The 72,089-nt window shown below is 41.5% G+C and overlaps 2 protein-coding genes across 2 annotated transcripts; one reads left to right on the top strand and one right to left on the bottom strand.

The window, feature by feature from the left end:
• Positions 1 to 5,099: 5,099 nt before the first annotated feature.
• On the top strand, positions 5,100 to 6,517 carry LOC148026226 (uncharacterized). The gene has a single exon (XM_087693509.1). It carries the CDS (start codon positions 5,229 to 5,231, stop codon positions 6,423 to 6,425), a length of 1,197 nt encoding a protein of 398 aa, XP_087549635.1. The 5' UTR covers positions 5,100 to 5,228; the 3' UTR covers positions 6,426 to 6,517.
• A 19,727-nt stretch (positions 6,518 to 26,244) lies between these two features.
• Positions 26,245 to 51,604, bottom strand: LOC148026225 (succinate dehydrogenase [ubiquinone] flavoprotein subunit, mitochondrial). The gene is made up of 17 exons (XM_087693508.1): positions 51,354 to 51,604; positions 49,935 to 49,990; positions 32,328 to 32,507; positions 31,949 to 32,036; positions 31,229 to 31,375; positions 30,940 to 31,080; positions 30,584 to 30,669; positions 30,391 to 30,483; positions 29,983 to 30,046; positions 28,906 to 29,049; positions 28,631 to 28,818; positions 28,199 to 28,373; positions 27,933 to 28,103; positions 27,763 to 27,832; positions 27,313 to 27,433; positions 27,173 to 27,210; positions 26,245 to 27,091 (listed from the first exon to the last, which is right to left on the bottom strand). Exons 1-17 carry the CDS (start codon positions 51,451 to 51,453, stop codon positions 26,989 to 26,991), a joined length of 1,965 nt encoding a protein of 654 aa, XP_087549634.1. The 5' UTR covers positions 51,454 to 51,604; the 3' UTR covers positions 26,245 to 26,988.
• Positions 51,605 to 72,089: the final 20,485 nt, after the last annotated feature.

Genomic DNA, 72,089 nt, shown 5'->3' with positions numbered 1-72,089 from the left:
AAAGCTGCTCTATACCAAATAAGAAACCTTACCTTCACGAAGATTGCTTTCAGGGAGGTTGTTCCTTACCAGGATTAGGCAAGGCCTACTATTATTGATGTATTGTTGAACGGAAATTTTGATGTTATTGATGTCTTGCTAAATGGCAATTCTATTGATACATCATCTTGAATGATGATTTTATTTATGTGTCATCTTGGATTCTTCCGTTTGTTGGAGCATTTATTGCACAATGCTAGTGCTTCGTGTGATGATCCTCCAAATGTGCTGTACTCTTAAGAGTTATGGTCAGGGAAACCAAATCAATAAGTGGATGAATGCTTAGGTTTTGTAAAGGGGCTAAAGAAATATCCAGAAGAAGTGATGGTGAAGAAAGTCAACCGATCAACAGGAGATTGAGAGAAAAGTATTGTGCACTCCTCCTTGGATCTAGTGCTTCTAAAACTAAGGATTCCAAAGATGGTGACAAAGAGTTGGATATAACTTTCAACAGTGGGCTTGATGAATTAAGCAAGTGACTTGTTGAGAAGAAGAAGAAGAAGAGGGATAGAAAAATGAAGTTGTCAAAGCAGAGGGAAATGTCCATGGTGAGGGATCCTCACTTCTCCCGACTACACTTCCACCATCGCTTCCAGTGTGCCTTCAAATGCAAGCTCGAGATACTTGTGAAAGGGCTGCATTGTATGCACCACCATATGATGTGCTAGATGAACGTACTCCTTGAATTCTCCTATGTCACCTCTCCTTCTTCATCCTTTCTATTGCAATGAGCTAAATTGAGCCTCCTCCAAAGGAAAGAGTTGAGGTGGAAGTATCAAATGGAATTGCACCTGATGATTTCTCCCCCATAAGAGATAGAAAGATGAAAGTTCAAGAATGGTGAAGAATCTTCATGTAAGTTGAAGAAGGTTCATGTCTTGTGTAAAGTGATTGGGGCAAATCCACCATAAATGGTGCTTGTTGGCAAGCTTAGTTGATAAAGAAGCTTGTTATGGAGTGCCTTTGCAAGATAGAAGCCAAAGAATCAATGTAGGAGCTGATTTTTTCCCATGGAATCCATGAAAGAAAGCTTGAAGAGAGAGAGAGAAGAAACCCTGTCTTCCAAAAAGTAACTCAAGTTTGGTCTCCATTAAAGACTGCAACCTTCATTTTGTCCATCTTGCCCTAAATTTTGGTTAAGAATTTGGTCATGACATGCCAAAATAGTTGGAGCTCGCCATTATCCATTGGTTCATGCCAAGAACCTCCATCTTGGTCATAGTTTGTGATAGATCTCCATGTCTGCCCACAATTATGGAAAAACTAACTCCTGTGACTAAATTTAAACAGTGGTTTTCACTCCCTAGTCACTGCAACTAAATCTAATGCATGAAAATTACTTCTGACAAGATCTCAACTAATGCTTTGATACCAATGTAAATAAGTTAATTCCCATAGGTAACCATTAAACTGAAAATACAAAGAAATAGACTAAATGCCAAGAAACCATAGCCAAGGTGGCTAGACATGAAATGATATTACCATAAACAGCTGAGAATCAAATGATGAGAGGTTGTAGCATGGTATGCACCCCAAGCTATGGCGACCAAGAGTATTCACCCTCTTAGATGGTGGGAGGTTGAGACCTCAAACATGTAATGTTGTAAAATGGCAAAAAGATGCTAGGCTAGTAACAACTTAGCCTTTTATACTTAACCCTAGTAGGCTAAATATTGGCTAAGGCATTTAGGCACTTTTACTCTATTACAATATAACTCAAAGCAGAGTCCCACTAGTTCTCCTTACGAGGAACCTTCCTATATGGAAGACCAAAACATACCTAGCAGTGGTCACAACCACATTAAGAAATGTACAAAACTCTAAATTGAGGCAACCTTTAGGATAGCAACACATCTCATTCTCATCCAACATCACTCATGATTTCTAACACATTTAAAGGTAATCACAATCAATTTCCAATATCTAAATCAATCAATCTTTTCCAAAAAATTTAAAATAGAAAATTAAAATGAATTCACAACATAAGTTTATCTCACATGTGTTGCACGTATTTAGTTTTCTATACATGTGATTGCATTCTTTTTTTCAAAAAATAAAATCAATAATCATAACCTTCCTTTTTCACCCATGTGTGTGAATATACTTTATTCTCTGTTTTTCTATTTGTGAAAACAATCCAATGTGTGAACGATCTCTAATGAATGTACTTAAAATTCATGCATGTGAACATACCTTATTTAAATAGCAATATCTAAATCAGCTTTTCTTTGAAAAAGGAGTATCATTTTTGGCTATTAAGATCATACTAAATTTATGCAAGTAATTAAATAACAACAAATCTTAAATTTTTAATCTACAAAAAAAGCTAATAGTGTAAAGCATTTTTCAAGGTATATCCCATGAATTGCAGTTGTAGGAGTTCTATTCATAATATAGATAGTAGTCTGAACAACTTCAAACCAATTAAAGTATTTTGGCAATTTTTAAAAGCCATCAAAGCCCATGCAACTTATGTTGTATGTCTATTTTTCCTTTTTGCAACCCCATCTTGTTGTGGAGTATACTTGCAAGTAAATTATATCTTTATCACATGAGACCTCAAAAAGTCACTAAATTGATTAGAGAGATATCTCCCTCTTCATCTAACCTTAAGCACTTAACTTTAAGCATGTTTCTGTTTCAATAGCAACCTTGAAAGTTTTAAAATGCTCTAATATATCACTCTTTTCCTTCATAAAATATACCCATAGCTTTCTTGAGCAATTATCAATAAACGTGACAAAGTATTTGCTCGCAATAAGAGATATTGTGGGAGCTCTTGCTTAACTGCTAAGGCCCACAAACCGCTTATTGTTTCAAGCATTTCCAGCTAAGTGCAATGGCTATCTCTCACATAGTTGTGCATGCTCTCACACTATGAGTGTAGTGAGCTTACTTTCATGCTTCCCGATCGAGTTGCCTCCTCCCACAAGCTTTTTGGTAGCTCCATGATTCAAGGTGCAAGCTCAAGCAAGCTTGATCCTTAAGCTCCAAGATTCAAGCTCCATTGCCATGCATGAGACGAGAAAAGAGAAGAAAAGAAAACGAGAGGAGGATATGGAGAGCTTCTCTACCACAGTCCCTCACTCTCACACACTCACTCCCTCACACTCCCTCTCTCAAGCACAAGCACAAGCAGGAATAAGAAGAAGAAGAAGAAGAGGAGAGCTAGTTTTGGCAACACACAAGAATGAGCTTCTTCATTCATTTTTTGCTTTCTATACATGTTCTACTCTTCTTGGATGCCCATCCCCTTTTTATATCATGGGCCACTTTAGCCTAGGTCATCCTTCCCTTTTCCCTTGCTATTTACATTTTTCCTTCACCCATGCCCAATTATATTTACAAATTGCATAGGAGGGAGCCTAACACTCTTTTACAAGGATTTAGGGTGCGCTTTTATATTTAAAATGTGCATTTTCCCTTTTGTACTTCCTTGGACTTCTAAGTTTGCTTCTTGCGCATTTGGCTCTTTTCCTTCTGTTTTTCCATTGGGCTGCCTTTTTCCGTTTTTCCCTATACCTTCTTGATTTCCTTTGCTTTATTTTCGCTTTCCTTACACCGGGGTTAATATTACCCCCCTCCTAGCCGAGTGCCAGTCCCATGGCACTTGTTGGTAAGGACTCAAGTGGTGGAAGGTTTGCCATGTGGGTCGAGGGCTTTGGGGAGATTGGCGATGGAGAAGAAGCATAACAAAATGGATGAGAGGTTGCAGAAGCTGATGATAGATTGAGTGGGTGATGAGGCCTCCAATGTTGGTGGTTGATCGCGAGCTGTCGAACGGATCTATAAAGGAAAAGGAAGTGCACTACCTAGGGGTCTAGGGTTTAATTGCTAAGGATTAGGGAGAGGAGCTTGATTTACTATTGTGTGAAGGTTTAGGGTTTGGCAATGACAATGAGGCAACAACAATGGATTGGTAGGGCAATCCTTAGCAATGGTAGGGCAATCCTTAGCATGAGGCAACGATGATGGATTTAGGAAAGTGCACTACCTAGGGTTTGATTGCTAAGGATTGCCCTACCAAACATGCACATGGCTCAAATTAAGGTAAGACATTCAAATTTGAAATTCCGTCGAACTTTGGAAATTTGTAAGAGCTAAGAAACATGGATGTCAATTGGCTTGTGTGAGTTAGCTAACTTGATAAAATGCTTGTGTGGCCTACATACTTAATTTGATTTAACTTGCCCTCCATTAAAAAAGGAACTTATTCTAGTGAACAAAGGAGCTCCAAAAATGGTGCATACTCGATTCACTTGCCAAACTAACATTGTAATGGCATGCATCCCATTAGCTAAGAGTGATTTCCTCTCTCCTTTTCCACAATCTCTCTTCTCTACTCAACTTTTAAGCTTGCTCTCTCTCTTCAATGTGCATATTTTTAAGTTGATGATTGTGTGCAGCTTTTTCTTTTACTTGCTTGCATCGGGAAGGGTTACCTCAACCTCACAAGTTCAGCGCCCAAGTCAACATACTTGGTCGTGTCTCGGCTGATTGGCATAATCATAGTCATTGAATCCTAGTGACATAAAATACCCACATTGAATGCAAATATCTATAGGTGCACATATCAATCTCTTATGGGCTACTTGGAGAGGCACGCCATGCCTAGGTCAATTACTTGACCAAATGTGGTGTTAACTATTAAGATTCAAGGGCCACACCTAAGTCAAAAGCTATTGGGGCTACTGAAAGCAAACTATCCACAACCCATCACTATTTCACATCTCTCCCCCCCCCCCCCCCCCCCCCCCCCCCCCCCCCCCCCCCTCGCGCCTCGTTTAACAACCACCAACATGCCCAATTCCAATAGTCCCATTACAACCACATGTAGGTCTTATGCCTCTAGCAAACTGAAGTCGCTCCATATTTGGTGAGATTACACTCACCATGCCTAGTTCTGGAAAGCCTGCATTGGAGTAAAAGTAGTGCAACCACACCACGGGTTTGTCAACTCCATCGACCACGCCTAGGTGTAGGTCAATTGACCTAGGCTCTTGCTTGGCCTAGATTACTTTAATACGTGCAAACAGTTGGATTTCGTCTTGAGATGCATGTGAACCCCTTGAACGTCGATAGGGGACAGATCTGAAGCTCATGTGCTAAGGGTTAAGAGAGAGAGCAGAATATAGGTTTTTACACAGAGAGAGAGAGAGAGAGAGTGACTCCCAAGTTGTGGACGTGAGATGAGGCCCTACGGGGCCTCGCCTTCTTCAATCGATCACGGCTATGGCTTCACCCCATCCCCTTTCCTCTCGATCAGCCTGCCATTCCTTTTGCATTCCCCTGCTCCTCGCAGTTTTAATGGCCGCTGCTCGAAAACCTACACCAAGCATACAAGCACCCTTCTCAGGGGAACTCCTCCCTTCCAGGGTGGAGGTCCAAGGCGTGAGGATGTGGCCTCTGGTGGGGAGGCCTCAAACAAGGGACCGTTGGAGTCCCCTGTTCCCTGTGGGGAAGGAATGCAAACTCCCCTCGTTAGGCCAGAGGCCATCAACTATATTGCGAAGGGAATCAAGGCTGCGAGCGGATTCCTCAAGGGGTGTAAAGCCGCCACAGGTCTCCTTCTAAAGCTTCAGGACCCTCATGATGCTCTTCTCCCAGACTCTGGACCAAGTAGTGGCCTTGTTGTGAGCCTGAAAGCTGCCAAGTACCTTGCTAAAGGCCTGAAATTATCAAAGGGGATTGTCAGCTCACTTCATTCTAAGGACGCTAGTCACATTCCTGTCGGCCGAGCTGTCACTGCGAAGGAAATACAAGACAGGATCTCCAAAATGGTTAAGGGCCTCAATGCATTTTATGGTGCCTTCAGGATACTGCAGTTCATGAAAGCGGTCAGTAATCGGCCTGACACATTACAGTTATTGCACTGGAGCTCAGTTCAGAAGGGCTATCAATTGTCCAGGAGTGTGCTGAATATCTTAGATGTGGTGGTAGGATGGAAGTGTGGCATCCTTACGGCTCTAGGTAACAGCTATCCTCTCCTGAGAGGAACAGTCAGAGCCATGGGTGTTTTGGTGCAAGCTGCATTTTTGTCCAAGCAATTGTACATAATGGTGCTGAAAAAGGTTTTCATTTCCGGTGGAGCTTTTGCAGCCTATGGTGTTGTTTTCAGAGATATCTGCAGGCATGTCTCGAATGGATCACAGCACAAAATGTTGTGCATTCCTTCTCCTGGTTATCATTCAAACACCTTGTTAATAGTTGTACATCCTAACAGCTATATAACCCACCAAGCTATCTCATCTTTGTCAGTGCTTGTAAGTTCTCTCCCTGGTCCCTTGAAAGATACAAAGTCTGAGGATTGTGCAGAGTACGACGTTTCTGGAATCTTTTCTTTGGCCATTCCTATAGCAATCATCAAAAAGCTCTCAGTAGAATGAGGGTTTGCAACAATCATAACATATGGTACAGATACTTTACTTGGTTTTGTGCTGTTAAAGTACCAACATGTTGTGTACTTTTTTTTGCACTCTATGTCATTGTTAGTCATGATGTTTAATTTTATAATTGTTTTGTACAGATTTCACTCTTGCAACTGTAAATGCATGTCTTGTGCAAGCTTGTCTATGTTATTAAGGTGTGCTTTGAGGCAGAAGCGATTCCTGTCATACGCTGCATTGCTGAGAATATGCAGTCCATTATCAGATGCTTGATTTATTTGCTTACATAATGCATCAGTTGGGAGCCCTGTATGACTGAATGAGGGCTGTCATGTGGTGTATGCATAGACATTGACCAAGCTAAGTTTTCTAAAGCGCCGAAGGTTGAGCCAAAAAAAAAGAAGAGATTTGTGGATGCCTATTCCATAGTTGTGATGGCATTGTTGCTACTTTTGGCCTTGAGGTGCTGGATTGAGACTGCTGAGAATACTCTCACACTTTTGTCCCATGAGCACTGCTGGGCAAAATGCATGAAGGCTCCCATTGCCTTTCTGTGGCTGCACGTCACATGGGACAACATTGCTGCAGCCAAAAGGCTACTTGCCTTGTCTATTTGTGAACTGGATTGCTCTGCCACAAGTATTTTCCACAGTAGCTTGTCTTCTGTACAGATACTTCAGGAGCCAACACTAAGCAAGAGAAATTTGGCTATATGTAGCTACATGCACAGTGGACAAGCAAGACCATGAAGCTTAGAGAAGTTGGGACTAAGTTTTCTTATTCTGTTAGATGGTATGACACACACCAAGCCCCCACCTCCCCAAAACACATGCCACCAGGCATTCTCTTTTGCATTGCACACAGGCTTCCCTTCCGGAGAACCAATTGACACTATGAAACAAAGTTGCAAAGGTAGCATGTGACTAATGGATAAATCAAAAGAAGTAACACCCAGTTGATAACATAGCAGCCAATATAGCACCTAGATTGGATGTGCATGTGAAAGGGGCTATCTTCCTCCTGAAATCTCTTGGAATGAGAGTTAGCATGGCCATAGGTTAAGGGAGGTTAGACCCCACTTTCCCTCACTGCTGAACCTCCTCACAAGGCAGCACCAGTGTCTAGAGAGCATTTGCTTTTTTTATTGGTTACCCTGAGACCATCAGTTTTTAAAGGTTTTGATGGGTATTGACATTAGTTGTACATGTGTCTATGGGCATTTCTTTGGGCATCTTAGCAAGCTGCATCAAGCATGTTTCTGACTGTATGGGCTGACTGTTTTAGTCACTGGCCAACTTGTATTTGTGCCATTTCTGCTGCTGACCGAACTCCTCTAGTTATGTGCCTTTTCTTTCCCTTTATTTGTGCTCTATGTTCTCCTCCATGGTATCACCTGATTGCATGCTGTATCCTGTTGGGGAGAGGGAAACTGGGAGCACTCTGCTGCTTGCTACAGCCTATGTGGTTGTTAGCAGATTAGTCAGCTCATGCGTCTCTGCATTATTTTATGCCTATGTATTCAAGCTCTGTCCTCCTTATGTTAGTAGTCTAGTTAGCTTATGTGAGTCTGGGCTATGCCTGATATTACTGGGTAATTTAGGCATTTTATAGTGGTTATATGAGTGATTATTTAGGCATTTATTGCTGGCCAACTAGCTGCTGTAGTATTTATACAGGCCATTTTTACTGTTTTTGGCAGTTTTTGACTTTTTTTCTTTATTTTGCAGCAGTTGGCTTTCGTTTTTATCAATTTCTTGGTTACAATTATTGTGAACTTTCATTTTGTGAAGTCTTTGCTGTTGTTTTGGCTGTATTCCCTCTCCATATACTCTCTATCCTCCTATCTTCTCTTTTCCTCTCTAGATGGCTCCTTTCGTGCACTTCTATGGACAATAAGTTAAATGGGCTTGATTATCTTTCATGGAGTATCGTGATGCAAGCTTGGTTTGTGCAAGAGTGAATTTGGTACATTGTATGTGGAGCTATTCCTTGGCTTCAGTGTCCTTTTACTCTTCTCAATGATTTTGACGAGAACAACCATGAGAAACTTGTGCTTCCATGGGATTTAGACGATGCTTGTGCATATTTTGCACTGCTTTGGTGTATTTCTAAAAAAGTTGTACAATGGTTATCTCCTATAGGACATCACCAAAAATGTGGTTGAAGCTTCAGATGTTGTACGAGACACATTTTTCCATGTGTGTTGTGACCCTTTACGAATAGCTTCAAAGATGAAGTTTTTGAGTCCAAGGACACTATTCAGCCATTTTTGCTCTGTGTTACACTACATAACCAACTTTGATAGATACTGGTGGTTTTTTGTTGTATATGATTATCATTATCTCATTGTATTATATTAGATCACCCATGATCTGAGAGAGGGTGTTAGTGGTCTAGTCAGCTCACGTGTGAGTCTAGGCTATGCTCGATATTACTGGGTAATTTAGGCATTTTATAATGGTTATGAGTGATTATTCAGGTATTTATTGTTGGCGGATTAATTGCTATATTTGGCATATTTTGGGTCTATTTATTCAACGGCTCCTCCTCTCATTGTCATAATTTCTCTTTAGGTAGTCTTCCTATTGGAGAGAGGAGCCAGTGATGGTATCCACATAGCTAGTGGCACACTATTGTGTGTGTCATTCTCGTGTTTGGTATATGGATTTCATTTCTTGAGTACATCTCTAAGTTCTTTTCCTTTGCAGTATTCTTTTGCTCTTGTTTTTTTTGTATTGTGTTCAACAGTTTATTTCAACATGCGTCTATGATTCCATTGTTGCACCACTTCTAACACCTTACTGATCTTGCTTGCAATCCTTTAGAGGTTTTGCTAGAGAGAGAGAATCAATGCTAGTGTCCACATAGCTAGTAAGTCATTGTTGTATGCGACTGTCTTATGTTTGGTTTATGGATTCCATTTTTCGAGCACTCTTCTAAGTTCTTCCTTTGTTATGTCATTTTGTTTTCCCTTTTCTTTTGTGTTGTATAGTTTATTACAACAATCTTCTACGCTTCCATCGTTGCACCCACTTCTGACATGGTATTAAACGCTTGTGTTAGGTATTTACATGCTTTTTTATATTGTAAGTTTGCTTACTTCTATTGTTGTTGATCAATCTCTTTCCAGTTAATGTTGCTTAGGTGTCACATTTATTGTGAATTGTTTAGTTTACAACCTTGTTTTGTTTGCACTTCATCTACATTTGTTTGTATTTTTAATTTTTGCATCGTTTGATTGTCGTGCGGTTTGTATTTAATGTTGTCATTGATTGCATTTTAATGTTCACCATTTGCGTTTTCATATATGTTCATCCTTGCATGCTGGGTGATTGATTTTCCACACTTTGATGGTTGTTTTTTATCCAATTGTCTTTGTGCAAGACATCTTATTTTCCTCATCAAATTTGCATTATTTAATTGTTATATGGTCTGCATTTAATACTATTATTGACTGTGTTTTGTTGTTCAACGTTTGCATTTTTAGATCTATTCCTTCTTGTAGGTTGGGTGATTGATTTTTCAGGCTTTGTTGGTTGTTTTTTATTCAATTTTGTCTTTATGTAGAAGACAACTTATTTTCCTCGTTAGATTTTGTTTTATATTTGTGTGTGAACTTATGCAAGTGCAGTTTGTGATGTGTTTGGTTGTACTCTCTCTCCCCCTCTCTCATCTCATCTCATTTTATCATGTCCAAATGGAACCTCCTTGTTGCTCCATTAATGCTAAATTTATTGGCCTTGACTATCTCACATAGAAATGTTTTCACAAAAGCATGCTTTATGTAAAAGTGATTATGATATGTTGTTTCATGAGCTATTGAGTAGCCCCAACGTCCTACTCCTATTCTAGATGATTGGGACCTTGCCAAGCACGAGGAAGCCACGCTTACATGGGATACAATGATGCTCATGTGTATTCTGCTCTTTTTAATGTATCTCTAAAGAGATTCTATGGGCGTTTGCCTCTTGCAAAACAACTTTAGTGATATGGAAAAAGCTTCACTATGTTGCATGTGGCTCCATCGATCATGCGTGTAGTTACTCTCTATTGACAACTTTAGTAGATGAAGTTTGAGCCTAAAGATATTGTTCAGTCTTTCTTACTTTGTGTAACATAGGTACATGATCAACTTTGGCATACACAATTTGCCCTTCTAGAGGTTCGTCCTTTGGGGATGGTGCTCTATAAGCTTCCTTAAGAGTTTGATGGAGTAGCCAATGCTTTATGGGCCCAGACATCATTGATGTCTCTTAGCTTTACTCATATGTCCTCAATGTTGCTTGAGCATGGGGTGTCTTTGAGGTTATGAGAGAGGCTTTCATCTCAACATGGTGACCATGATGATGCATTTGCAGTCTTAGAGAGGGGTGACACGAATAAGAAGTTCAAGGTACAATGCTATTATTGTTGTAAGAAGGGAGAAGTGACAGTTATGCAAGGATTGTAAGGAGTTAGTGGCTTTGAGAAAGAAGTAGAAGAAGCAAGATATGGATTATTTTGACAAGTCATACTCATCCTCTAATGACTCTGACTGATCCTTTGGCCAAGGCAAAGGCAAGGTGCGGAAGGGTCATCTTCTTCGGAGAACTGAAATGTATTGGCTGCCCCTCTTGCTACTTTCTAGTGGAGGTGATACAATCATTCCTCAAGACTTTCCAATGCGAGAGAGTGTGAGACAGTGATGAGGTGGAGTAGGTGAGCCTTATCTATATAGGTGTATAGGTGCAAAGGATTCATAGAGGGACTTCCCTTTTTGACATTAGGTTCTTTCCAATGCACGTTGATGATGACTTAATCACCCTTTGTTTGGGTATCCATGGTCTTAATTTGATGGTCTTTGTTGTTTGGACTATGATGAGTCATTATTATTATATCATTGTATTATATCAGGTCCCACATGATATGAGAGAGGGTGTTAGCAAGTTGGTTAGCTCATGAGTGATTTATGCATGTGTATTTATGGGATGTGCATATGAGATTATTTTTGGCATTTTTTGGGTGCGTATTTTTATGGTTTTGGTGATTATTTTATGGCCAAGCAACATTTTATGATTATTTAATTATTGCTTGACTTGATGCATTTTGGACATTATTTTCTACATGTTCTTCTGAGCTCCCTCCTCAATGATCCATTCACTTGCAGTCTTTCAAAGCACATCCTAATAGAGAGAGGTGGCTTATGCGAGTGCTTACATAGCTAGTGACTTGTTGTATGTGATTGTCTCATGCTTGGTATTTGGATTCCATTTTTCGAGCATTCTTCTAAGTTCTTCCTTTCTAGTATTCTTTTGTTTTCTCTTTTCTTTTATGTTGTGCAATCTATTATAGCAATCTTCTACGCTTCCATCGATGCACTTAGTTTTGACAGTGGTTCAGACACACCCTCATGCTTTGGTATATTGAGTCTATTTCGTGGTTTCTCTATCTTTGTGTTTACTTGTTCTTATCTTTGTGTTCACTTACAACACTTTCTCTATTATGCTTTTTTTGCATGTTTTTGTGTGATACCAAATGGCCAAGTAAAGTTAGTCTTGGTGCTCTATGTATACATGATGTGATTGCTGTAACAAATTTGTTTTCCTTTCCCTGACTACTTTAGAGGCCAGCCAACTTTCCTCAAGTAGTTGTCAATCTAATTTTACATTTTCATAATTTGGATTTTGTAATGCTATTGGTATGTTGATGTGATTTACGTTAAGGGCAGGTTCATATGTGTTGGTAGTTGTGCGTACGATCACAACATCAATTCGCTTATTACTCCTCTCACTTGCTTTGTTTGAAATTGCTATTTTTTGCTTGTATAGTTGAACTTGTGCTTTTTGGGTTAATTAACCATAATTGCCTCAAATATTCTCTCTATAACCCTTACTTAACTTCTCTTCATTTCATCTATCAATGGCTTCTCCATGTTTTTAAAATGATGACGAGTTTAAAGGCCTTGAGTATCTAACTCAAGAGTACAATGATAAAAGCTTGATTTGTGTATAAGTGACTCTAGTATATTGTTTTGGCATCTCTTTCTTATCCAAAGTAATCCTCTCCTATTCCAATAGTTGGAATGAAGATAACTTTGAGGAAGTCCTACTGATAGTTACCTCATGTTGGACATCTCTTGAAGTCTTACTGATGGTTACCTCATGTCAGACATCTCTTGAAGCATGTTTGAAACTCCAGCTCAGGCTCCATTGACTATGTGGGTTGTTACTCTCACTAGTGAGTTACAAACTATCTTGTATGATTTAGTCATTTATGCTCCAATTGACATAGATGTAGGATAAGCTTCACAATATGTAGTGACCCAAAGCTCATTGGATGGAAACATTGCTCTACAAACTACCTCTCAAATTTGAAGATGTGATAAATGCCTTGTGAGCTCAAACATCTATCACTCTAGTTAGTTTTCAAGACATGATCTCTATATTATTGGAGCATGAATTTGCATTGAGATTACAGGGGAGGTTAACCCTCAAACAAATGAAGGTGGAAAATCCGGAAAAGCTAAAGCAGAAGACAAAGACAAAGGCCAAGGCAAAGAGAAACAGAAAACAAAGACGCACAAGGAGAAGAGTCCTAAATAAGGGAGAAAGGCGCACAAGAAAAAGCACAAGTCAAAACTTTTGTAAAAGAGTGCAAGCACATCATGGTTTAATTTAAGGAGCGTCGGGCTCTCACCCGTGCAATTTGTAAATGTAGACGGGCGGTGGGAAGGAAGCTAGGAAGATAGAAGGACAATGGGAAAAAGGACCGGCCATGTAAAAAAGGGGAAAAGGGGATGACCACCCAAAAGAGATTTAGGGTTTTGTATATAAAGTTGAAAAGTGAATGAGAAGCTCATTCTTGTGTGTGGCAAAAAGTGGCTCTCCTCTTCTTCTTCTTCTTCTTACTTGCTTGAGCTTGTGCTTGAGAGAGGGAGTGTGAGAGTGTGAGGGAGTGAGTGTGCGAGGGTGAGGGACCGAGGAGGAGAAGCTCTCCATCTTCTCCTCTCTTCTTCTCTTCTCTTCTCTTCTCTTCTCTTGCTCGCGGTGATGGAGCTTGGGGCGTGGGGATTGAGGATGGAGCTTGCTTAAAGCTTGCACTTGGATCGTGGAGCTATCGGAGTGCGCGGGAGAGGAGGTAACTCGAACGGCATGGAGATAAGCTCACTACACCCGTAGACATGGATGGCGCGTCGGCTATGTGAGAGGTAGCCATTAGCGCTCAGCTTGGAACACTTGAAATAATAAGCGGTCCGTGGGTCTTGGCGGTTGAGTAAAAGTTCCAACATTTTGGTTCCATTGCCGGGACCAACGGATTCAAGCCTTGAGCGCTTGCGCGTTTTGAACCGAGCATTGAAGTAGGGTTTTCCCCGAACCGGTGCTTAAGATAGGTAGGAAGTGAGGGGGTTGAAGATGGTATTCGATCTCCTTGGCAAGTAGGTTTTTTGTTTTTTTGAGATTTATGTTGTGAGATGGAGTAGTGTAGATATTTACTTTGTGAATTGGATGCATTAGAGTAGGAGAAAACAAATAAAAACAAAGAAAATAAGCATTAGGGTTTACTGTTGCAAAACAAGGTAAAACAGGGCAAAAATCGTGCAAAAAATGGTAAAAAGCCAAGAGGCCAAGGGAGAGCTCATTTGTGACCATTTCAGTGAGAGAGAGAGAGAGAGAGAGAGAGAGAGCCATCGCACGATTCGCTCCAATCTCGCCATTGACGAGCGTACTGCTCTATTCAGGTATATGAATCCCTTCTCCTATCCCCCTAGATAGGATCTGGAGATTTATGCTGGCTATGATTGGTTAAATCGCAAGAATCGAGAAAGATCAACATCTCGTTGTTGTTGTCACGCCGCATTTGGCCCATTCGAGTGGCCGCTTCTGGACCAAGCCCCAAAATTGGCCCTTGGCCTTTTTTCGCTCGGCCCACTCGGCCCGAAACCCCCTCAGCTGAGACCTACTCGGTCCATCCGAGTCGACCAATTCGGCCCTTAGCCACGTGTCATATTTAAGCCTCAACCCGTCTGAGTCACGAATTCGGCCCTCGACCCATGTATCTCGGCCCATCCGAGTGACCCACTCAAACCCTGCAATTGGGACCAATTGGGCCGAGTGTAAATTTTTATCAAATTCTCAGAAAATTAACCTGACCCAGCTAGAGCTCAGCAGCGCCAACTATCAAAAGCCCCTCTGACGCTCAGAACTTGATTCTAGCTCACGGAATAGACGAAATCGTAGGGAGCAGCCGCTTATTAGCAGCGTGAAGTAGGCAGCAACGAAACCCAGAGACCTAGACGCAAAGTGCTGAGCAGTTAAAATCTGAATGGCCAAAAACAAACGAGGCAACATATTAGAAAAACCATGAACCTCGAAATTAACCCTAAAGGCTACGTAGAGCTAAAGGCACATCACAGGCCCATCACTGGGCTGAAACTTAGAACAAGTAGTTCAAAATTTGGCTAAACGGTCCTCCAAATTGCATGCCCCCTCCGCACCTCCCCCAAGTAGGTTGGAGAGAAAACACGCGCCATGACAAGTCCCCCAAATTAGACCCTAGTGTAGTAGTGGCTCTACACGAACATGGATTCTCACTGACAAAAGAGCAACCAAAAGCTCATACCCGAACCAAGAGAAACAGAGACCCTAGAACCTCAATGGGCCAATCTAGCCAACAAGGGCAAGGAGGTCACACTGCAAAAACACATACGTGTTGCATTCAAACTACATCTAGTCAAAGTGAAAGGCAACAACATCAGGCTACAATAGCAAGTATGACTAGATATGACAGTCTTGACAATAGATGCCCCTTGAATAGCACTGCACTAATAAGCCAAGACATCAGTGGAGAATCCACATCTGGTCGTGCAGTTGGGAACTCAAGGGCATTTGTCAGAAGGCTTAAATTTACAAGCCAAGACCCGGAAGATGAAGACATAATACCACCTGCTTATCTTAGGGTCAAACTCACCGCGAAAAGAGAGTACACTATCGATGCTTTGATTGATGAAGAAGCAGATTTTAATATCTTGACCCATGAGGCATGGACCCTACTAGGCCAACCAGAGCTGACACCGACTAATGCAACTCTTGGCCCTTATGGAGGACCTCCACAAGCACTCATAGGGAAGTGCAATATCCTTGCAACAAATGAAACTGGAAGCTTGCCTATCCTATTTCATGTTCCTCCAAATAGTGCTGAATATGGTAAGGAAACCCTTCTGGGAAGACTCTTCAAAAGGGCGACCAAATGTGAGGCTAACTATATAGCACAGAGGATACACCTGACACTACCAGGTGTGAGAATAGTCACAACCTTTAGCAAGGGTGACCTCATCGAACCTCGAGGGAAAGATAAGGAAGGTGCTGACGTAACAGTTAAGCCTATTAACGAGAACAAGGACTTGTTGGAAGAGTTGATACAAGCACAGGTCGAACAACGAGAACTAGTAAGTAAGGCCATGCTTGAAACAAGAAGGTCAAGAGACAATGCCAAGGACGGGCTTTGGACTTACAAATATCATGGACGACCCCAAAAGAAGCCCAAGCCTTATAGACGAAGGCATCAATGGAGGGTCAGCACAACGCCACGGTGGATATCCAAAGCATTGCTACGTGCTCAAGGGTATTACGCAGGTAACCGATGGATTTGGGTACCAAAATCCCCTGCTAAGCCATCTCTATCAGCTAAAGGCAAGATTGCATCAAAAGCAACGAAGCACAAGAGGAAATCTGAGAGAAACTCTAGGTCTCGAGGCAAGAAACCAGACATGAGTGTTCGAAGGAAAGAGCCTCAGCCTAGTATGCATAATAAGCAGGTGTCGTATGTAGCTCTTGAGTGTGCACAAGAGCCATCAGTGCCCAAGGAGCCTTTGATTTTCCAAGAGGATAACAAGCATCATAGGCACAACATTGCTCATGGCAAGGCTGATCGCTCAACAAAGCAAATGGCACAATCGTCTAATAGCCTCGAGCAAATCATTCAGCCAGTGCCAAGTCCACCTAAGAGTCCTAGATCTCCAACATCCTCTTTTTCCAAACGGACACAGGAAGCACAACAGCGATCGTCAATGGCAACTGATCACTCCCAATCTCTATATCCATCAAAGCTTCCGAATATCCAAGAAGGGGGACATGACACTAGCCGTGGCTCTCGGCCCAAGGATATGCCGGTGCAACCCAATGTGACCAGATCAACTCATACTCGATCTACACAGATGAATGCTCAAAGGGCAATGAAAGACACGACTACTTCCGATTGCCCTAGGGACCTGACACAGTAATCCACCAAGAGTAGCCATCCCACTGGACTAGCCGCTACTACTTCCAATCAGGAATCACAACAGTCACAGCCCTTCGCTGTGACAACCCCTTGCGGAACTTATTCTAGCAGTTTACCTGTAAAGGAGGTGTCGCAACCAACTTCCTTGACAACTCCAGCACTTCCAAAGTGCCTAAAGCCTAGGCTAGAGGAGTTAAACACATGGGAATTGGCCGAAGAGCTAGAATCTCCCAAAAGGGAGACAATTGTACCCTCACAACCTGGCGAGGCTATTCAGCAGGCCACGGCTATGTCTCATGAGGACACACTAGAGAAAGGAAATGCTAAGGCCCAACCAAGCACATCACTAGTTGACCTAGTCCAAGGTCCTAAGTTGTTGAGAGATGCACGTTCACTGACCAAGAAAAAGAGGAGAAAACAGCGAAAACAACAACAGTTGCAGGTGGTTGCAGACCCCAGGAACATTGAGACGAAGAGCGCTGGAGAGCTAATGAATGAAGCATCGAGTCCATCCACCAATGAACCCATTGATGCCTCTCCTAATAGCAGTGAAACCTCAGACACATTCGTGTGCTCTGAAAAATCAAAGCAGTCGTTACCATCAACTGCTGGCAACACTCAATCCACCGACAATGAAACTTGCATTGACCAATCAATAGTGGATATAACACTGTCACAACAGGGTGACAAACCTATACCAGTCACATCCAAGGAGAACCATGACGCAATAACGAAGCCTCAGGAGAAACATGGAAACCCCAAAAGCATAAGAAATCCTAGCATGGGCCAAACTTGCGCATCTAGGCCTGAGCCCCCAGCTACGCTAAAGCCCATGCAAACCCCTAGAACCTTACATGATATAGCAACCGAGCAAGCCCTCATTGAACATAGAAGTGTCGCAGAGTGCTTAACTGAGTTGGATGCTAAGCTCAAGGTGTTCTCACGTCTCTATGTCCTGGCAGACATGCGTACATTCCCTAAAGAGCAGCTTGAGAAATACTTGCCATTGCCCTTATCTTGGGAAGAGCAAGAACATCTTTACGAGCACTATAACAGGCTCTTGTATGGACGCATTGGACTCATCTCTGGTGAGGAAGCCGACGAACTGCGCTTACCTGTCACATTCACTGATGCGCTCTACCAACCAAATCTCTTAGAGATAGAGCAACTAAAGTGACTATTAGAGGGCCGAAGTCAATTTGAACAGCGTTGGTATGAAAACCGTGTTGCAATAGCCGAACTAGGAGCCCAGATCATGACAGTCTCAGAGGAGCGATTGGCCAAATAGCGGTCTCAAAGAGACCCAACCTATGTGGCGCCAACTTTCCATCAAGTGCTGACTGCCTTTCGGGGTACGGACTTAGCTGAACCTAGCCAAGAGAACTCTGTGTTTGATAAGATTCTCACTGAGGAGGAGTTATATATTGCCAGTAGACTCGGACAAGGTTCCATGCTACTCGATGTTGCAAAATATCTATCGATATTGAGTAAGGTGCCTGCATGTGCTGGATGCGTGTGCCACGCTCCAGTACAATCCAGAGTTCTACAATTGGCTTTTATCCTCATGAAGCGACATGGATTCATGAATAGATATGTAAATAAACAATGACTTTTGTGACTCTGAATAGACACTATCAACACACACAAGCAATAATAGTCAAGCGTAGGAAGCAGAGTTGGGGTCAACAGGCTAAGCTCGTCAGGTCCCCCTCTCACCACATATTTAGAAGTTGTGTGACCATTTCCACCTCCAGAAGGAGGGCATGCACCCCTCATTACCACCATAGGAAGCCCTGACCAACATCTCTGATGGTGTGGACAGGGTGCAGTTCCTTTCTATACACCTTTTGCCCTTTCCGGTCTATCCTTCCGAGAATGAGCCCTACCCCAATCCATCACCACCAATCCGCGTAACTTAGCATGAGCCAATATCTACTAATGGTTGAAGGCTAAGTGAACATCATCACGAGGGCCATCCCTCTACAACAAGCACTACACGTCTCACCTCTCCCCTTCTCGTCATATGCGCTTGATAACCCACACTATAATCCCTTACATGCGAATGGTTTTATCATGTACCAAGACATAAACCTTGGTTCGCATCTTGCAAGTCCCTCTACGAGGAAGACATGGAGCATCTAGGGCAGCTGGCTTGCAAAAACGCTCTCCGTTGTCAACGAGACCATACATCACACGCCCCTCCGCTGATGCGCTATGTGCCTACCCTCAAAAGGTATGCAAAGAAACGAGGACCCAAGCAACACCGCCCCGGACGTAGGCCGAAAAATCCCCAGGTCATGGAAGTAGAAGCTCAAAGAAGCGCACAAGGTGTGGCAACACCGGTCATGCCAGCCCCCAACAGGCACTCGGGTACCAGGTGCTCAAAGGCTGAAAGGGCTACTCGAGACAAGGAAGAATTCGATGCCTTGTTCAAAAGCATCTTGGGAACGGTCGCGGCTGAAGACTACACCATTCACGTCCCAGTCGACATCTTCCCTGCCCAACCCCACAGGAGCCCCCCACCAGCAGAGCCTCAGTCACCTAACCACCTGGACTCACCCCACCTTGTGTAAATCGAGTAGCCCCTATGATATACAAGCAGCTTAATAAGCCATCCTTCCATAACTTTTTATCTTTTGATGATTAAAGGGACAGGCTCCCCACTTGTACACACTTTCTTTACCTATCGTTAATGTATGCCACGTCTTTAACAAACACTGGAATAGGCATTGCAATCAGTATCATAGCATTTTGAAAAGTTATATCTTGACATGATTGCATTTGTTCATTGTACTTGACACGTGTGACTTGCATATACTCTCATGAAGTGACAAGCGGATGCAAAATGACATAGGTCTTCATGCAAACGTGTTCAATGCCCAAGTCACCGCAAGACCACCAACCACACCAAGAACTGCAAAACAAAGCCACGATGCTGAACGCGAAAAATTACCCTCATGAGTGCCCACATCGCACGAACCAAAGCATAGTCATGGGCTAGGCTCTCTTCTTGGGTTACACTCTACAGTGCGCTCGCGACGGTTGTTACCTCAATCGTATCAACATCGCAACAACAATTTCTCTAACAACGAGGCTAGGGCACAATCATCACTGTCATATCCATTTCCTGAGCCTTCGAAGCTTGATATTTCCCAACCCATTGAAAGGTTGATAACCTCAACATATTGCAATGGTTGTACTCAGGCAAGGCGAAAAAAAGAAAAGAAAAAGAAAACAAAATAAAACAAAAGAACGAAAAGATAAGAAGCATCCACGATCACAGCACCGCACCTAGGGGTCCTCAAACTAGGTGCGTCCAGTGACCTTGGTCGGCTGGCTCCGTCCCTAGTCCCCTAGCCCCCTAGCATCACCCACAATAGTTCAGGGCACATCAAGGGCAGGACGAACCTAGGGAGCTTGTCTCGCCTATGGTTAGACCTATCACCCTGACCCACTTGCACAATTCCCTCTTACACTCTGCCTTGATACCATTGCAATCAATTGTGCTAAGCCCCGCACGATTGGCCATGAAAAGTACACCATCCTCATCAAGCAAGTCCAATAGCTTCCAGCTACCGAAAGTGCAGTGTCCGTGTATTCAATTATGCTACATCGTGCAGTCACAATACAAAGGATGTCTCATATACCTTCACGTGTACTTCTTCTCAACATGGACAACTTTGCTTCATCCACACATTGTTACGAGAAACTAGCCTGCGGTCTTCTAACTACATACTATCTAAGTATGTACGAGCACTCACATAATATCTGCACCAAAGTATATACATAGTTTGGGTTCTCAAGTGCAGGACAATACTCTCAGCTTGCTTAGAGTTTGACCTGTCTCCCAAACTAATTGCACTATGTCTTGTGCACAATAGAGAAGACCAGCACTACCCCTAGGGAGAAACCGCCTATGAGAGGTTTTCAATTGCAGGTATTGAAGACTCCAACAAAAGTGTCTTACGCTCTTCATCAACACTCAACTCTGAATTCCTATCCTTATCACCCTGTAAGCCTACCAAGAATCATCATGTACAGAATCCCCAACAAACCGCTACTTGTACTCCATCAGTGCAACCCCCCCAAAGAACAGCCCTACCACCAACTCCCATTGCCCTACCACCTACCACTCAACCCACCAACGTGCCCCCCACGACCTTCCTCTCCACCACTACTAACACTCCGCCATGGCAACCACAAACGTCCTTCCCACCCATGTCTTCGATGCATGCTAACGCCTACTACCTATATGACGGTGAGTGCCATGGGACTGGCGCTCATCTAGGAGGGGGGTAATGTTAACCCTCAAACAAACGAAGGTGGAAAATCCGAAAAAGCTAAAGCAGAAGACAAAGACAAAGGCCAAAGCAAAGAGAAACGGAAAACAAAGACGCACAAGAAAAAGAGTCCTAAATAAGGAAGAAAGGCACACAAGAAAAAGCGCAAGTCAAAACTTTTGTAAAAGAGCGCAAGCGCATCATGATTTGATTCAAGGAGCACCGGGCTCCCACCCGTGCAATTTGTAAATGTAGACGGGCGGTGGGAAGGAAGCTAGAAAGATAGAATGATAATGGAAAAAAGGGCCTAGGCTATGATCGGCCATATAAAAAAGGGGAAAAGGGGATGACCTCCCAAAAGGGATTTAGGGTTTTGTATATAAAGTTGAAAAGTGAATGAGAAGCTCATTCTTGTGTGTGGCAAAAAGTGGCTCTCCTCTTCTTCTTCTTCTTCTTCTTCTTCTTCTTGCTTTCTTGAGCTTGTGCTTGAGAGAGGGAGTGTGAGAGTGTGAGGGAGTGAGTGTACGAGGGTGAGGGACGGAGGAGGAGAAGCTCTTCATCTTCTCCTCTCTTCTTCTCTTCTATTCTCTTCTCTTCTCTTGCTCGCGGTGATGGAGCTTGGGACGTGGGGATTGAGGATGGAGCTTGCTTAAAGCTTGCACTTGGATCGTGGAGCTATCGGAGTGCGCGGGAGAGGAGGTAACTCGAATGGCATGGAGGTAAGCTCACTACACCCGTAGACATGGATGGCGCATCGGCTATATGAGAGGTAGCCATTAGCGCTCGGCTTGGAATGCTTGAAACAATAAGCGGTCCGTGGCTCTTGGCGGTTGAGTGAAAGTTCCAACTGAGGTTATCATCTTATAGCAGCCATCATGAGTGAGACTTGGGCCCCTTTAAAGAGGGGTGGCACAAAGAAGTAGAACAATTAGAAAAAAGGTTAGTGCTACTTCCATGGAAAGAAAGGAAACTTTCACAAGGACTACAAGAAGCTAGGGACATTATAGAAGTAGAAGGAGAGGAGCAAGAATTCCTTCTACTCATCATCATCCTTAGATGGAGCAATGGTCGCAATGGCCACTGAATTAGTATTCTAGTTCTATATAGTGTTGTCATCCCTTGTGACTTTGTAGTACTAAGAAGTACGAGTTGTGTGTCTTGTATGGTCCTCTCTTATCTGTGAGCCTCAATTTGAGTTAGACGAGGAAATTAGTAGCTTTGACATTGCCTTTGTCTATCATTTTGTGTGCTTTAGGAACTTTAGATGGATGTCACATTGTTGCATTTCTTTTTGGGTATCGTAGGATGTATTATTGAAGACTTGTAGATTCACATTCTTAGTAGGTCACTTTTCTTTATATTGTATCTTATATATACTTTGTGTACATTGTATTGTGTGAGAGAAGAAGAAGAAACAAGCAAGAAAACATTTCGGCCTCTATCTCTCTTCTTGTGATCTTGAGTGAGCTTCCTCTTGTGTGTATGGTGTATGTTTGATACAACAACTCAAGCGAGTCCCTTCACCATGCATATTAGAGCAGTGCCACTGAGAGAGATTGGTTTTAAAGGCCGAAGTGAAGGAAAAGAAACAAGGACTCTAGCAAGCAAGCAATGGATAAGAAGCTATCACATTCTTTCACTTATTCTCTTAGATAGTATTTGTGGAGGCACCAGAAGCACGGCAGAGCAAAAGTCTCAGATTGATGTGAGCTTTAGTATGTGAGCAAAGCATTGTATATTTTGCAAATAAGTCATTTAGGGATTTTTTCGCTTCTTTTTTTGTTGTTTAAGGCTATTTCTGACCTCATTTTGGATACGCAAGGTTGCAGACAACAATTTTAGGGCATATTGCAATTTTGGATGTGTACCGAAAGTGGCTGCACAAGTTATAAATTTTAAATCTGCAAGTTCTTAGATATTCTACAAAAGATTGTATATTACATCTATTATTAAGTAGTCAATGAAAAAGATTACTTGATATATTACTGTATACTTGTTGTGAAAGATTGCAAAAGATTTGTTATTTTGTATCATTTTTGTAATAATGGCAAATAATAGTGAAACACCCATCTTTAAGAAGTTGGACAAGAACAACTACCCATCATGGAAGTTTCGTGTAACAAACTTCCTTATTGAAAAAGACCTTTACGAGTTCATTTTAGGTAAAGAAAATGAGATAGAGCTGAGTAACCTTGCAACTGCAAATGAATTGAAAGCATGGAAAGAATGGAATGTAAATGATAAAAAGGTGATGTATTGGCTATCTGAACTCATTGATAATACTATATTGGAATATATAAAAAATGGTAGAAACTTCACATGCAGCTTGTAGTATATGATGAATGTTATTACAAGAAATGAGATACATAATGATATATAGTATATCGATTCAGGTGTACTTAATTATATGACTAGTTAAGGTGAATGATTTGGAGAGATGTAGGATTTACAAAACCTAGGTTATATATAGACAGGTGATAATTTATGCCACCCAATTTCACACATTGAAAAGGTTCCCTTATCCTTGCATAATGGTTTGTATGATGGCTAAACAAAGAGTATGTTAGATGTATTACATGTGCCATGAATCACAAAGAATTTAGTATCTATTGGATAAATTATAGAGTAAGGGTTGCAGGTTTGATTCAATGCAAAAGGTTGTTTTGTAAAAGACTTTAAAGTAAAGTTTGTTGTATGTTCACTTTAGATGTTGGAATTCCTACTATAAATGCTACTATATATGCTAAAGGAAACGAAGTAGTTACAAACATTAAAATATTGTATAAATGTATTGGATACGTAAATGTATAAAGATTAAAAATAATGCAGTCCAAAGGATTGGCTATAGGATTGTCTACTTTGAGTTACAGAAGGTGTAAAGCATGTTAGTTTGGTAAGTAGGTAAGATAACCTATTTTGCATAATAGAGATGTAAGGAGAAATACATTTGATATCATGCATACGAATTTTGGGGACCTACATATAATATATCTCTTGGTGGTAGCAAATACTTTATTACGTTTATTGATATGTATTCAAAATATCTATGAATATATTTCATGGAAAAAAAAAGTTATGAATTTAAGCACTTCAAATTATTCAAGGTGGTTGTTGAAATAGAAATATCCTTGAAAGTTAAGTGCTTGAGATTAGATGGAGACAGAGAGTACCTCTCTAACGATTTCAGTGATGTTTTGAGGTCTCATGGGATAAAGAGAGTTTACTTACAGGTATACTCCATAGCAAAATGGTGTCTTTGATGCAACAGCTCAAGCAAGTCTCCTTCATCACGTGATTCTTGACACAACCATATACACATGTGGGACACTCTAAATCCTCATAACTTACTAGCTGCTCCATATACTTGCAAGAATATCTTCTTTACATCCATTTGCTATAAATTCCAACTTTTTGTGCTGCCAAAGAAATCACACATCTAATAGTTGCCATCCTGGCAACTAGACTGAATGTCTCTTCATAAGTTATGCCATATGTTTAAGCATAGCCTTTTGCAACTAACCTAACCTTATATCTGCTAACATAACCATTTGCATTGTGTTTGATTCTGTAAATCCTCTTACAGCCAATAGCTTTCTTGTCCTTAGGCAATGGTATCAAATCCCAAGTCTTATTGGCTTCTAATACAACCATCTCCTCATCCATTGCTACATCCCAATGAGCATGATTAACAACATTTCAAAACAAGTGGGCTCAACATCCTCAACCACCTTTACCATATAAGCATAATGGTGAGATGCATATCCTTCAAAACTAAATCTTTTAACAAGATCTCTGGCCCTATTAGACCTACATATCAGTGGATCACTCAATGGAGCCTTTGCATTGCTATACACATGTAAAATGTCACTATTATACAATGACCGTTCTATACTAATAAGATTTTGTGCATGATAGATTTAAGGGTTTCATATTCTTGACTCCTATTGAACAGCATATACTTAGAGTTAAAAAAACAAACAAGATTCTTTACGAGCTGCCTAATTATATACCCCTCAAAAAGTAATTTACTAATTTCAATATGATAACACTTAAAAGCTACGAAACTCTCGAGGCTTTCACAATGATCCGAGGGGTAGATTTTTGTGAATATAAAACAATCAATTGTATAGATATCAAAGACTTAGTGATTGCAATGTTTCATTAAATAATTACAATGGATACAATATATATTCATTTTTGCATGAATGTGTTGTACCAATGCATTGGTTACAAGGTGAAAATCAACGTTTCTTTGTCTGAGAGCTAAAGTTTTACTCTTCTAGTGCTTTTATATATCTATATCTTCTCTCAAGTATTATATCTATGCAATAGATATATGAAGTATATATTAAACTCTAAATAGTAAGCATTCTAAGTAGAACCAATAACCACCAATAACAATACAAATCAACTATGACATTAAGTTTTTTTTTAATTCTAACCTTTTATAACCAAACCCAAACATCAAAATTGAAATACATTTAAATGTATATTGACAAAAAGTGCAGATTCAAAAATAAATAAAATGAAAATAACAATACAAGTATACTCAAAGAATTTTTCAAAAAGTTTCATTATAATGAATAAAGTCCAACCTCACTCAATACATTGCATGTATATGTGGGTATTACAAAGCAGTTATAAGGACGACAACAATATAACATGCAAATTCAAATGGACACTTTGGATTGATATCTAAAGTATTCTCCGACTCGACACATTGTGCCTTATATGGATGATATGATAAAAGAGATAGATGAATGGATCATAACCCAATAGGATGGAGATCAAAACGGACACGAAAGACTCACACATCAAAGGATTTTTAAACCTCCACCCACCTCCAATACACCTAGTATTAGTTCAAAATACTTTCCAATGGCACAAAAATTTCAATCTAGGACAATAGACTTACCTAATGTAATAAGGATAGAGACAAAAACACATACATCATTAACTAGAGAGCTTGCTTGGATGGCCTATTAGTTTGAAGCCTATATATTGTATCTCGTTTTAAAAATCATGATCCTTCAAGTCAAGATTCTAGTGAGCTTATCATATGTTTCTTGACCCTTTGTAAGGCATAACAGTACTCTCTCCAAGATAAACGCGTGTACACTATGTATTACCATCATAGTACCAATACTTCAAGAGAGTGGTGGTGTTTCATGAAATTTGCGTAGAGTGATACACACTTAATAGCTCATTGAGATGTGCACAAGTAGCACATCTAAGACTTACTCTCAATGGCTTGCACAATAACACCCAATTTTTTATTCATTCTATTCTTCCAAGATTGAACCCATTTCGCATGATGGGAATCATTGAAGTTATTGGCACCGCTGTCACTGTCCCATTCACAATACTACAATGGAAAACACTTTGTTTGTAGACAACAACGGTGCACACTTTGCATTTTCAATCCAACCCAATTTGGGGGAACATGTTCAATGGTTATTAAAATCATTTTCCAGGGTCAAAAAGTTGGAGTTGCTTTCCCAGCAAGCGTTGGTTGCATTTCTTCATGCTATTCATGCCAGTGACTGGATTTTGGATGAGTGCAACTTGAGATGTCAATCTCCCATTCATTTATATACATACCATTTTGCTTCATGTATACATCTCTGTTAAGTACGAATATCATAGGAGTTGTCACATGCATATACATCTCTGTTAAGTACGAATATCATAGGAGTTGTCACATGCATAGGAATGTGATAATCCACCTTGCTTTTCAGGAATAAGGCATTCAATATGTGATAGTTGAGCCTTAGTCTCTCGCTTCTTATTGCAGCCAATAACCTGGCTGATATAGGTACAAAAGAAGACTAAAATTCAAAGAGTTCGGAATTTGATCAGTGTGCTCAGAGGAGCCTAACAACAATTCCACCCCTTTGCCTGCCCCCAACCAGATGAAAGCATTTTACTTGTGTGAGTGACTCACTTGGAAAGTGGGATTATCTTTTCCAATGCATCACTTCAATGATTTAAGAATTGCAAATGTAGCATAAGGATCACTAAGAGTTTCAGTATACACGAGCTTTTGGTGGGAAGCTTTCAACTTCATCATCTAAAGTGTTCATGTGGACTGGACGATAATCAAATCGAACCTTTCCATTTTCCCAATAACTGCAAATATGAATTAAGATAAGTGTAAAAAACCTTAAGCTAGCGCATGGAAAATTTGTCATAATAGATGAGGCAACTCACCCTAGTGTGTGCTTCATCCAATTTTCATCATCCCTTTTCTGCCTCCATAAAACAGAAAAGGAAACCATTCAAATTCTAGAACACTGGAAAAGATAGTGTCACTAGATAGTAGACAGCATTGAACTAGAAGATGATAATACCGGAAAGTCTTCTCGAGCATGTGCACCTCTGCTCTCTTTGCGGGCTTCTGCCGAATGCATCGTAATGCAAGCATTGATCAGCAAGTTCTCAAGCTCGATGGTCTCTGTCAAATCTGTATTCCTGTATAACAAGTTGCTCATTTAAGTGAGGAACCAAATGCTACATTCTGACAAACTAAAGCCTCAGCACAGAAAGTGTTTGGGAAAGGAGTGCCTAATTCATCTTTGAGCTGGGAGCAATCCAGATATGGTCAGTGAGATTCTTGTTAAAAGGTGCTGGTCCAAACTTGTTTAAACAATTTCAGGTCTCATTGTAGACTATTATTTGTAAAAGGTGCAGTTACTTTGACCATATTGGTTGGTTAAGAAACTCTGCATATTTCTGAAGATATGATTTGCTAAACGGTTCAGATAATAACTTCATCTCGTGTACATGGTTTTGATTCACACCATATTAAACTTCTGTCCTGTATCTTTACACGCCCGAAAGTCTTCCAGGTCTCATCGATCAATTGGCATCCTGGCATGCATACAATAGTTTGGTGGGAGCACTTGTAGTGACAAGATATTAGTAGCAGAGATTAAAAGAATGAAAAGGGTGTGTAATCATATGAACTCACCTTCTTTCAGGGTCTCGTCTGTACGAAACACAGCTGCATTGTTTTGCATCACCCTCTGCATATTTAACCTAATTTTGGAAGTTGGCAAATCACCTTTAGAATTTCGGAGTTTATCGAGCCATGAAATCGTCTGCTCCCCAGCATTTTTGGGAAGATCTTTCTGTGCTTCCCCTGAAAAAGAAAACTGTTGAAACTTGGCACAGCACGCAATCAAATGCTGCTTCAGTGTCTCATAATACTCTAAAGAACTTTTGAAGTCAATTTACCAGGCTTCTGAATTTGGGCCACTCTATTAGCACATGCACGTCCAAAAACAACAATGTCCAAAAGAGAATTGGCTCCCAGTCGATTTGCACCATGAACGGAAGCACATGCAACCTCCCCAGCCGCAAAAAGGCCTGGAACAACAGCATCTGGATCCCCATTCTTGATATGCACAACCTGTAACTCACAGAACAGGATTATTTGTTATGCAAAAAATTGAAATTTTGTCTTGGTCCTGTTCTCCAAGTAACAACTGTGATTTACTAGACTCTGTCACAGAAAACAAAAATGACAAAAAATGGTCGATAATGTCATGTAATCTAGAAGAGAAACATATCACAAAAACTAAGCAGCTCAAACCTTGAGGAAATATCACAGATATCCAAGTCACAAGACCAATTTCAGGAACTAATGTATGTAAGGTCAAACATCACCTCTCCATAATAATTTGTAGGAACGCCACCCATGTTGTAGTGAACAGTGGGTAACACAGGAATAGGTTCTTTTGTCACATTGACTCCTGCAAAGATTGCTGCAGTCTCAGAAATACCTGGAAGCCGCTCTTTCAATACCTCTGGTGGAAGATGGTTAAGATGCAGATATATGTGATCCTTCAAAGGGCCTACTCTTCAAAAGCGATAATTTATCAGTGCACAACCAATTTATTAAGTCTGCACATATTATACAAGGAAAATCATCAACAACATACCTACACCTCGTCCTTGACGAATCTCCATAGTCATTGAACGAGAAACGACATCTCGAGATGCAAGATCTTTGGCAGTAGGCGCATATCTTTCCATGAAACGCTCACCTTCACTGTTGCGTAAAATGCCACCTTCACCACGAGACCCTGACATTTATTTACAACAACTAGTGAACGGCCCTAGATCGTCTCCATAGATGGGACAAGAGTTCCGGTTGACAATCCATACAGAATTAGTAAAAACACTGGTTTTGGAAGGACGAAGACATTAGAACTAAAACACTTCGTTATACCAGGCTGCTGTGATCTCAAAAATATGTGAATCTCGACCAACTTGAGTTTTGAAAGGCTGGCGTATGGCTCCGGTTGACAATCCATACAGAATTAGTAAAAACACTGGTTTTGGAAGGACGAAGACATTAGAACTAAAACACTTCGTTATACCAGGCTGCTGTGATCTCAAAAATATGTGAATCTCGACCAACTTGAGTTTTGAAAGGCTGGCGTATGGCAAAATTTCTAGTGGATCTCAAACAGGACTTTAATTAAAGTTATAATGAATTATGCAACAAGACATGGATATTGAATTCTGTGCCTACAAAACATGTTATCTGTAATTATCTATAACCTGAGGTCTTGCTTGTATCTATGAAACTTGTGGACCTCCAGAAGCACCCAGGGTAACTTTCTTGGTAACAACAAATAAACAACATGAACTTGGCAGTTTTGTTCTAGTACTTGCTGAACAGACTTCAAGGAAGAGCTTGAAACCAGAGTTTCTCTCACAAGTAAAAAAATTGACCTACTTGGAGGAGAGATGCATTAGATATAGTTTTTTGGAGATGTCACATAAGATGCTTGTGGAGAACTCATTCAACCCAATAAATTTGATCAGATGCTAGCCAAAATACAATACTACACAGATGATCAGGGTCCCCTTCCTGGAAAGCATGCTCTTTAAGCACTACTCTTGCCAGAACCAAGCCAATAGAATGCCATATACACCTACCAATATTGCAAAAAACTGATCCCTGTCTAGATTACAATTAAACCAAACAGATTTGCCAATATCTAGAATACCTTCTGTGATCAAGCATCCGGCACCATAAATACCAGTCGGATGGAATTGTACAAACTCCAGATCCTGTCATACAGCCTATGCTTCAGAAAATTAACTACAGAATGCTATCCATAAACTGTAGGTAGCATTGACTGCAGACTCTCATTTTGATACACAAAAAGTGACTTACACCTGGTCAAAATCCTAATAACCAAGACCTGACCAGCATACAAAGAGCTAGCTGGCAAGGTCAAATGCATATGCTTGTCTTTTACTTTCATCAGAAATGCAAGGCATAATTGACTTCAATTATATGCATTGGCTTAACGACCTATAACTGCTGTGGGTGTAGCATACAGTCAAAATCCATTGTGGAAGTATGAGCATTATATGCTTTAACAGGTACAGCTTCGATGCTTCATATTTACCTCAAGCGGTAGGCCAGCGCGTGCAACCATGGCATTGCCATCCCCTGTGCATGTATGGGCTGATGTTGCAGAAAAGTAAGCCCTACCATACCCCTATTTAAATATCAAGCTAACAAACAAAGTCAGGCATCTCTGTCAATCTGACTTGTGACCACATCAATTCCCACAAATGGGACAAAGAGAGCAGGCTTACTCCAGTAGCCAATATTGTTGATTGAGCCCGAAAGCGGTGCAATGTTCCATCCTCCATGTTTAAAGCGATAACCCCTTGACATTCGCCTATAAAAACCAAAACAGTTAGTTATATTTAAAAGTAAGGACTAGTTTAAGTTTACAATAAAACAAAGCATCAATGATTGAAGTAATATGTACACATAAGAGTCTAATACAATAAGATGTATTGCTTCGTTCATCATGTAAATAGTCATGAACTTCATATGATACGAGAAGTTGTGATGATTTAAAACTAAAGTTTAGCATGAACAAGTGCCTGGTGCATAAGTGTAAAACAATGAGATGCTGTTCGCAGTAATTAGTTAAAGTGATCACCTTCATCATTCATCAGTAGGTCAAGGGCAAAATACTCAACAAAAAATTGGGTGTTGTGTTTCATAGCCTGCCCATACAAGGTGTGCAAGAGAGCGTGACCAGTTCGATCGGCAGCACAAGCACACCTGTACGCTTGGCCACCTGCACCATAACCAATCAAATAAGACTCCAACCACAAGCACACCATCTTAAGTTGCTGTCTGTATTTTTCATCTCTAATACTCAAGATACTTGAATACTTAAGCCTATCAACCTCTTTGTTTCTAACAATTCAACTACTTTTACTCACCTTTACCAAAATTCAAACTTTGTCCCCCAAATGCTCGTTGATAAATCTTCCCCTCCTCGGTGCGGGAGAATGGAAGGCCATAGTTCTCAAGCTCAATAACAGCCTTTGGGGCTTCTCTGCACATATACTGGATAGCATCCTGATCACCTGAAATAAAAAATGTGGTTACTTTTGAGATAGTGTACCCAAGAGGTACAGTCTTTCATGGATGTTTGGAGACTGCACTTAACACTAGTCTAGACAGCATAGCAATCCCTTAACCTTGCTAGATTGCACATTGTCTTGTTGCATTTAACTTAGTGATGATTCTACTGGCTCTGAGAGGCAAGTGCAGGTATAAACTAAAGTTAACAGATTTACAATACATATGAAGTGTTAACTGCATCTCTTAGTTGAAAAATGTTACAAGACATTTGGTCGCCTAAATCCAATTCAAAAGAGAATGCGCTTTTTTAGTTAGTAGTAGAAATGTGTTTTTTTAGTTAGTAGTAGGAAGAGCATGCGTATAATAGAAGCATCATTAGCACACATGCCTTGTTTTAAAGGACATGAGTCCTAAATATTTCACTTAATAATTTCCCTTTGCTGCTTAACATCAAGAAAAGTACAAGCATAGTGTAACTTACTTTGTGCTGTGGCACAATTAATACTCACTTTGATGTGCTCATAGCACGTGCTCAAGCATCAAAGATTAGTTAATCAACGAAGCTTGCTACTAACCTAACCAATCACTTCCCTTAACAGTATCATACATATGCCATCTCCAATCATCTTGTGTCATATTCCCCAAAGCTGCATTTATGCCACCCTATACCAAGCAAAAGACATATTTAGCAAGCATTCATATAGACTAGGAAATAAAAATCAAAAGATAAATAATGATTGCCATTGTATGTCCACATATCTAAACACCATCTATTTCACTAACGTGACCAAACCCTGAGCCACAATAGACTTTCTAATTGATCATAAATGTCAAACTATATATCAGGCTCAGTAGGTTTCTTCCACTAAACTTCAAGAAAGCGTCGCATTGTCAAGGAACCTCACAAAAAAGTGACTGCAAGTCCAAAGAGGAAAAGAACATCCAGTTACACACCTGAGCAGCAACTGTGTGGGATCGTGTGGGAAACAACTTCGTGATGCAAGCAGTATTAAAACCATGCTCAGAGAGACCAATTGCTGCACGAAGTCCAGCTCCACCTGCCCCAACCACAATTGCATCATACGTATGGTCAACCAGAGGATATGATGTTGTCAATGTCCTGTATCCTGGCACCTGCCAAACATTCATACAGCAAAACTCAATTTACACGAGCACTAGTACACTACTAACAGGCAGGATACACAACTCATTCAGATCAGCCAAGCTCTTGCCCCTGATGTTTAAAACGTGAGCTCAAGCATTCAAACACACAATCTTGACTATATGTATGCTTCCAAGTTCCACAAGACAAAAGAAGTTTGTCTATGAACCTTAACAACATTCATCAACCAAAGGTTGCAATACATATTGATTAATACTATATTGCAAAACAATCAAGATTTTAACAACCTCTTTTCATAGTTTGCAATACTAAATCAAAGAAGATCAGCGTTATATTGCAAACCAGTCAAATTAGCATCTTCTTGTCATCAAATAAGACTTATGGACCATGCTTTGTATCCTCTACTGCAAAAAGTTATAAGTGCTATATGTTTCAAGCTGAAATCAACCATACATTAGACCCAGCAGTAACTTGGTTGCCCTACCTACAAATCTCCTTGCCCTATTCTCATACCTCCCTGCATCCTGGCTTCTTTGGTCAACCCCACCCCCCCCCCCCCCCTTTTTTTTTCCAGTGCCACCTCTCTCATTCTACTGCTGCCACTTTGTACAAAAGACCTAATATACAACAAATGCACAGCCTGTTAAGGGACAAAAGAACTTAGGTCAAAAGTTTAATCCCAACTCACAGGCCAACTTATTGAGCTCTCATAAAACACCAAAAAGGAAAAACTAGACAGTTCTCGTTCGGCGCTCATATTGCCCAACACTATAAGAGGCAGTTAGGGGAGACCATCCACAACTTGTCATCCCAACTTTACCAACCTTTCATCACTACTCTTCTGCAACCCCCCTAGTGCCTTTAACGACCACCCTATTGCCATGCCCTACTTCTTCATCCCTAACCTCACCAGAAGTGGAACGTTGTTGTTGCCCTAGCGATCAACCCTGGTGCCCCAGCAAACCTCTCTAATGCTGCATGCTGTGCCCTGCCTCAAAACACACAGTTTGATGCTGTCCAACTGAACCATAGCAGCCAAAAACATCAAAAATGTTTAGAAATGAAACATCAAAAACATGTTTCATAAGTTTCTTTCGAGAGGGGGGAAAATAAGAAATGAGGGTTTTTTTATATAGGGATTTTTTAATAGTTTTAACTAGGGAAAGAGGTTTTAAACCTCTATGAAACTCTCTCTTAAACAAAGAAAGGCCAGCCAAGCTTGAGTGATAATACATGAGAGTCAATTGAGAATAATACATTACAATCCATGATCCATTATTGACTTATGTCAAAGTTAGTCTTTAGACAAGCTATACTATGGTTCAAACCTCCAACGTTATGATTCATACATATCACACAAAGAAAATTGAAATAAACATGTAAATAGCTCATGCACAATATGGACTAAGTCAAGTTGCAACATCATGAATCTCATTCCAAAACAAATTGACAAAATGTCAAAATCCAAAATGAATCATAATATATCATAAATAACTCATAAATGAGACTGAAATTGTATAATAATCAACTCTTAAGACAAGAATAAATACTAGATTGTGACAGAGCCCAATAACTAAACAAAATCCCAAAAAGTTAAGTCTGTCATCCAAAATCTTGAGTCCTCTCGAGTGATTACTCGTTATCATGATCATGTATAACATTGCCCAGCAGTTTTTGTCAAAAAACCCATGTTTTTGGGTCCCCCCTCCAAAAAAAAACCCACGTTTTTTGCTGTCAGAAATGTTTCTTAATTTAACATTTCTTAAGTTTCAAACTCAAAGAAACAAATTTCTTTGCTGCTATGAACTGAACCAAATGATGCCAAATGTTGCCCCACCAGTCCTCAGTGATCTTCCTGCATTATATACAGCCTGCCATGTCTCCAGATTTGCATCAACTACAGTCCTAGACAGCCACGTTGTTGCTGCTGCACAAACAGGCAGCTCCAAATGTCTGCCACTCTGTCATCTCAGCTGTCCAGACCTTCCCAGCCTGCAAAATGCAGCTGATTCAGCTTGAGACTGATCCAGACTGCTGTATTTTGCCCTTTCAGAGGCCGCACTACTACTGCTGCTGCTGCTGGCAACACTGCTATTCCAACCTGCCATATCATCATTCGCACTCATACTGCTGTGTTTTGCTGTTTTGGGCAGCAGCACTGCTGGTTGGAACCCTAAACATAGGTTCCAGGGCATTCCAGCACCCTATGCTGGTTGGCTGCTCATTCTGGGATCAACTCCTCTTCAACACCCCCCCGCATGCACCTTGTGTGATGATTACTGCTTTGCATTAGCATTGTGTGTGTATGCTGGGTACCTTGGTTAGGGAAAACTTGTCAAGGCAAGCACTCACTCAAAGGGAAAACCCACGCATCGTGTAGCATAATTCCCTTTTATCTTGTCGAGCACCACCTACACTACATCTACTACCATCATTTACTTTTTATATACCTCTAGACCAACACCCTTGAGCATTGTTGTGTATTATTGGGTCTTACTTTTGTACAAACTAAGAAGCCAATATCAATTTTTCTCACATTTTTTTGGTTCATTATAACAGCTCCAAAAAGATATTTACGCCACTTTGTATGACACTCTAGATAGTTGTTTGAGACACGAGAGGTCTTCTATCCCCAACTAGTTCTATAAAAGGCACTCAATGTGCCACCACTATTTATCCCTTTGCCATCCTTGTGCCCCCAAAAAAACATGAATCAAAGTTTGTGGAGATATGCTAGAGTTAGAAAAGAAAACACCAAGTGTGCAATCACAACTAACACAAAGACTCAAACACAAATGCAAAAACACAAAACACAAAACATAAAATGCAAAAACACAAATGGAGAAGGAGAACTCTTAAGTGAATGAATGAATACTATAAATGAAGGAAAGAGTGTACAAGATAATCAAGGGTAGAGCAATCCAACAGCCAATGACTCTTGTGGGAGCGGGCTTCCCATAGTGTGGGCACTTAGGCTTCTTCTCATCCTTCTTGTCCTTAGTTTACGTCTTCTTCTTCTTCTTCCCTCCACCTATACCTACAGTAAATGCCTTGGTGGAGCTAGAACCACTAGCCCCAACCTCTCTGTCATGCTCCAAGACAAGTGGTAAAAGCTCCTCCCATAAGTGTCTCGCCGGTCCTCAATGTGAAAAGGTTAGTGTAGAAGACATCAAACTAAGGAGATGACACTTAAATCAAAAGGATCATAGCTATGTCTTCGAATGATATCATCCGACCAAGAGAGACAAGCTCACCCCTCATGTCCTCCATCTTCATGATATGCTCCTTCATAGAGGAGTCATCAAGACTAAGCATCCGCAACTTCTCAGGAAAATCCTGTGGGAAAATGTCTTATACTAATACAAAGATGCAAGCTTCTTCCATACTTCTGTCACAGTCTTCAACCTGCAAACATGCACAATGATAATATCCTACAAAAAAATAAAGAGAAAGGATCAGGCTCGAGAGTGGAGCCGATCCCACAAGGCTACTCGGTCCATAGAAGTCCCATTTGATGGATCCTCTTTAGAAAGGCAAATAGAACAAACAACAAGAGCCAAAAATCGAAGGTGGACCACTAGGAATAGTTGGAACCATGGAGTTTGTCTTCTGTGGGTAATGAAGGTAAAACGGACACCTACACGGAGGGTATCAAGGATGGCATCTTCAATGAAAATGGAGCCTTCTATGATAGATGAATAGAAGGGGAACAGGTGCCAATGGGGGACTCCTCTCACCGACTATAATTGCAATAATCGTGTCTTTGTTCAGATGAGTGTCTGGAAAGAAACTCCTCCTCTGAGTCATCAAAGCGTGTGAATTGGTAAAACATCTTCAATCCTGCAATCACCCAAAAAGTTATGTTTGTCAAAGAAAGGTGGTTGTTTGCCACCAAAAGGGGGTCACCTACACCAAGAAGCTATCACCTATATCAAAAAGTTGTCGCCTACAAAACAAAAATTTGTGTTTGCTGCAAAACATAGAAAATAGGGACTGCTTGATGCCTAGATTTTGCCGCCTAGTCTTCTAGAGAAGTCACCTAGCTGCCAGGGAGATCAACCACCTATACGGGCTATAAACGCAGTAAACGTAGGCTGAAAATCTGCATTTAATAAAACTAGGATGATCCTCTGTGAGGAAAACCTGCTCTTCTGCAATAAATCGCTAGACTGTGTCCTCACTTAGGCAATGATACCATGTGAGAGTACGCAACAGAAGAGAAACATGAACATAGAGAGAAGTAGAGAAAGGAAGAAAGAAAGAAAGTTATATTAACGTCTACGAAAGGCCAAGGTGGCCTATGAGACCAAAACATTACATAACAAAATGTCTGGGAAACTTTCCAGGTGCCACTAAAGCTACCATCTAATGCTATGATAAACTAATTGGGTAGGTACAAGGTGGTATATAGGCTGGGTACAATTCATATGTGTTCCAAGTATGGTGTGGAACTGCTCATGGAGCTTGGTCATCCTAAAATGTCCCGCATGGGTCTATCTAACATCGAGAAGCTGAATTGGCAGGGCAGGGCCCTCCGGTGGTGGCATAGTATCCCTTGTATCCTCAACATGTGCCTCATGCGGGGGCGGAGGCAGGGGCGGGGGCGGGGGCGGGGGCCGGTTGGGCAGGGGCGCCGGGCTTTGCTTCTTGCCATGGCTATGGCTAGGGTGGTCCCCCGCGGCCAGGAGGTCAGTGGGGCTAGTGGGGACTCAAAGGTGGGAATGGTAGTTGGCTCTCGGTAGAATTCTATGAGCAGGCGTTGGACGGCTCCCTGTCTCTACTCCGAGGTCCGGAGGAGGTGGTCTCTGTGGCACCGTATTTCCAACATGAAGATCCCAAGGCAACTCTCATCCTTGAAATCCATGACTCTGAAGAGAGAAAGAGAGGAAGCAGAAGATGAAGGAAGAATACTACACTGACTCAAGAAGAATGCTAATACAATGGAAATGGATTGTTGATCAGTCCTTGCATGCAGCCCAAAGCGTCAGTGAGGGTGTCATATCAGATTGATGACAATGGCAACACCAAGCACGGAGAGTCAGAGTGCCGGAGTGTGCACCTCTAAACGGAAGACTAAAGACTGAAGTGAGTGTGTCTACCAAGTGGGGGGTGCAGCTATAAATAGCCAAAACACCAAAAAACTGGCTGATCTCCTCCTGTAGGGGCCATAAATGCTGGTTGACCAGCAATAAATGCTGGCCACTTTAGAGGAAGATGCCAAAAAATAAGAGAGATCTCCGAAAAATCCCAGATGACAATAACAATGTTTGACATGTGTAGGCAAACTATGGGAAGCAAAAACTAGCCAAGGAATGCACACGAGAAGTCGACAAATAAAGGAAATGCACCTAAACTGTCAGAGCTCCTATGTTTCCATTAGACTCTAACATGAGCTTACAACAAGGAGATGACAAACTAACACGACTAACATATTTAGCCTAACAGATGGAGGGCAGCACCGAAGAGCCCTAAACATTGGCGTCTATTGAAACCTGCAGAGAAAAACTTATGAATGACCAATTAACTAAGGGAGGTCAGCTACAAATAGGCAAAATTGCCAAAAACTAGTCAACCTAGTCAAACAAGAGCAATAAATGCTTGCCAACTGCAATAAAATAATGGAAAAAATGATGTCACCATCATAAATACTTGTCACCTCATCCTATCACGGACGTGCCATGATCAAGTGTATGGATTAATTCTTGCTCATGCCATATGAATCCACACCCCATGAGAATGCCCCCTTAACACGACATCCTCGAGCCCACCATGCGAACCCACCCTTGCCATGTCATCATAGAACCTTCTAGAAGACAGGTCATGTCATCACCTATATCATCGATGATGTCATCATGAAACATTCTAGAAGATCTTCAAGTTCTAGTTCTAGTTCTTGTCTAGTCATGGTGTCTAGTCTTGTCTTGTCTTCCATTATACTCCTATTGTCTAGTCTTGTTACCTTGTAATCTCGTAGTACGAGACCTTGTCTAGTACTGTCTTGTATCTTGTTCATTCCTGTCAAGGGAGATCTTATAATTCTGATATCCTTTATCCATACCTACAGTCCTGAATTGTGGGATCCTTCATATCCCATCGAGTCATGTTGTCTATACCTACAGTCCCAAGTTGTGAGATGTTCCGTATCTTGTTAAGTTATCATTGTACCTTGTGCCTTTGCGTGGGATTATCTTGTAATCAAAATTCTTGTAACAAATCTTGCATCTAGTCTAGTCTCTCAAGCATAGTCTAGTGTTCCCATAACAGTTTGGCAAGACTACTTTCTAGCCCTACTGAGCACCATGGAGGCAACCCTCGGAAGAATCATGGCCACCCTTTAAAACCTCCAACAACAAATTCAAGACTTGAATGAACAACAAGCACAACTTCAAATAGAATACCCTATGCATCTAGGCCCTCCGCTTGAAGAGACACAAGACCAGATCTGAGACTTGCAGAACAATAGAGAAAGTGATCAGATGATTCCGTGTGTTTGTATCGACCCCCAACAAGAGAACCCAAGATCAGCGTGCCAGAGAAGTTCAATGGTGACTGTTCGAAGTTCAGAGGATTCCTACAACAAGTAAAGCTTTATATCCGCATGCAACTGGATAGGTATCTAGATGATGCTTCCAAGGTGGAATTCATTGGGACTTTGCTTTGTGGTCAAGCTTTATCATGGTTCGCCTCAATCTTGGAAAAGACTATGTTAGTACTTCATAACTATGAGGCATTTCTTTGCGAGCTCACTTCCACATTTGGAGATACAGACACTAGTGGAGTAGCAGAAACAAAACTTTGAAAGCTACAACAAGGTAACTGCCCTGCCTCTTCTTATGCATCTATATTTAGGCAATTAATATGTGACATCACTTGGCATGAGGAGTATTTTATCAACCAATTCAGATGGGTTTTTCGAGATGACATCAAGGACCTCATGCTCACTATGCCTGAGGCAAAAACACTCAACGATTATATCATGCAAGACATCCAATGTGATAATAGATTGTTCGAGAGGAAGCAAGAAAAGCGAGAAGAATTGAGACCTCCCTAATGGAACCTAGCCCCAATCAGAGACCCAATCAAAGAAGAAACCAAGCCCAAACAGATATAAATAGATAATACTAAATTCTAGCCCTTGATCCAACAAAAAAAGCAAAGACGAAGAAAGAATCATCTATGCCTATATTGTGAAAATCCTAGACACATCGCCCTAAATTGCCGAAATAAGAGGGCAAGAACCCCAAGAGTTGTTGCAACCCTCCTCGAGCAAGAAAACAAGGATGTCCGGTTGTAAATAAGATCGTACAACTGGACCTTGATATAAGAAAGGATTTCTTGATCCCAACCACACCCATGGAAACTTTCCTTTCACAGTCCAAGTGATCTTGCTGAGAAAGACCCTTTTCCTCAAAGCCCTGGTTAACTCCGGGGCCTCCCCATGTTTCATTGATGATGGCTTTGTGCATAGATACCAGATTCCAATACTCCAAAAGACCAAGCTTGCAACAACTAGAGTCGTGGATGGAAAACCTCTAGCATCTAGAGATATTACCAAGGAAGCCCGACCACTCATGTTAACTCTTAGCAATCACAAATCTTGTGTATGCTTTAATGTCATATCCAGTCCCATAAATCCAATCATCCTTCGGATGCCTTGGCTAAAGAAACACAACCCAAAATTTGATTGGGATAAGCAAAAGATTACACATCGTGAAAATCAAGGAAATCTGGTATATCTAGAAGCCAAAGCCTTTATGCACACAACAAGGCAAGAACCGACCTACATGATATATCATATACCAGCTCAAGAATCTAGTAAGGATGAGTCAATCAAGCTACCAAGTCAATATAAAAAATTCCAAGATGTCTTTGAAAAAAAGAATGCAAATCTCTTGCCCAAACATAGACCATACGATTATGATATAAAACTCCATGAGGGGGCTCAACTACCTTTTGGACCCATTTACAAGCTATCCACTGATGAACTAGCTGAACTATGCAAGAATATTGATGAGAACTCAGCCAAGAGGTTCATTAGGCACTCAAAGTGTCCTGCTAGAGCCCCAATTTTGTTCGTGAAGAGGAACGACAGGTCACATCAAATGTGTGTGGATTATCGGGAATACAACAAGATAACAATCAAGAATCGATACCATTTGCCGTTGATACTAGAGCTCTTGGAACACCTTGGATAAGCTAAGATCTTCACAAAGATTGATCTATGAAGGGCTTACACTCTTGTATGGATCAGAGAAGGAGACAAATGGAAGACAACCTTCCGCACAAGGTATGGTCACTTCGAGTATGTTGTTGTGCCATTCGGTCTCACCAATGCTCCTATAGTGTTTCAACATATGATGTGAATGATATATTCTGAGAGCATCTAGATGATTTTGTAGTTATATACTTGGATGATATCTTGATATTCTCAAAAGATACAAAGGTGCATGAGCATCATGTAAAATTAGTTTTAGAAAAGCTCAGAGAAAAAGGACTATATGCAAAGCTTGAGAAATGTTTTTTCCATCGGATAAGAGTGGAATTCTTGGGATACAATGTTTGCCACAGAGGAATCTTCATGGATCCCAAGAAGATTGAGACTATTCTGGACTGGCAAACACCCACATGTGTCCGCAATGTCCAATGTTTCCTTGGCTTTGCCAACTTTTACAGGATATTTATCAAGGATTACTCAAAGATAGTCACACCACTCACCAGACTCACAAGAAACTCAAAGTTTCATGGACCCCAAAAGCTGATAAGGCCTTCCGAACCCTAAAGACCACTTTCACCACTGCTTTAATCCTAGTCCTCCCAAATCCTACCAAGTCATTTTTCTTGGAGACTGATGCATCACATTACGCCTTAGGAGCCATCTTGTCCCAGCATGGAGATAAGGGTCATATACATCCTATAGCATTCCACTCAAGAAAGTTCTCCCCTCCAGAGATAAACTATGAGATCCATGACAAAGAACTCCTTGCCATTATAGATGCCTTTGATACTTGGTGTCATCATCTAGAGGGTGCAGCCCATAAAGTTACCATCTATACAGATCACAAAAATCTAGAATACTTTATGACAACCCGCATCCTCAATCGAAGACAATCCCGCTGGAGTAACTTTTTATCTAGGTTTGACTTTGTCATCACCTATCGCCTAGGACACCAACAATGCCAATCAGATGCTTTATCAAGAAGATCCAACCTAGCACCTAAGAAGGGAGAAGAAGCTTTCGATCAACAACGAGCAATACTACTCAAGTTGAAACTCAAAAAACTCGTTGCAAGGGCCCAACAAATCTGGCCGACCTAGATTAAATGCAATCGGCAGCAGCTGGACAAGGCACAAATGCTGACATGGCAGCAACAATGCCGACGAGCACTCCTGGAGCAATTGAAAGGTGGCACAAGCTGGAAACTATCATGCAAAGGCTGCACAAACTCAAAACTGCCTAACAAACCTAAGAAAAACACAATCAAAACTCCTATGTCTCCATCAAACTTTAATGAAGCTCACAACCAAGAGATGACAAACTGATAGAGTAAAAATAGGCAAGCTAACACCCCCTTCTCAAATCCTAGGAGAGTTTAAAGGCCCAACAACTGCATATGATGAAGCATGGAAGCCTACATTGTTAGTCATAGGACAGTAGGACCAGCACTAACTCGGAAGGAAATATACGACTGAGTGTAAATAAGCTAGATCAATGAGCCAAGAAGGCACCTATATCGGGGAGCATCCGAAAGGGGATCACTACCTACCACCAACTTGGACTCTAGATCCATGGGGCAAGAAATAGGCCAACGCTTGGCCATGCCAAACTCCGAAAGTAACTCAAAGATGTACCTATGTTGGGATATGAAGATGCCCTATGCCATTTGATAAATCTCCAAACCAAGGAAGAAGTGGAGGATCTCAAGATCCGTCATGTTGAACTCCTCTTGCAATATCTCCGGAGTCCAATCAACCTCCTGTGAAAGTGCGGAACACAAATATGAAAATGAATACGAAGAGAAGGAGACAGTTAGCCCCAACATGCAACTCTACGCGTCAATGTGGGCACCAAACAATAGCAAGGGGATGAGAGAATGAGGAGGGCTAGCTGATCACAAAGGATAAATGATGGATAATGAGTGGAAGGGCAGGCTGCCTATATATGGGCAAAAAGTGACAAAACCCTAAATATGGTCAAGCCCCTAAAAAATAGCCAAAAGTGCACAAAAGAAATGCACTAATGTGCCCTCCATCTAAAGTATCTATAACACATAAAATGACAAACAAATACAATGCCAAAGCTCCTAATGTCCTCATCTAACTCAAACACAAACTCACAGATGAGATGACCCCACAAGACACACATGACTACTAACACCCCCTCTCAGATCTTGGATGTGGCGAAAGGCCAAAGGAGATGTGGATCCAAGGATGGCAAGAAGAGTGTCAATGCTGATGTAGTCCATTGATGAAGAAAGCCAAACAAAGAGCAAGGCCCCCTCTCCATATAAATATCCAATCAAACAGAAGGCCACCAAAGGGCAAGGGATATGGAGAGGTCTCAAACGGATCACTCCTAAGAACTCCAGTTGGGGATGGGTGAGCCAAGCCTCTAACCCAACTATGAGACAATAGCGAGGAACTATCGAAGGCACCATAAGCTGCATAGAAACAACAAGGACCAAGGGCCAAGAGACAAGGGATGTTGGCTCGATGACGAAAAAAAGAGGGAGCTACATAAAGGAAAGGCGCAAAGTAGAGTGGAAACCTTAAAGAAACTCCTCACAATCTTGGGAAGCCCCCTATGAAACACAAAGGGCCAAGAAATCCACAGTTGCATCACCAATATCGTCCCCCTCTGAAAGGGATGGGAGGTACAAGGGAACCACCAAAGCAAATGGTGGGGGATGGAATGAAACCTGTGGGAGAAATGGTGCACAATTGAAAATGGGTGCAGCAATAGAAAGCTGCCTCGAAGGGCCCTACATAAAGAAAGGGAAATGGAGCATAGATAGTTCCCCCTCCTACCAACCTATCACAAAAGTAGCTCTAGTAGAAGAATCCTCAACAAAGATAGTCAGCTCGATGAAGACAACGCAAGTCTCGAGACTAGGAAGGCCATAAATTGAGAGAAGAGGGAAGCCCAAGTCTGAAACACGTAGAGCATCAAGAACAGAGCTTGAGGAACGGTCAGACAATAGAGGCAAGGTGCCAACACCACTAATAGACACTGAAGAAATGTCACCAGCAATGACAATACCCTCTTAAGGACGGAGATCTTATAAAAAATCACCTGGAGGAGTCATATGACTCCATGCACCATTAGCAATGAGTCAAGGCTACTTAGAAGATGAGACAGTTGTAGAAGGCTCATCCACCTAATAAATGTGTAGAAACACGGACTTGGTGGTAATAGCGGGTGACGAAGTAGAGGTAGACGAAGGCTCCAATGTAAATCCACCCTTCACTCTCAGATGAAGGTGAGGGTACATCCTCCAGCACTTCTCAGGGTGCGAGGTCTTCCCACAATGAGGACATCTAGGATACCTCTACACTTCCCCACAAAATATGTATCAGAGGCAAAAGGTAACTCCAACTTCTTCCTCTTCCCTTTCTTTTGCTTGGCTTATCTTGTACCTATAGATAAAGCCGCATAAGCACAGCCATGTGCACAAACTCCACAAGAATCTCACTCACTATGACATGCATCCTACTCAAGCACCAATGGAACTAGCTCCTCCTAAGTGAGTCCCCGGGCTATGAGAAGTGAGAAGATTGATGTAGAACACATCATAGGTTGGTAACAAAGGATGTGAGAGAAGTATCATCGCCAAGTCCTCCGAATAAATGTCCATACCAAGGGATACAAGGTCATCCCGAATCTCCTCCATCCTATGGATGTGATCCCTCAATGTAGGTGAATCTATGACAAAAAGTTGCCATAGCTTCAACTCAAGAGATAATCAACGCCCAAATATCTAGATCTGAAAGAGAGGTGTCCATCTCCTCCAAACCTCTACAGCAGAATGGATACATCTAACATGCACAAGCATAGAATCTATACAACACACAAGGAGAACAGAGTGAGCTCTAGCATTCAACTGATCCCATAAAGCTATCGAATCCACTGTCACACCATCATGAGAATCTTGTCAAAGTGCAATGAATGCGGAAGCGTATGGACAAGACTGAAAGAAAATGAACGCAAGAGAAAAAGAGAGAAAAGAGACAGAAGAACGCAAAAATCTGCAATCAATGAATGCTGAAATGAAGAGGGCAAGACATACAAGGGTTCTAGACGTATCTCCTCAAGCCAAATCTCTCCCACCAACACCTAGAAACAAGTGTGTGGGGCAAGCTGCTAAGTGGGCTAAAATAGGAGAAAATAATGCAATAAGATAATGCAGTCGGCCAAAAAAACTAGTTGACCTGATCAGAAAACTGCTGCCTACAACATAAATGAATAAAATAATCAAAGATCAATCCTCCAGTTGTCACGTGGCACCATCATCTGCCTGACAAATTGCCCAATGTGTCTACTGAAAATGCCCACTGACTAACAGAAATAATGAATAATACCCTTCGAGAGTACCTCCGAGAGAACTAAATGCACCAATGGTAACCTAAGAAATGCTAGTCCAAGGGGTGAAAAAACTCTAACACTCCCTCTCAAATCCTGGACACAACATAAGGCTCAAGGATCTAGAGTATTGTCGTATAAGAAACTGAGGAAGCACCTTCATAAACAAATCTGCGAGGTTATCCTCCGTCTTGCAATAAACCACATCAATAGTTTCATCCAAGATCTTATAAGAATGAAATGGTACAAAATCTCAATGTGCTTCGACCTAGCATGAAACACAAGGTTCTGTACCAAAGCAATGCAACTCTTATTGTCACAACGAAGCCTCGTAGGACCTATCTGAGGACAGCCAAGCTCACCTAGTAACCTCCGCAGCCATATTGTCTCACATGTGGTAGTAGGCACCACTCTATACTCTTCCTTTGTGGAAGAAAGGGCAACAACGGGCTACTTCTTGCTACTCCATGAGATAACACATGCACCCAAAGTAAAACAATATCCCGTTGTTGACCTCTGGTGGTCAACATCTCCAACCCAATCTGAATCCGTCCAGCCTGTAAGCACCAAAGGGAAATCTCGAGTACCTGCAAGATAATGAATACCAAGATTGGGGCTCCCCCTTAAGAACTACAAAATGTTAGAGATTATTCATCCCTTGGACTAGCATTTCTCAAGTTATTGTTGGTGCAATCAATTCTCTTGGACGTACTCTCAGAGGGATTATTCATTATTCATCGTTCCTATCAATAAGTGGGTATTTTCAACAGACACAATGTATTGGTACTTTGTCAAGCAGGTGATGGTGCCATGTGGCAACAAGAGGACTGATCACTGATTATTTTATTCATTGACGTTATAGTCGGCAGTTCTTTATCAGATCGAACAGTTTTTTGTTGGCCATTTGCATTATTTTATTGCATTCTTTTCTCCTATTTAGCCCACTTGTTGGCAGCCTACCCCACACACTTGTTTCCAAGTGCTGGTGGGAGAGATTCGGCTCGAGGAGATACATCTACAGCCCTTGTATATCTGCCCTCTTCAAACATCTCTTCACCATCATGCATAGACAGCTGTAAGCCTGGCTTCATAGAAGTGCACATAGGTTTGCAATCTTGCATATTAAACCTATGTAACAGTTTATCCATATACTGTGACTGTGACATGATGACACCATGCTGATTTTGGGTGAACTAAATAGCCAAATAATAGTGTAGTCAGCCCGCATCTGATATAGCAAATGCATGTTTTAATTCAGCCTTGAAATGTGCAATTTTGGCTTCTGAAGGTCCAATGAGCAACATGTCATCTACATAAAGAATGATAATCAGCTAGTCCCCCCCCAAATGTTGAAAAATGACAACCAGCTATGGAGGAGAGAAAAGAGAGAATGAGAATGTGTTGAAGCAAAAGAGTAGAGTGTACTTGCTGAACTAAAAGAATGAGAATGAAAGGTACAAGATAGGTCTAAGATAGACCTGGCTCTAACTCAACTAGAGTTAACTAACTCTAACTCTAACTCTAACACGCGCACACACTTTGGGCCTTGTTCCAATGTTGTCCATAGCACACACGCACGTGCACACGTGTGTATGCATGTGTGTGAGTGTACATACATCCATACATATACACACCTTACTTTTCCACACTTATATATATCACATAATGTAAAAAGCGGGAGACTAGAGGCAACACTAGTCACACTATGTGTTGATTACCTTGGTGGTATTGTACCTTTGTTCTCAGGCTTTCATCTATGGATTCTATCGCTTATTCATGATTCATTCTCAAGTTCTATATCCTCATTCTCTATTCATTGCATTAGTATTTGTGCTTTTGTGTTTCTTATTTCAAATGGTGCACTCACAAGTCACACCCACTTGGGTGACAAGTTGCCCAACTGCCTATAAAGGCAGCACATGGTGAATTGTCTATCACTAGATACATGTCAATGTATGCTCTACAATCACAATCCTAGGATCTAGTATGGACATTCACCTCCAACTCCCAAGCCAAGTTGTCATCCTCAGCTCCCCAAAGCAACTTGACTCTATCCAATCTAAATCTCCTTTTTGATGCCTACCACCTCACCAACCAAGGTTTTTAAGGCTATGCACCTCCACCTCTCTAACTTGCAAACCAAACTCTATTCAAACTAAAAGGAGAATATCAAAGGCATTGACCGTATCAAAGCCCCACATTTAATTTATGATTTCCATAGATTGCCTTCTTATACATCTTCCATGACTTTGTTTTAGCAACTATAGCTTTGAAATACATGTATAAATCTAGAATCCACATCGCAATAATTTGTTTGGCTAAATCTCTTCAATTTTTAGGTTGCTAGCAAACCTTCTCAATGTTTTTAAAACTACAACAATAGATTTTTTCAAATAAAGACCCCAAAAAAACAAGTTCACACATTGTCCGTATCTAAAACAACATATAAAGAAAAAACAAGCACTCACGTATGAATACATGTAGCTGAATGCATCTTCACAAATTTTCCCTTTAATGGCCTCTCTCTAATCTTCTCTCTTTGACCAATACATGTATAGTTCAACCTTTGAATCACACTCAAACTTCCTTCATGCTGGCAATATATGGTCTTCACTATTTGACCAATAGTGCTCAAATTTCCTTTCTTAGATCTATCAATCTCAACAATCCATATTCCAAAAGATTAAGCATTTTACCTACAACCCAATATAACATACTTCTAGTTTACAATCCCCATTATCATAACTGCAATTTCTTTAGCATTGACAAATCGTATCCTCTTTTCTTTTATAGACAATGAATATCAATCTCTGTCCAATCATAGTCATGGTGATTGACATGATGAAAACATATTACAATACATGGAGGTAATGTGTGTCTTCAACTTGAGGTTTGTTATTTATTTGAAAGCTTTGTCTCGACCATTTAACATGAAGATTTTTGCCATTGTGACTATGATGTTGCAACTACACGAACATTGGGAGCGCATCTCTTTTTTTTCCAAGAAAAAAGAGTTATATTAATAACACCTCGGAGAAAGTCCCCCTAAGGTAAATACAAAGTGCAAGAAACTCTATGAAGAGTAACTAAGTACATCAAAGATACAATGATTGTGTAAACAACCAATCTGGTGGGCTAAAGTGCCAGACCATCTAAGGGGTATTGTGAAAGAAGGTGTCTGAATCCCAAATCCTCAGGAAAGCCTCTCTTTTCTTCCTCATCCTCTCAAAGCTGCCTTGCAACCTCTCCCATCTCCCACGGAGAGTATGGACTATCTCTGTCCAAATCCTCAATAAAGACTCCCCAGTGGGTATATCCTGAAGGTCAATGATCTTGCTACATCTTGTAGTCCAAATGTACCAAGCTATAATGCTAGGAATCAGCTCCCATCTGTGAGGCCTCTTCTGGTATGCCCAATATCTCCATCCAACTATAAGGCAAGTGGTTGGGTCTAGGTCTATGTGCCATTTTCTTTGAAAGAGTGTGTCACTACTCCGATTCTCTGCCTGGAGCAGCCACTGAGTGTTGTAAGGTCAAGGTCCTCTCGCTGGAGGCGGCCTTCCTCCTCAACTATGAAAGTGAATGTCGTTTCTCTGCTATATGCAATGATTGCTAGAAGGATATCCCCTCTGGAGAAAAGACCAATCCAAGTCTAAGTGGAAGCTGTTTTAATTTGCCAATTTGGAGGAACCCCTTCCATCATGGCCTCAATCATAGCCCTGGCTCCCCTAAGACCATGTAATCTTGCCAATTTGGAGGAACCCCTTCCATCATGGCCTCAATCATAGCCCTGGCTCCCCTAAGACCATGTAATCTCTGTCTTTGGGTCTCGTGTGGTAACTCCTAAAATGCAAACCACTCCCCCACTGATGTAGCGACATGTAAAGAGAATCTCCCCCCCGATAAGTATGTCCGCTGCCCAATGGTGTGGCCTGACTCTGATCTCAAATAATGATTAAAGAGAAGAGGCTGTCTCCTCTTCTCTTCAATAGTAGTCGGGGGGAGCTCGTGGAGCTCGTGGAGCTCTGGAGATACAGATCTCCGAGCTCTAATAATGGCAGCTGCAAATCTGACCTCGACGCTCCTCCCTAAATCTCTAGTGCTAATCTCCTAGAATATCCAATGAATGTTGGCCTGCCATGGTCATCCATATATAGGTGTCAAGTCCTCTAACCTCCCCATAAGAAGTTTCTTCCAAGGCCCTTCACCTAGAAATAGACCCCTAACAATGAGCTTGACCAATAATGCTTTGCTCTAACTATCTGGGTCTATGATCCCCAATCCTCCTCTGGATCTAGGCTATATGATGACATCTCAAGCCACCTTTGCTCTGGTTGGTCTCCCATCCCCTCCTGACCAAATGAAATTCCTATTGAGGCATTTCACTTGGCCACTACACGACCTAGAGAATGCCCAACAAGAAGTGATGTACCACATGGTCGCAAGAAGAACTTGGTTGGCAACCACTACTCTTCCTGTCAATGAGAGTCTCGTCGAGCTCCAATACAAAAGCTTAATTGGCCAAATTGACTTATGAGATAGAAGATAGATACATTGTGACTAAGAACAATCATATATTCTAAATAGAAAAAGAGAAAGCATGACTAAAGAAACATCTAGCTAGGACCACTAGAAAGTGACCAGAGGAGAACTACAAATACGATACACATGTTTGGTATGGCAAAGCTCATGATTATGGACAAGTTGTTTTATTTCTTTTGGTTTTTGTTGTCTTTTTTTTTTTTGTTTTGGGGAGAGAGAGAGAGAGAGAGAGAGAGAAAACCAAGAAGCTCGAGACAAACAAAAGTTAGTAGCTTAATCTAGCAATTGTCTAGATACCAAATAAGTAACAATTTCTTACCTCTCTTGGATCCAAATAGAAGCTCTGGGATAAACACCCTACTTGTGATAATTGCCCTGTAAGACGATTATTCAAGATAAGGAAAAACTTAAGAGACAACTTTAAAAGGAAATTAAGCTCCCCTATAAAGTTTCAAACGAACTTATGAAGTGCATTTGTCTATAAGTATAAAGAGCATGGACTTTCGAATTCACAATAAATCCTTGATTTGATGGTGAAAACTTATGCATAGATTATGAAGTGCTCGACTATTGTGATTCATAACAATCATTTACAATCTTCTTCTTTGGGTAGAGCTTTAAGGCACAAAAATGCAATTGTTTATATGTGTAAGTACATCAACAAGATTGACTTTTCTTTTGCTAACATAATGGGGGCACATTACTGCATCTTGTTCTAAGCAAAGAAGATTGGGTTTCCTATTGTTACTATAAGACTCTCGCACCACAAGCACGAAATATGGGTTCCATGAAATTCAAATGCTGAGTCTTAGATTAAGATATATTGAAAGTTGAAAGTTGTTTAAGCCATGGATGCTTCCATGGTCGTTGGAAGTTTTTCAATACCTTAGCCTCACAAGTGTTGGGGCCAACACACACTAATCTAAACAGCCAGGAGAGCCCCTCAAAAGAAGGAGGCTATGGCTTTCACTTTATAGACATTGTAGAGTAAAATTTTGTAGAAAGGCCATTGGCCAAGCAGTCAGCTCAAAAACTCGTTTGGTTCACATCACATGGGTTCAAGTCTCCTTCTCGTCATTTTTGTAGGGTGAAATTTGTTGGGCACAGAGGACAAAACACAGTATTTTCTCTCATGCAGACACCTTCTGTAACATTGAAGTGTCCAGACTGGTGTGTAGCCAGCCGTAAGTGTCCTTAACTAACCAAGAGAATAAGCTATGTCAAAGGACATCAAATTATTATTAATGGATAACCTTGGACATAAACAACCAACCCAAAAGAGACTATCAAAAAGCATGCATGTAGAGATCGCACACCTGCACTGAAAGACTCAGTGCCCTGTAAATGTTTTTCTTTAACCAAGAGTTACAACTTTGTTACTGTTTAGTTCCTGGGTTGCAACTCATCGAGTTTTGTGTTTGATAATCAACCCCCAAGAGCTTGCATGAAAATCAAGGCATCAGAAAGATTCTGAAATGGATACAATTAAATAATCGGCCGGTTAACATAACAAGGAGAATCTAGCCTTTCTACATGTTGAGATACAATGTAGCCAAACAATAATGGTGATGGCATTGTGCTTGGGATATGTGATGTGGGTGACCTTGACTTGTGCTAATCAAGACGTGGGACAGGCAGTCTGATTGATGGTTCCAAAGCATCAAGCGCCCCGCCCCCCAAAAACACACAAAAGAAAACAAATAAACAAAAAACTGACTAAAGAACTGATTGCTCTTACCACCAATTCTTTCATGTTTATTAGCCGTTGAAGGGGACGAGCTACGAGAAGAGCAACTCCTCAGGATCCCGCTCAGACGTTGCCTTCCCAACTGTGCCATCTCTCTCTCTCTCTCTCTCTCTCTCTCTCTCTCTCTCTCTCTCAGTTATTGTTTTACTAATTAATTAGCGCTAGTACTTGCGCAAGCGCGGATGTTCATGCGCGAGTCCGGGTACACCACCCTCTCATTATTTGGCACAATATAACGCATGTTTGCGAGAGAATAGAAAACATAAACTTATAATATCGAAAGACTCTCCACCATGCATACTTCCAAGATAAGAGGAAACATATTTAATGGCATCCTGGGTTCTTTTTACCCCACAGTGGATTGTATGAACCAAAAACTATGATGTAGTGGCAGTTTGGAATTGTAACGAAGCCCTCCAACTACATGTGGGAACTTTTGAAGAGACATTCAGAGGAGAGATATAGTGTTCTACTCAAAGACACATCAAGGACCACATACTATGCTCCCACGAGGCATAGGCTATACACAGACCACAAGTAATCAAGGATCAAGAGGAGTGGTAGTGTTATTCGGGGAGGAGCTACATTAGATGATCCACGGAGTCCACAAAGATGAGTAAGCTAGATATATGTGGGTAAGAGTGCATGATGAGGAGTACACCTTGTATGTCACCATATGTTATTTCCACCCTATGACATCATGGTATACCCCATCCAAGGGGCAATCACCATATATGGCTTTGGATGGGGATATTTGGGAGTTCTCAAAGGAGGGAGATGTTATTTTACTAGGAGACTTTAATGCTAGGACAGCATGCCATCGTGTGTTTTTCTTTTATACATTTGAGGAGATGCTACAAGAGTAAGATGTACCTAAGTTATAATTGAAGAGGGCATCCTAAGAAATGGGAAAAGCCACAAAATATGGGAGATACCTTGTGGAGATGGGCACAGCACATGGGTTGCCCATCCTTAACGCCCTAGCTAGATACCCCCTATCCTACACCTTCACATCCTATCCTCGTCAACATGGAGCCAACACAATAGACTATGTACTCACTCCATCGATGGTGATATCTTACATCCAAGATCTCTCAGTATCACCATGCCTCCTCAGAGTTGTAGCAAATCATGCCTACCTCTCATTCACCATTGATCTCTAGTTCACTGATATGCAAACCCATTATGCAACTCACCGACACCTGAGATACTTCTTTTCTAGAGAGACAAAGGATATCTATGAGCTAGAGATCCTTAGACTATTACATGACACAAACCCTGACATTCCATTACAAGAGCTGACTCGGTAGTAAGACCCTACTCATCGCTACAGGTGTAGCCTTCCCACACTCAAGATGCACACAGAGAGCCTCCATCATGGTGACACCTCAAAATAGTTGGTATGATTATGAGTGCTATGAGACCAAAGCATGACTATAGAGAGAGATAGCACTTGGGTCCACTACCCACAGGTAGGCATAGATACTCTCTAGATGCCTCATGCAATGGAAGAAGAGAGCATTCTTGGCCCAGCTAGAGCAAGACCTATATCAAATGTTTCTGAGCCAGAATTCTAGAGAGGCCTGAAAGCTTTTTAAAGAGCATTGCCCAGCCACACCTATTACGTCCACCGCTACATGGGAAGAGTGTGCAACTAGTATTTATATTGTAGAGGGTCAACTACCTCTTCCTTATCCACCTAAGCCTTGTTTAGATTCCACCACTTTCCTTACAACGAGTAGGGTTTGAGAGGCCATTGACAGACTAAGCAGAGGAAAGGCATAGGATCATGATGGATTAGTAGAGCTAAGGACCTGATTCATGCTAGAGATTTGGTGGTAGGATTCCTAGCTTACATGTCTAACAGAGCCACGTGTGAAGATCTCTGAGAGAGGTGAAGCATGAGCACTATTGTGCCTATCCTCAAGTCAAGGACCCTACTTTACCTGATAGCTATTAGACTATCATGGTTGGGCATATACATTGGCCATGTTATATGCTTCCATCCTTGAGTATGACTTGAGCAAGTGGGTAGAGATGTGGGGTCTTAGAGTATAGGGATAGGCTAGCTTTAGGAGAGGCTTCTCCACGTTGGATCATACACTCGCACTCAAGAAATCATCGAGGGAAGGCCCCGTGGCCGACGAACTTACTGTTGCTTTATGGATCTCAGCAAAGCCTTTGACACAATGCTGAGAGATAGGTTGATATATAGATTATATGCCATGGGAGTTCTAAAAGAGCTCAATTGGGGTATTTTGGTGTTGTATGAGAGGGTTATGAGCAGAGTTTGAGCACCTAAGGGCCTTTCAGCACCTATTCACTCCACCGTTGGGGTGAAGTAGGGATGCCCCCTATCTTTGACATTCTTTGGCTTGTACATTGATGGGATTGCTTATTATATCTCACAAGGATAGATGACTCTCCAGGGGGACTTTAGAGACACTTGGATGCATTACACTCCTATGCATTGGATATTAGGCTTTCTATGAGCCTTGGTAAAACCAAGGTGATGGTATTTAATATACTACACCATTGTGGATTAGGAGATCAACACCTAAACTCACATATGGACGGAAGGAGTTGGAGTATGTGGATTCTTATGAATCCTTCGAAGTCTTATTCATAGGGCCCACCTTTTCTATGTGAGAGGCAGTAGACACTAGATTGACTCATTGATACACAGCACTAGGTGATTTGGAGTGGATGTTCTCACAAGTAAGTTCTAGGAACCTTGCACCAAGTTGTGGCTCTTTGATACATTGGTCACATCCACACTACTTTATGAAGTATAAATATGGGGGCCTAGTCTTGACCACTACAATAGATTAGGGTGCACTTATTGCAGATGGAGGCCAATGGACAGACCCTTGTTGAAGGGAGTGAGCCCGGAGTGGAAGCAAGAGCTATGGTGGAAGGAGAGAGAGAGAGAGAGAGAGAGAGAGAGAGAGAGAGAGAGAGAGAGAGAGAGAGAGGATGTGTGGGAACTCCAATAATCACAATGTGTGACCACACTTCCCTTTATTCAAATGTCACCAAAAGAATAAAGAATGAAGTGATCGTGATAGGCACTCACCACCTACAATTTATAGATAGGTGTGCGGGTATTGTTAGTGTATTAATACATGGGCGGCTAGGCATAGGTGCCTTTACCCCCAACACTTGGTGTCCATGATATCCACGATGATCAAGTGCAAGGCCTCAATTCCACGTGAGATCATTAGAGCTGAGGTAGCGACTACGATGAATGTAGTGGAGGCCCTCGCCCAATTGATCACATACATACATAGCGCATGGGACCTTACTAGATACAAATATGCATGGTTGGTGCTTGAGTCCTTGAGATGGCTTGCCAAAGAGGGTGATACTTCATGTTGGTATGTACAGATGTCAACCTAGTTTAAGTTACATGGCTTTAGCCTGGACAGATTACACCCCTTTTAGTACTCCCTTGATGCACTATCTCTTGATTTGAGTGGGTTAGAGATTCTCATGATCATCAGGATGGATCTTACCCATTTGGATAACAAGCAAACATTGTTGATGCTAGTGCAAGAACTGGAAACAAAGATGGCTTTTTATTCCAAGCATTTTCTTCATCCTATAGATGATGAATTTATTGTTCGCTTGAGATATATGGACATCCACCTTTCACATGGGATCAAACGTACTATTGGTCAATTGCACGCCTCCTCACATCAATTAGAGATTGAGACTGGTAAATACAAATCCATCCCATCAAAGCGAGCGCGTATGCCATATATACCAGTTACAGCCTGAGACAATGAAGTGCATATGTTAGATATACCAATTAGAGCTAGAGATAGAGGAGCATTATGTTTTCCATTGCCTAGGTTATTATGAGGTTTGTGGCCATTTCCATTGTCTTTTTAGAGATGCGTTTGGACCACTATCCAAAGTCATGGATTTTATCGACCAACAATGTCTTGGTCTCTTTCTCTTTAAGATACTATGGCTTCAGGACATGCTCCTCAAGGGTATAGCTTATAGATTTCTTTATGAGGGAGACTCAAGAGACCTTAGTACAATTACAACCCCAATCCACACAAGAGACCCTCTCATAGCCCAAACAGAGACAGGGAGTATTGATTGATTGAACCAATCAAGACATGCTAGGCTCAACATAGATATCAACGACACCTTCATAGGTGGATATAGGAGATTATCACATGAGCTAGAGCTAGGCCCTCCATATCCACTTGAGATTGTACCATCATGAGCTCATTGTTACTAGATAGAGTTCTATGTGTTACACATAGCTTTAGCTAGTTTCTTTCTCATTTGCTTTGTGTTGTATATTTTGTTTAGATAGTTGCACCATCATATACATGTTTGTAACTTATGGTCTCATAGGTCATTTTGGCACTCTTTATGAAACGTATAAGGCTTTACAATCTAAAACTATCTAGTGCTTTGCATGAACCACAAAAAGCACACGTGTAGGCCTATGTTCACTATTTGAACACCATCTTGCATGTTTTTATTGTAATTTCCACATCCTCATCTTTCAAATTCTCCTCACAATAAAACTTAACAATGTGCAAACCCTATATAGTTGCAAGTGTATGTTTGCAATATTCGGCATACATGAACATGTGGGGTACTAAATGTTGATGTCCATGTATGTGTTATATGTGTTTGCATGTGTGCACTTATGTTTCCCATCAACTTTTACTTATATCGCTCTTAAAGTACGATTACTAAACTCCTTGCAAGTATTTACTTTGGCACATTGCTACCTACATATAACAGTGAATAGTTAGGCAAGCATTGACATGTACCGCATTCATCCCTTTAGTATGAAGACAATCGATACAAAAAAAATTAGATCAATAGATAAATAGGCGATGTTAAATCTACCTATAGGAATGAGCATGTCTATATAGCAATAAATATGTGTTAAATTTGAGTGTCATAAAAAGAATAGAAATATACATGTGAAAGGAGGGTAAAAATTTCTACTGCCTCTATTATCTTGGGATGTGGGAGGACATGTAGATAAACTATGGTGTGAGAGCAAGCTCTCTCTCTCTCTCTCTCTCTCTCTCTCTCTCTCTCTCTCTCTCTCTCTCTCTCTCTCTCTCTCTCTCTCTCTCTCTCTCTAGGAGGCTGTTTCTCAGGCAAAGATGCTCAAGAAAACCCAGCAGCAAGTAGAGGAGGCAAAGCAATGGATTCAAATTGCAAAGCAAGGGAAACACCTAGCACACGCACCTACAACAACCATAATCAATGACACATTGGAGGAGGAACAAAAAAGAAAAATGAGAGCACTCCATGTTCCGGTGACGGGGCTGAAGATGCATGAAAAAGTGGATGAGGACACCAAGGTGCTATACATGTTAATGAATATTAAGAAAGACATGCATGTCTCCGCTTAGAGAGTGGGCAAGAAAAGCATAGAAGGGGATGACTCAAAAGAGTGTGCACTCATTCTTTGCTTCCCTAGCATCGAGGCTAGGAGAGACTTCCTAGATCAACACCGTACATTGAAGGGGACCGGTGTGTTTTTGGGTGACAATCTCACACCAACCCAACTAGCCCACATGAGCGAGTGCATGCCAAAAATTAAGGTAGCCAGGGAGGAGGGAAAATTTGCTTTCTATAGAGGAGGGAGAGTGGTAGTCATGGAGAGGCGCCACAAATGACAGTGTGAGACCTATGGGACCAGCCTTGCAGTGGTAGTTTGGAACTGTAATGGAGCCCTCTAATTGGATGTGGGAGCTTTTGAGGAGACATTCAGAGGGAGAGATATAGTGTTCTATTCAGAGACACATTAAGGACCACATACTACACTTCCACGGGTGACAGGCTATAGGTGGAAGTTAGCTTGCAGGAAGGAGACACGCACAGACCACAGTAATTATGGGTCAGGAGGAGTGGCAGTGTTATTTAGGGAGGAGCTACAGCAGATGATCCAGGTAGCCCGCAGAGATGAGCATGCCAGATACATGTGGGTGAGAGTGCATGGTGAGGAACACACTTTGTATGTTGCCATATGCTATTTCCCCCCTATGACGTCCCGATACGCCCCACCCAAGGGGCAATCACCATATGTGGCTTTGAATGAGGATATTTGGGAGTTCTCGAAGGAGGGAGAGGTTATCTTACTAGGAGACTTTAATGCCATGACAGCCTCCCATTAGGTGTCTTTCTTTGATGCATCTAAGGAGATGCTACAAGGTGTCTTTCTTTGATGCATCTGAGGAGATGCTACAAGAGCAGGATGCGTTAGAGCTACAGCTGGAGCGGACATCTCAAGATATGGTGGAAGTCACAGAATATGGGAGATACCTTGTAGAGATGGGCACATCACACATGTTGGCCATTCTAAATGGCATGGCTAGATACCCCCTATCCGACGCCTTTACATGTTATCCTCACTGACAGGGTGCTAGCACAGTAGACTATGTTCTTGCCCCACCGATGCTGATATCTCACATCTAGGACCTCTCAATATCCCCACACCTTCTCAGAGTTGTAGTGGGTCATGCCTACCTATAATTCACCATCGATCTCCAATTCACTGACACGCAGACCCATCATGCAACTCACCGACACCCGAGATACCTCTTTTCCAAAGAGACAGAGGATATCTGTGAGGTGGAGATCCTTAGATTGTTACATCATGTAGACCCCAACGTTCCATTATAGGAGCTAACTCAGCAGTTCAGTGAGGCCCTACACATCGCTATAGGTGTGGCCTTCCCACACTCACGACCCACATAGAGGGCCTCCACCGGGGTGATGTCAAGATTGTGGAAGAGAAGGAAGGAGTCTCACTTGTAGCTTTCTTGCTTGCACAATGGGGGAATACACACAAAGGTGGATGCTAAAAACAGTTTTCCTCTTCTTAGTTGTGTAAGCCAAAAAGAACTCAAGTACATGGAAATAGAAGAACCCTATATATGGGTCTCAAACCAAACTCAATTAACTAAGGTGGCATACTAACTGAGCCACGAACTAGAGTAGATAAGGATAGCTGTCATCTAGCTATTATTCATGGGCGGTGTACCAACCGCATCTGCAACTGACAAGTCGGTGACATAAATGCACAACGGTCACCTTGGCATATCACGAGTGGAGCTCGATATCTCAACACTCCCCCTCGATCTCAATCCCAATTCCTGCACACCAAGCAGGTCTCTGAACTTGCGCAGCTTCTCTGTGGCCAATGCCTTCGTGAATATGTCAGCTACCTGATCCTCTATGCTGACATAAACTAGATCAATAAGACCTAGTAAAAACCTCTCCTGCACATAGTGATAATGCACCTTAATGTGCTTTGTTCTAGCATGATAGACTGGGTTATTTGCCAAGTGTATACTACTCATGTTGTCACAATAAATGACAACTGGCCCATCTGTAGACTGATACATATCATAAAGTAGCTTATGCAACCAAGCTACCTCACATGCAGCCATTGCTGCGCCCCTATACTCAGCCTCTGTGCTCGACAAGGCAACTGTAGGCTGTTTCTTGCTGCTCCAAGTGACTACAGCACTCCCAAAAGAGAACACATATCCACTGGTAGATCGTCTATTAGAAATACTACCAGCCCAATCAACATCAATGTATCCATGGAACTGTATCTGAACCCCAGTCTCATAAAATAGTCCATATTGCAATGTGGACTTCACATACCTGAGTATGCGTCTAACCGCATCCAAATGCGGTTTCCTTGGAGCTTGCATAAACTGACTTACCAATCCAACAACATAGCTCAAATCTGGCCTGGTAATAGTCATATAAATCAAACTTCCTACTATGCGTCTGTATATAGTAGGGTCTTCCAGAAGCTCACGTGCATCTGCGCTCACCTTCACATTCTGCTCCAAAGGAACTGAAATATGCTTATAGCCTGTCATCCCATATTTGGACAGCATGTCCAATCCATACTGCCTCTGCAAGAGCCGTATCCCACTTGGTGATCTAATCACCCCAATGCCCAAGAAATAACGCAGCTCTCCCAAATCCTTCATCTCAAACTTCTGCTTCAATAGCATTTTCACATGAAGGATATCTTCATCACTGTCACCTGTCATAATCAAATCATCAACATAAATGACAAGTAGCATAATACCTTTCTCTGTTTTTCTCACATAAAGTGAGAAATCTGAAAGCCAATAGTGACAAGATACTATCCTATCTTGTCAGACCATGCTCTAGGTGCTTGCTTCAAGCCATACAAGGCTTTCTTCAACCTGCAAACAAACTCAGGATGAACAGCATGCACATAACCTGGTGGCTGCTCCATATAGACCTCTTCTTGCAAATCACCATGCAAGAAGGCATTCTTTACATCCATCTGATGTAAAGACCATCCTTTTGATGCAGCCATAGCAATGACTGCTCTTACGGTTGCCATCCTTGCAACCGGACTGAATGTTTCTTCATAATCAATGCCATATGTTTGTGCATACCCCTTGACTACTAATCTTGCCTTGTATCTATTCACAGAACCATCTGCATTGTGTTTCACCTTATAAACCCACTTACAACCAATTGCATTCTTATCTTTAGGCAAATGTACCAATTCCCATGTAGCATTTGCTTCCAAGGCATCCATTTCTTCATCCATGGCTTTCTCCCATTTTTCTTTTCCCATGGCTTGCTCAAAAGAAGTGGGTTCTGGTTCCTGTATCACTTTGACCATATATGCATAGTGAATGGCTATAAATCCATCATATTTCAGCCTATCCACAGGATACCTAGCTCTGGTAGACCTGTGCAAAGTAGGTTCATTCCCAAATGCTCTCAAAACATCCATGGTCTTCCTTACTCCAGGTGTAACTATAGAAGGAATACCCAACTCATCATCAATGCTCTGTTCTGAGCCATTGGATTCACCATCCACATAAGAGTGACCTGCATTCACATCAAACATGGGCTGATCTACCTTCTCTTTTCCTTTTCATGATACCTGCATACCACTATCTGTATTGCTTTGAGAAGATTCTCCTGATCTCAATCTGCCTGTCCATGGCAAAGAATGTGAACCACTGTTAGAGGATGCTCCAGGTCCACTAATATCTTGTGAGACTGATGCTGTGAATTCTGTGCAGCATTACCATTTTGTGCATCTACATTATCAATCGCATTTACTGGTTTATACCAGCTACTCATCTCATAAAAAACAACATCTCTGCTCACTGTAAACTTACGAGTACAAGGGTTATAGCATCTATACCCCTTTCTGTTGTGCTGCAGAGAATAACCAATAAAGATGCACTTCTCAGCTTTTGGATCCAACTTGGATCTCAACTCATCTGGCACATGAACATAGGCAATGCAGCCAAAAAATTTCAAATGAGAAATATCTAGTTTCCTACCAGTATACCTCTCCTCTGGAATCATGCCATGTATTGCTGCAGTGGGAGTCCTGTTCATTATGTAGACTGCTGTAGCAACTGCCTCAGCCCAATAAAAATCTGGCAGGTTTTTTACATTGAGCATGGCACGAGATACCTCTCCAATACGCCTGTTTTTTCTTTCTGCAATTCCATTTTGCTGTGGGGTATGACTACATGAATATTGCTGCTTTATGCCATGCTCCTGCAAGAACCTTGCAAACTTTATTTGCAGGTCTGTTTCTTTTTCAACCATAGCTTTAAGGGTTTTGAAATGCCCAAAAACTTCACTTTTCTTTTTCATAAAATACACCCAAACTTTTCTGCTATAGTCATCAATAAAAGTGACAAAATAACGACAGCCTCCAAGAGATGCAGCTTTAGTAGTCCACACATCAGAGTGGATTAATTCCAATAGCTTCTTACTCTCTTGAACATGTCTAGGAAATGGTTTCCTTGCCTGTTTTCCAAACTGACAGGCTTCACATACCTTATGCATTTCTGCAACCTTGAATTTAGGCAATCCTGTAATAATATTTTGGACTTGCATTGATTTAAGTCGCTGTACATTAACATGACCAATGCATTTATGCCAAATATTAATATCTGCAACTACACCGGTCCCATGTGCAAACATTGCTGCACTCAATTCAGGCATGTCTGCATCCAATGTAAACATTCTGCCCTTCTTCTTTCCTTTTGCTATCAAGCGACCTTTATTTTTCATATCCTCAACAAAGCATCCATGAGAATTAAATCTAACCTGCAAGCCATGCTCAACCATTTGACCAACAAAAACCAGGTTCTTGGTGATATTCGGGACATGAAATACATCCGACAGGTATTTCTTTTTCCCATTCTGCATAGACAAAGGAAATTTTTCAATCTGCACAATAGGATGTGCAGTATCATCACCAGTCTCCACAAATCCTGGTTTTTTCATTTTCCTTGCATTCTGCATCCATTCTACATGACCTGTCATGTGGTTTGATGTACCTGAGTCAACATACTACACATCATTGCTTTCTTCTGCACTTGTCACACAATTGATCATGTGCTGCACCATAAACAAATGCTCATTTCTATCATCACCCTGTCTACTAGAAGATGCATAATTCCCTTGTTGCAATTTTCCATTCATGATGTCATTCTGCTTTTTATAGCAGTCTTTAGCCATATGACCCATTTTACCACAGTAGTAGCATTCAACATTGCTGTTTGCATTTTGGCCTCTTTGCCATCCACCACGACCTCTTTGGCTCCCCCTGTCTCTAGACTTACCATGTCCTCCTCCATAGGACTGGTTTTCTTGAGTTTGCTGCATATTCTGATTTCTACCACGGCCTCCTCTACCTCTGCCTCTACCTCTTCTAGCATTTGAGTAGAAGACAACTTCTTTTGAAGTTCCTCCTGAAGAAGATGCACCACCATTTCTCTGCTCCTCAAAAATTAGAAGAGCAATCAACTCCTCAAAATCAAGAAATCTTTCACGGACGAAAATGGATGTTCAGAACTGTGCATAATCCTTTCCTAGACCATTCAAGGTCACAGAAACTAAATCATCATCTTCCACTGGCAACCCAATGGAAGCAAGTGCATCTACAATCTTTTTCACCTTCATGTGGTAGTCATTGATGCTCATACTATCTCTTTGCACATTGTGCAACTCTTGCTTGAGCTGCATTTTCCTGGCTTGCGTATTTGTGCTATACATTTTTGACAAAGTATCCCATGCCTCCTTTGGCGTACTTGCATCTTGAATATGCACAATCATAGAGTTTGAAATGCTGATAGACAGCCAGTACATAACTTTCCTGGCTCTCTCATGCCATGCTTTAAATGCCTGCATTTGTTATTGATTGGGAACATCAGGAAGAACTAGTTCTTCTTCATTTCTTGCAACGAATTCCCAATATCCTTTTCCCATAAGGAAATTCATCATTCTGAACTTCCATACTTGGAAGTTGTTCTTGTCAAGCTTTTCAGTGACAATCTGTGAAAGTGAATCAGACGCCATTACAGAACACTGCAAAAAAATTCTGTCACAGCAAAGAACACAGCTTCAGCCTCACAAGGGCAAATCTGCAAAACTGACAAAAGTGGTATTTGACTACATAGTCACTTTCTAGTGACGATTTTGCATCAACAGGCAACAAGGATGATTCTGTAACTCCCAATGTCTCTGTGCACAGGCATACGATGCAATTTCTACAGTAACTTTTCACCGACCTGTAGAACAGTGGTTGCATAGCATAAAACAGGGTCTTCTCTTGAGTGCGTGTAGAAAACTTCCGCCTCCAAAACAGGCCCCGAAATGGCCTCAAATAAAAAAAACAGAGCAACAAAGGGCTAAAGGCCTTCACTGCAGCATATACTGCCCTCTTGTTACACCGCGAAGGGCATCTCAATCTGAGACAATGCACTCTTGCACTTTTCGGTTGTTCTACCTGCAAAGACTTGCTCCCAAAATAGAAAAATGAAAGCAACACTGGTCCTCTTACCATAACACCGCGAACTTGGTTTGCTTTCTTGAGCTCCTTACCACAAACAAGACTCTGATACCATGTCAAGATTGTGGGAGAGAAGGAAGGAATCTCACTTGTAGCTTTTTTGCTTGCACAATGGGGGAATACATACAAAGGTGGATACTGAAAACAATTTTCCTCTTCTTAGTTGTGTAAGCCAAAAAGAACTCAAGTACATGGAAATAGAAGAACCCTATATATGGGTCTCAAACCAAACTCAATTAACTAAGGTGGCATACTAACTGAGCCACGAACTAGAGTAGATAAGGATAGCTGTCATCTAGCTATTATTCATGGGTGGTGTACCAACCGCATCTGCAAACAACTGACAAGTCGGTGACATAAATGCACAATGGTCACCCTGGCATATCACGAGTGGAGCTCGATATCTCAACAGGTGACACCTTGGAATAGCTGGTATGATTATGAGTGCCATGAGACCAGAGCACAACTATAGAGAGAGATAGCACTGGGGTCTACTACCCAAGATACTCTTTAGACACCTCACACAGTGGAAGAAGAGAACATTCTTGGTCCACCTGGAGTAAGACCTATATCAATTATTCTTAAGCCAAGACTCTAGAGAGGCTTGGAGGCTTTTCAAAGAGCATTGCCCGACCACGCCTATTACGTCCACCGCTATATGGGATGAGTATGCAGCTAGTCTTTATACTGTGGAGGGTCAGCCACCTCTTCCTGACCCACTTGAGCCTTGTCCAGAGACCACCACTTTCTTTATAGAAAGTAGGGTCCGAGAGGCCATTGACAGACTTAGTAAAGGAAAGGCACAAGATCATGATGGATTAGTAGCCTCCGAGCACTTGATCCATGCTAGAGATTTGGTGGCAGGATTCCTAGCTTACATGTTTAATATATCCATGTGTGAAGGCCTACCAAAAAGCTGGAGCACGAACACTATTGTGCCTATCCTCAAGTCAGGGGACCCTACTCTACCCAATAGCTATCGGAGTATCATGGTTGGGCATACATTGGCTAAGTTATATGCTTCCATCCTTGAGCATGTGTTAAGCAAGTGGGCAAAGATGTGGGGTCTTAGAGCACATAGGCAGGATGGCTTTAGGAGAGGCTTCTCCACATTGGATCACATCCTCACACTCAGAGCGATCATTGAGGAGGGAAGGGCCCATGGTCGACAAACCTCTTGCTGCTTTGTGGACTTTTGCAAAACCTTTGACACAATACTGAGAGACACACTGATACGTAGATTGCATGCGATGGGAGTACCGAAAGAGCTCAGTTGGGATATTTTGGCACTGTATGAGAGAGTTGTGGGAAGAGTTCGAACACCTAAGGGCCTTTCGGCACCAATTTACTCCACCATTGGAGTGAAGCAGGGATGCCCCCTCTCTCCAACATTATTCGGCCTATACATTGATGGGATTGCTGATTATATTTCACAGCAAGGAGATAGAGGAGCTCCACTAGCTAGCACTTGGATACCTCTCCTATTGTATGTAGATGGCTCTTCGATACACTGGTCACATCCACACTACTTTGTGGAGTACAGATATGGGGGCCCAGTCTTGACCACCGTAGCAGATCAGGGCGCACTTATGACGGATGGAGGTTGATGGAGAAACCCCTAGTGTCCATGATATCCAGGATGATTAGATGTAAGGCCTCAGTGCCACATGAGATCATCAGAGCTGAGCTAGCAGCTACGCTGATTGTGGTAGAGGCCCTCACCTGATCTATCGCATACATACATAGCCTATGGAACTTACCCAGACATAGATATGCATGGTTGGCCCTTGAGTCCTCCGGGCTGCTTGCTAGAGAGGGTGATACTTCATGTTGGTATGCACAAATGTCAGCTTGGTTTGAGCTGCATGGCTTTAACATGGACAAGTTACCCCCCTTCTAGTACTCCCTTGATGCACCATCTCTTGATTTGAGCAGGTTAGAGATTTGCAAGATCATCAGGATGAATCTTACCCAGTTGGATATCAAGCGGACATGTTTGATGCCAAGGCAGGAGCTAGGGACAAAGATGGCTTTCTACCATGAGCATTTCCTTCATACTACAAATTATGGATTTGTTGTTCGCCCAAGATACATGGACACCCACCTTTCCCATGTGATTAGATGTATTGGCCAGCACCTCCTCACATTAGCTAGAGATTGAGATTGGTAGATATAGATCCATCCCACCAGAGGAGAGCATATGCCAGATATGCCAATTAGAGCTAGAGACAGAGGAGCATTATATTTGCTGCTGCCCAGCGTATTATGAGGTCCGTGGTTGTTTCCAATGTCTCTTTAGAGGCGAATTTGGACCACTATCGAGAGTCATGGATTTTACAGATTAGCGATGCCTTGGCCTCTTTCTTCTTGAGATACGATGGCTTCGTGACATGCGCCTCAGGAGTACGTTGCTCCAGGACACTGAGGCCCTTCATAGAGGCACCTCATAGACTTCTTTGCAAAGGAGACTCACAAGACTTCAATATAGTTACAGCCACAATCCACACAAGAGCCTCTCTCATCTCCACAGTCCACACAAGAGCCTCTCTCATCGCCACAGTCCACACACAGACAAGGAGTACTAATTGATTGAGCCATTCAGCTTAACTGATCCAGATGTCCTAGGCCTTGACATAGACACCACGACACCTTCATAGGCGGATACAGAGGATTATTGCTTGGGCTAGAGCTAGGCCCTCCATACCCACATGAGATTGTACCATTTGGAGCTCATTGTTACTAGATAGAGCTCTATGTTTTACTCATAGCCATAATTAGTTTCCCTTCTTATTTTGCTTTGTGCTACATATTTTGCCCAGACAATTGTACCATCATACACATGATTGTAACTCATGGTCTCATAGGTCATTTTGGCCTTTTGTAGACGTTAATATATCATTTCATCTATCTCTCTCTCTCTCTCTCTCTCTCTCTCTCTCTCTCTCTCATATGTGTACAACACAAACTTTTACTTAAAGGATGGCTTGAACCAACCACTTTGCGTAACAATGACTTTGTTTTGCATCATACAATAGCATGAACTAATACAATAATGGAATAAATTCAATTATGCCAGGAGGCATATTCCAGGTGGATTCCATGAGGATTTTCGATGGATTTCATAAAATTATTTATTGCTAGGGCTTGTACACAAGGAGGATTCCTTGTGTGAGAAGTTGATGGGGACGCCTACTCTTTTTGGACATCAGATTAATTTAATGTACATGTGGGTGATTCCACAGCGGGCGATTCCGCAAAATACATATTAAATTAATGGATGTTTACGAGTTTAGAGTATGCACTCGAATTAAATTAAGGTTAGGAAAAAGTTTCAACCTATTTAATTAATTTGCAGCTGAAGACTGGTAGGTATTCATGTTTGTTGGGTTTTATTTAATTATTTTCTAACAATTGTGAATGCTTCAGCTGATGTGTAGAGTAGGCAGCGGTGGTGTTGGGGGGTATTGGGCGATGGTGTGAATTCAAATGCCTAGAAGAATTACTATTTTTAATGGGTGCACGCCTTATCACTAAATGCATGGTGCCAATATTTATTTAAGCTCTTAACAAAATATTTATTATCTTATATGTGCATATGTGCTCAGTTAAATACTTCACTATTTGATATTTGTATTTGGGCTGGCACAGCTCGACTTTTGGATGCCCAAATGCCTTACTTTATATTTGGGCAAACGCAAACGCAAAAGCAAAAGCAAAAGCATGCTATTTGTAAAGTGGGATATTTTTTAGCTTGAAGATAAATAAATCTATAAATGCATGCCTTGTGAAGCGCTCACACAAGGCATGGGGGGAGATTGCACCCAATTTGTCTCTTTTGTCTTATGTTGTGCAAATTTTCTTTTGCTTTGTACTTAAAATTATGAAGGTTTCTAGAGTTCTTTGTTCTTGGGGACCTTCTGACATTCACTACGTATGCATATAGTAATTGATTTGTGCACTAGTGATATCAGAGCGAAGTTGAGATCAAGAGCTTTCAATTGCTTGCCATCTCACGCGAAGGTGAAGATCTTGGAACAAATGGGCTCTACAGGTTGTCTCACGATGAATTAACAACACATGCATATTCCTGGCAATGAAGAACCCCCTGCTGTACCCTCTGATCATGAAGGACCTCTTGCAGTAGGTGGAGGACCACTCAAAAGTCTCTTTTACAATTAATTTTTCTCACAGAGAAAGCAATTTATGTTAATGCAATGCTAAGTTCATTGTTTAAGTTAGAGAGAGCTTAAACTCTAATTTCTCGAATTAGTACTTGGGCATGTACTCACTGGAGGCGATTCTAATGTTGGGGGGTAAAGATGCCTCTGCTAGCCGCCCGTGTATTACTACACTGATAGTACCCACCCTTGCACACTGTCTGCAGGTGGTGGGCGCCCATCACGATCACTTTATTCTTTATTCTTCTAGTGATAGTTTGAATAAAGGAAGGCTCGATCACACATTGTGAGTGTTGGAGTTCCTATTTGTGTCTCTCTTTCTTCTTGCTCTTGCTCTTGCTCTCTGCCATAGCTCACTTCCAAGCAAGCTTCGATCCTTCTCACCTTTCAACTAGTATCAGAGCTTGGCTTCCCGACTTCCCGAGCTTGGTTCATGGCATTCTCATCTTCTATTCAAATACCTACAGCAGTGGGTGTCCTTCCCGGCAGCCATAGCTGAACCTCCTAAGCTCCCATTACTCCCCGGCTTCTCGAGCACCTTCTTGACCTATTGAGGCACACTCAAGGCATTGCTACAGAGGTATTGAAGTGTTCTTTCAGTGCTTATATTTAGTTCTCAGGTTGTAGTCAATCAGGGTAGCCATAGCTTAAATCCTTGGAGCTTGTATCTTACTCCCCCTTACATTTGGGCACTTGAGGCTTGTTGCGTGCCTCCTTGGGCACTCCTTGGATCCTCTAATCATTGCCATTGAGGCCACGTGGATGTGCATTAGAAGAAGAACACATTAGCAAATTTGTGCCATTTTTGGCTGATTCATGGACATCATAACACATCAGCACATCTACTCCTTAGTGATGGCTATGTCATGCTTCTTTGGGCTTGGAAATGAACTTGCCTATGGTCTCTAGCATGTGTTGAAGCCTCCTTGATCATTGGCATTCTGATCTCTATATTCCCAAGACTGTTTACAGTAGTCCCATAGTCATGTTGTGTAGAAGTAACATTGGCATCTAATGCTATGCTTGTTTGGGCACTTCTACTTAACTAGTCTGGTACCTATTGATGCCCGATTGTTTAGGGGATGCGAGGCACATGTTAAATTTGTTGAGGACTTTCTTGGAGCCTGAGAGATCTCTCTCTCTTCATTTGCTCTCCCTTTCTCTCTAAATTCTTCTTCTTCTTATGCCATCATTTTGGACTGATTTACTTGTTGACAATACTCAATTTTAATAGTAAATCTTTACTGTAATAGAGTGGGCTGAAGCTATCTTACATGCCTTTGCTTATGCCTAGTGGTTTTGGGCTATGTGTTTGGGATATGCAATAAAGTATTGACCTTCGGGATACGACATCTAAAAGGGATGCAGGAGACGAAGGAGAGAAGAGCACACACAATGTAGGTGCTGTCAACAATGTTATGACAGCCTTATTGCACTTTCATATATATATGAATAAAGAATATGGCGGTCACTGTACACGGGCAAGCCCAAGGGCCTTTTCCCCCAACAACCTTCCACTAAAAGGCCAAAGGGCCAGGGAGTGAAAAAACAAAATAAAAAAAAAGAGACAGGGTGAGGAATCATGACATCTCACCCAATGCCCAATCGGAAAGCGAGTTGTGTGATAAGTGCGGGAACCTCCTCACAAGAAGAGTCAAGCATCCCTAAGTCCATGACATCCAGGAGATAAGCGATCCCATAGCTCTAGACAATAGAGCAATCCATGACTGCTTCCCATGAAGTAAGCAACAGAACTATTAAGTGCACGGTTGTAAAGCATCAGAGTGGCGCATAGCATCAGCGCAGTGCATAAAAGATAGCGGAGAGCATACAAACTCTCCAAGGTCAATCATCGAAAGAGGGCCAGCATCCCGGACACAAGTCAAACGGGGTCAAAAGATAGTATGTGGCCTCAACAAAGCGGATGATTGACATATGACTGTAGAATCAGCCATAAAGCGCAGTGAATGCGCATCAAGAGGCCTGAGAGGTATCTGCATCTCATAAAAGACAGCATGACGACTGTGTAGAACCTGCTGGGCATCTAAATCCCAAAACTTGTAAGCCGTAAAGTCACCATCTCCATAACCAAGGAGTATGCATCTGTGTGACATAGGCTCATGTGGCATACACACAAATGCCTGGTAGCCAAACATCCTCAAGTGATCATAGGAGGGTCTCATGCCACTTCATGTCTCATGCGAAGTAATAACATCCAAAGAGAAACACGAAGTTCGATTAACCAACTAGATTGCCGTCATAAGGGCCTTAGCCCAAAAGCCATAAGACAACCTAATTGTGGTAAGCATAGAAGCAACCTTTGCTAGTAAAGTCAGGCACATGCCATGAGCAATCCCATAATACCGTGGGCATAAGAAATCAATGCCATATTGTTGACAAGAGATCCGTAAGCTGGGAGAGATAGCATGACTCTCATAATCCATCTGCAAGCATCTAAGCCTGCTACCAGCAGAATCCATAAAACTGTCAAGCATAGTAACATCATCCTCAATTCGTACCAAAGGGTAAACCCAAACACGGTGGGTAGCATGATCCATGAATGTCACAAAATATGAAGCTCCACCAAGTGACTGGGAAGGCATAGGTCCATATATTGCAACATGGACTAGATTTAGAGGAGCATGCCTCACACAATCACCATAAACCAAAGAGGCTTTGCACGGACCATGAGTACAATGAGGGTAAGTAGCATGGGGAAGAGCAGGCAATAAGCCCATATCACATAAAGCATCCATCTCAGTGTGTCGTACATGGCCTAGGTGACAATGCCATAACAATGCATGTGGTATTTGCATAACTACAACCATAGAATCTCCCACATGAGAGATATGCACCACATAATCATTGCCATATCTAGCACCTCTGGCCAATACCAAGCAACCACGACGGATTTCCCATGAAGTATCCCCAAGAGAGACATAATATCTTGCACCATGCAACTCACTGATAGAGATCAGGCTCTTACTGAGCGTAGGTATATGCAAGACATCACGAAGCATAAGAGAAGACCCATTTGGCAAAGCCAAGTGTATATCCCCTATACCAATAACATGACAATCCTGCTTGGTGCACAGATCGGATGCTGTATGTGTGTGTAGCGAGTGCCGGAAGGTCCCCAAGAACAAAAAAACTCTACTTTTGCACAAAAAATAAGAGAGAAGAATTACACGACATGAAGCAAAAGACCAATTGGGTACAATCTCCCCCCATGCCTTGTGTGAGCATTCCACAAAGCATGTATTTCATATATTATTCATCTCTAAGCTCAAAAAAGTAGCCCAATTTACAATTAGCACGCTTTAGTTTTTGTGTTTGCTTTTGTTCCACTAAAGAATTAAAGCGGTTGGGTGCCCAAAGAGTCGAGCAGTGCCCAAATACAATGTCCAATAATAAATATTTAAATCGTGCACCCATGCGCATACAAAATAATAAATAAATGTCAGATACTTCAATAAATAAGCGTGTCAAAATAAATATTGGTGCCATACCTAAGATGTGCCCCCATAAAAAATGATAATTTCTTCTAAATAACTTGAATACACGCTATTGCCCAGTGCTTCCCAACGCCACCGCTGCCTACTCTACACATCAAGCATTCATAATTGTTAGAAATAATAAAATTAAACCGACAAAAGTGAATACCTACAGCCTTCAGCTACAAAATAAATAAATTGGTTAGAACTTAATCTTAGCCTTAATTTATTATGAGTGCGCACTCTAAACTCATAAACGTCCATTAATTTAAATATGTATTTTACGAAATTACCCACTATGGAATCACCCACTTACACATTAAATTAACAAGACGCTCGAAAAGGACAGACGTCCCCATCGACTTTTCGCGCAAGGAATCCACCTTGTGTATGATCCCCGTCAACAAATATAATTTTATGGAATCCACTCTGGAATATGCCTCTTGGCATCATGCCCCTGGGGTGGGATATCAATTATCCTCAATTGCTATTAGCTCAATGTGGAGCCAGCAATGAGGGGTAAGCACTTAGGTCTCGAGCGTGCATCCATTGGGCCTCTTCAACATGATGATTTTTAAACTTAACCAAATATCTAGAATATCTACGACCACTTCTAGTGGTCATAAATTCAATATCTAGAATAGTTTCAGGTTCAAGGATTTCGGTTTCTTCTTCTAGCAAAGGAGGGTTTTCATAGACAGGATGTATAGGTAATTGGCCTCTAAAAGGTCATAATAAACCAATATGAAAAGTTTGTGTATTTTCCAGTGTTGTGGTAATTCTAGTTTAAATGCATTGTCATTGATATTGTGAATGATCTTGAAAGGTCCATAAAATATAGGGGCTAACTTTACAACAAGGTGTTTGTCAACACTTTGTAATCTTCACTTTTTAATACGTAACCAAACATAATCATCAACTTTGAAACTCGTAGCTTTTCTTTTCTTGTTAGCTTATTTTGTATAGGATTGCTAGGCTTTCGCAATCATATGTTCAACTTCATAAAAAATAGTAGCATGCATGTTAGCAATATCATCAGTAGCTTGAACTTTGTTTGACAATGATGTAACATGTGTAGGTAATCTATATCCATAAATAATTTCAAATGGTGCTTTCTGTGTAGTTATATGTGGTGTGTTATTATATGCAAACTGAAGTAAATGTAAATGTGTATCCC

The sequence above is a fragment of the Lygodium microphyllum genome, chromosome 14, assembly GCF_053477565.2.
Source record: "Lygodium microphyllum isolate KBCC chromosome 14, Lygodium_microphyllum_v1.1.10, whole genome shotgun sequence".
Classification (NCBI taxonomy): Eukaryota; Viridiplantae; Streptophyta; class Polypodiopsida; order Schizaeales; family Lygodiaceae; genus Lygodium; species Lygodium microphyllum.
The sequence above is the reverse complement of the archived record's forward strand: the minus strand, read 5'-3'. Positions and strand labels throughout refer to the sequence as shown.

Bases quoted from the DNA above. Each gene is read 5' to 3' on its own strand.
- LOC148026226 (XM_087693509.1), top strand. From the start codon at position 5,229: ATGAGGCCCTACGGGGCCTCGCCTTCTTCAATCGATCACGGCTATGGC.
- LOC148026225 (XM_087693508.1), bottom strand. From the start codon at position 51,453: ATGGCACAGTTGGGAAGGCAACGTCTGAGCGGGATCCTGAGGAGTTGC. The intron at 29,050-29,982 runs GTATTCTAGATA...AATAAATGTCAG, and splicing joins CGGATGCTTGATCACAGAAG to GGTCTCGTGGTGAAGGTGGC. The intron at 27,434-27,762 runs GTGTGAATCAAA...CTTGTTATACAG, and splicing joins CAGGACAGAAGTTTAATATG to GAATACAGATTTGACAGAGA.